Here is a 57,134-nt window from a genome sequence, read left to right as displayed (position 1 = left end):
GGGGAGACAGTGAGGGAGCAGCACCAACAGAGAGGGGAGACAGTGAGGGAGCAGCACCCAGAGAGAGGGGACTCCAATTATATAGGGGACAGCACCCAGAGAGTAGGGACAGCATCCATGGAGTAGGGACAGCACCCAGAGAGATGGAATAGCACCCAGAGAGATTGACAGAGAGGGGACAGCACCCAGAGAGATGGGACAGCACCCAGAGAGATTGACAGAGAGGGGACAGCACCCAGAGAGATGGGACAGCACCAAGAGAGAGGGGGCAGCACCCAGAGAGATGGGACAGCACCAAGAGAGAGGGGGCAGCACCCAGAGGGAGGGAGTGGCAGAGAAGAGACAGCACCCAGAGAGACAGGGGACTCCAATTAGAGAGAGTAGACCGCACCCAGAGAGATAGGATACATCCAGAGAGTAGGTATAGCACCCAGAGAGATATGACAGCACCCAGAGAGATAGGACAGCACCCAGAGAGATAGGACAGCACACAGAGATAGTTTGACAGAGAGCCTTTTCTTCTTTCAGTGTCTATCCCTCCAGGTATCTCTGTATCACACTATGTATCTTTAGTGACCACTCTGTTATATTCTGTGTCACAAAACAATATGTACTGTAACTGTCACACTCTGTATCACCTATATGTCCCCTTATTGTCACCCTCAGAGTCCCTATAGCTCCCTCTCCCCCTTGTGTGGAATGCAGCTCAGTGCAAACAGCAGCAGTGCCAGACTCCCCCTCGCACACAGTGCAGATAGCACCTATGTCAGCCTTCACACACGTGGACAGTGCAGATAGTGGCAGTACCAGCCTTCCCCTCACACACACCACAGACAGTGGCAGTGCTTGTCTCCTCCTCACACGCACACAGTGCAGACAGCGGCAGTGCCAGGTTCCCCCTTATACACACATAGCGAAGGCAGTGTCAGTCTCCCCCTCGCACACAGTGCAGACATTGGCAGTGCCAGCCTTCCCCTCATACATACAGTGCAGACAGCAGCAGTGCCAACCTCCCCCTCATACACACAGTGCAGACAGCGGCAGTGCCAACCTCCCCCTCATACACACAGTGCAGAGAGCGGCAGTGCCAGCCTTCCCCTCATACACACAGTGCAGACAGCGGCAGTGCCAGCCTTCCCCTCATACACACAGTGCAGACAGCGGCAGTGCCAGCCTTCCCCTCATACACACAGTGCAGACAGCAACAGTGCCAACCTCCCCCTCATACACACAGTGCAGACAGCGGCAGTGCCAGCCTCACCCTCATATACACAGTACAGACAGCAGCAGTACCAGTCTCCCCCATTACACACAGTGCAGACAACGGCAGTGCCAGTCTCCCCCATTACACACAGTGCAGACAACGGCAATGCCAGTCTCCCCCATTACACACAGTGCAGACAACGGCAGTGCCAGTCTCCCCCATTACACACAGTGCAGACAACGGCAGTGCCAGGCTCCCCCATTACACACAGTGCAGATAACGGCAGTGCCAGCCTCCCCCATTACACACAGTGCAGATAACGACAGTGCCAGTCTCCCCCATTACACACAGTGCAGATAACGGCAGTGCCAGTCTCCCCCATTACACACAGTGCAGACAACGGCAGTGCCAGGCTCCCCCATTACACACAGTGCAGACAACGGCAGTGCCAGGCTCCCCATTACACACAGTGCAGACAACGGCAGTGCCAGGCTCCCCCATTACACACAGTGCAGACAACGGCAGTGCCAGGCTCCCCCATTACACACAGTGCAGACAACGGCAGTGCCAGTCTCCCCCATTACACACAGTGCAGATAACGGCAGTGCCAGTCTCCCCCATTACACACAGTGCAGACAGCGGCAGTACCAGTCTCCCCCATTACACACAGTGCAGACAACGGCAGTGCTAGTCTCCCCCATTACACACAGTACAGACAGCAGCAGTACCAGTCTCCCCCATTACACACAGTGCAGATAACGGCAGTGCCAGTCTCCCCCATTACACACAGTGCAGACAACGGCAGTGCCAGTCTCCCCCATTACACACAGTGCAGACAACGGCAGTGCCAGCCTCCCCCCCATACACACAGTGCAGACAACGGCAGTGCCAGCCTCCCCCCCATAAACACAGTGCAGACAACGGCAGTGCCAGCCTCACCCCCATAAACACAGTGCAGACAACGGCAGTGCCAGCCTCACCCCCATAAACACAGTGCAGACAACGGCAGTGCCAGCCTCACCCCCATAAACACAGTGCAGACAACGGCAGTGCCAGCCTCACCCCCATACACACAGTGCAGACAGCGGCAGTGCCAGCCTTCCCCTCATACACACAGTGCAGACAGTGGCAGTGCCAGCCTCACCCTCATACACACAGTGCAGACAGCGGCAGTGCCAGCCTCCCCATTACACACAGTGCAGACAGCGGCAGTGCCAGCCTCCCCCCCATAAACACAGTGCAGACAACGGCAGTGCCAGCCTTCCCCTCATACACACAGTGCAGACAGTGGCAGTGCCAGCCTTCCCCTCATACACACAGTGCAGACAGTGGCAGTGCCAGCCTCACCCTCATACACACAGTGCAGACAGTGGCAGTGCCAGCCTCACCCTCATACACACAGTGCAGACAGTGGCAGTGCCAGCCTCACCCTCATACACACAGTGCAGACAGCGGCAGTGCCAGCCTCCCCATTACACACAGTGCAGACAGCGGCAGTGCCAGCCTCCCCCCCATAAACACAGTGCAGACAACGGCAGTGCCAGCCTTCCCCTCATACACACAGTGCAGACAGTGGCAGTGCCAGCCTTCCCCTCATACACACAGTGCAGACAGTGGCAGTGCCAGCCTCACCCTCATACACACAGTGCAGACAGTGGCAGTGCCAGCCTCACCCTCATACACACAGTGCAGACAGCGGCAGTGCCAGCCTCACCCATTACACACAGTGGCAGTGCCAGCCTCCCCCTCACATTTCTCCCCCCCCCCCCACAGGTCATGGATCCCCCCCTTTCTGCCCCCCATGGGATACAGATCAGCGAGATCACGTGTGACTCATTCCAGGTGTCCTGGGAGATGCCGTCCTGTGACGCCCGGCTCGTCACTCACTACTTTATAGATCTGAACAAGACAGGAGGTCAGAAGGAAAACAAGTTCAAACACAGGGTGAGATGTGGTCCTGGAGGTCATACCTACTCCTTACTACTGAGTGCCTTGTTGCCCTGTCAGTGACATCTAGCTCCTGTATAGCTTATTGCTCTTGCAATCAATTCCAGCTCTTGAGTGCCTTATTGCCCTGGCACTGACCCTGTACGCCCCCTGTGTCATATCACCAAAGTGTAACCCAGCTCCCGAATGCCTTATTGCGCTAGTATAGTTTCATGGGGGTAATACATGAGGGTAACCTAACTCATGAGTGCCTTATTGCCAGTGGCACTGTACATACTTCTGATATCATCTGAAGGTAGCCCAACTCCTGGATGCCCTAACAGTGACATCCAACTTTTAAGTGCCTTACTGTTAGACATTGAACCTACCCTTTGGGTGTCTGTGTGACTGGGAAGGGTCCTGTGTCACGGGGAGGGGGCCTGTGTGAGGGGGAGAGGTCCTGTGTCACAGGGAGGGAGCCTGTGTCACGGGGAGGGGGCCTGTGTCACGGGGAGGGGGCCTGTGTGACGGGGAGGGGTCCTGGTGTCACGGGGAGGGGGCCGGTGTCACGGGGAGGGGTCCTGTGTCACAGGGAGAGAGCCTGTGTGACGGGGAGGGGGCCTGTGTCATGTGGAGGGGGCCCGTGTGACCGGGAGGGGTCCTGTGTCATGGGGAGGGAGCCTGTGTCACGGGGAGGGAGCCCGTGTCACGGGGAGGGGGCCTGTGTCACTGGGAGGGGGCCCGTGTCACGGGGAGGGGGCCTGTGTCACGGGGAGGGGGCCTGTGTCACGGGAGGGGGCCCGTGTGACGGGGAGGGGGCCTGTGTGATGGGGAGGGGTCCTGTGTCACAGGGAGGGGGCCTGTGTCACGGGGAGGGGGCCTGTGTCACTGGGAGGGGGCCCGTGTCACGGGGAGGGGGCCTGTGTCACGGGGAGGGGGCCTGTGTCACGGGAGGGGGCCCGTGTGACGGGGAGGGGGCCTGTGTGATGGGGAGGGGTCCTGTGTCACAGGGAGGGGGCCTGTGTCACGGGGAGGGGGCCCGTGTGATGGGGAGGGGGCCTGTGTGACTGGGAGGGGTCCTTTGTCACGGGGAGGGAGCCTGTGTCACGGGGAGGGGGCCTGTGTCACGGGGAGGGGGCCTGTGTCACGGGGAGGGGGCCTGTGTCACGGGGAGGGAGCCTGTGTCACGGGGAGGGGGCCTGTGTGACGGGGAGGGGGCCTGTGTGACGGGGAGGGGGCCTGTGTGACTGGGAGGGAGCCTGTGTGACGGGGAGGGGTCCTGTGTCACAGGGAGGGAGCCTGTGTCACGGGGAGGGGGCCTGTGTGACTGGGAGGGGGCCTGTGTGACGGGGAGGGGGCCTGTGTGATGGGGAGGGGGCCTGTGTGATGGGGAGGGGGCCTGTGTCACAGAGAGGGGTCCTGTGTCAGTGGGAGGGGGCTGTGTCACTGGGAGGGGGCTGTGTCACGGGGAGGGGGCCTGTGTCATGGGGAGAGAGCCTGTGTGACGGGGAGGGGGCCTGTGTGACGGGGAGGGGGCCTGTGTGACGGGGAGGGCCCTGTGTCACGGGGAGGGGGCCTTTGTCACGGGGAGGGGGTTGTGTCACGGGGAGGGGGCCTGTGTCACGGGGAGGGGGCCTATGTGACGGGGAGACGGCTTGTGTCACAGGGAGGGGGCCTGTGTCACGGGGAGGGGGCCTGTGTCACGGGGAGGGCTCTGTGTCACGTGGAGGGGGCCTGTGTCACGGAGAGGGGGCTGTGTCACGGGGAGGGGGCCTGTGTCATGGGAGGGGGCTGTGTCACGGGGAGAGAGCCTGTGTCACAGGGAGGGGACCTGTGTGACGGGGAGGGGGCCTGTGTCACGGGGAGGGGGCCTGTGTCACGGGGAGGGGGCTGTGTCGCGGGGAGGTTCTTGTGTCACGGGGAGGGGTACTATGTCACGGGAGAGAGTCTGTGTGATGGGGAGGGGGCCTGTGTGATGGGGAGGGAGCCTGTGTGACTGGGAGGGGGCATGTGTCACTGGGAGGGGGCCTGTGTGACGGGGAGGGGGCCTGTGTGACGGGGTGGGGGCCTGTGTCACAGGGAGGGGGCCTGTGTGACTGGGAGGGGGCATGTGTGACGGGGAGGGGGCCTGTGTCACGGGGAGGGGGCCTGTGTGACTGGGAGGGGGCATGTGTGACGGGGAGGGGGCCTGTGTCACGGGGAGGGGTGCTTTGTCACGGGGAGAGTGTCTGTGTGACGGGGAGGGGGACTGTGTGACGGGAAGGGAGCCTGTGTGACTGGGAGGGGGCATGTGTCACTGGGAGGGGGCCTGTGTGACGGGGAGGGGGCCTGTGTCACAGGGAGGGGGCCTGTGTGACTGGAAGGGGGCATGTGTGACGGGGAGGGGGCCTGTGTCACAGGGAGGGGGCCTGTGTGACTGGGAGGGGGCATGTGTGACGGGGAGGGGGACTGTGTGACGGGGAGGGGGCCCGTGTCATGGGGAGGTGGCCCGTGTGACGGGGAGGGAGCCTGAGTCACGGGGAGGGGGCCTGTGTCACGGGGAGGGGGCTTGTGTGACTGGGAGGGGGCTAGTGTGATGGGGAGGGGGCCTGTGTGACTGGGAGGGGGCCTGTGTGACGGGGAGGGAGCCTGAGTCACGGGGAGGGGGCCTGTGTGACTGGGACGGGGCTTGTGTGACTGGGAGGGGGCTTGTGTGATGGGGAGGGGGCCTGTGTGACTGGGAGGGAGCCTGTGTGATGTGGAGGGGGCCTGTGTGACTGGGAGGGGGCTTGTGTGACTGGGAGGGGGCCTGTGTCATGGGAGGGGGCTGTGTCACGGGGAGGGGTGCTGTGTCACTGGGAGAGAGCCTGTGTCACAGGGAGGGGGCCTGTGTGACGGGGAGGGGGCCTGTGTCACCGGGAGGGCCCTGTGTCACGGGGAGGGGGCCTGTGTCACGGGGAGGGGGCCTGTGTCACGGGGAGGGGGCTGTGTCGCGGGGAGGGGCCTGTGTCACGGGGAGGGGTACTATGTCACGGGGGGAGAGTCTGTGTGATGGGGAGGGGGCCTGTGTGACGGGGAGGGGGCCTGTGTGACGGGGAGGGCCCTGTGTCACGGGGAGGGGGCCTTTGTCACGGGGAGGGGGCTGTGTCACGGGGAGGGGGCCTGTGTCACGGGGAGGGGGCCTATGTGACGGGGAGACGGCTTGTGTCACAGGGAGGGGGCCTGTGTCACGGGGAGGGGGCCTGTGTCACGGGGAGGGCTCTGTGTCACGTGGAGGGGGCCTGTGTCACAGAGAGGGGGCTGTGTCACGGGGAGGGGGCCTGTGTCATGGGAGGGGGCTGTGTCACGGGGAGGGGTGCTGTGTCACGGGGAGAGAGCCTGTGTCACAGGGAGGGGACCTGTGTGACGGGGAGGGGGCCTGTGTCACGGGGAGGGCCCTGTGTCACGGGGAGGGGGCCTGTGTCACGGGGAGGGGGCTGTGTCGCGGGGAGGTTCCTGTGTCACGGGGAGGGGTACTATGTCACGGGAGAGAGTCTGTGTGATGGGGAGGGGGCCTGTGTGATGGGGAGGGAGCCTGTGTGACTGGGAGGGGGCATGTGTCACTGGGAGGGGGCCTGTGTGACGGGGAGGGGGCCTGTGTGACGGGGTGGGGGCCTGTGTCACAGGGAGGGGGCCTGTGTGACTGGGAGGGGGCATGTGTGACGGGGAGGGGGCCTGTGTCACGGAGAGGGGGCTGTGTCACGGGGAGGGGTGCTTTGTCACCGGGAGAGTGTCTGTGTGACGGGGAGGGGGACTGTGTGACGGGGAGGGGGCCCGTGTCATGGGGAGGTGGCCCGTGTGACGGGGAGGGAGCCTGAGTCACGGGGAGGGGGCCTGTGTCACGGGGAGGGGGCTTGTGTGACTGGGAGGGGGCTTGTGTGATGGGGAGGGAGCCTGAGTCACGGGGAGGGGGCCTGTGTGACTGGGAGGGGGCTTGTGTAACTGGGAGGGGGCTTGTGTGACTGGGAGGGGGCCTGTGTGACTGGGAGGGAGCCTGAGTCACGGGGAGGGGGCCTGTGTGACTGGGAGGGGGCTTGTGTAACTGGGAGGGGGCTTGTGTGATGGGGAGGGGGCCTGTGTGACTGGGAGGGAGCCTGTGTGATGTGGAGGGGGCCTGTGTGACTGGGAGGGGGCTTGTGTGACTGGGAGGGGGCCTGTGTCATGGGAGGGGGCTGTGTCACGGGGAGGGATGCTGTGTCACTGGGAGAGAGCCTGTGTCACAGGGAGGGGGCCTGTGTGACTGGGAGGGGGCCTGTGTCACCGGGAGGGCCCTGTGTCATGGGGAGGGGGCCTGTGTCACGGGGAGGGGGCCTGTGTCACGGAGAGGGGGCTGTGTCGCGGGGAGGGGCCTGTGTCACGGGGAGGGGTACTATGTCACGGGGGGAGAGTCTGTGTGATGGGGAGGGGGCCTGTGTGACGGGGAGGGGGCCTGTGTCATGGGGAGGGGTGCTGTGTCACGGGGAGGGAGTCTGTGTCACGGGGAGGGGGCCTGTGTCACGGGGAGGGGGCCTGTGTCACTGGGAGGGGGCTGTGTCACGGGGAGGGGGCCTGTGTCACGGGTATGGGGCTGTGTGACTGGGAGAGGGCCTGTGTGACAGGGAGGGAGCCTGTGTGACAGGGAGGGAGCCTGTGTGACAGGGAGGGAGCCTGTGTGACGGGGAGGGAGCCTGTGTGATGGGGAGGGAGCCTGTGTGACAGGGAGGGAGCCTGTGTGACGGGGAGGGAGCCTGTGTGATGGGGAGGGAGCCTGTGTGACTGGGAGGGGGCATGTGTCACTGGGAGGGTGCCTGTGTGACGGGGAGGGGGCCTGTGTGACGGGGTGGGGGCCTGTGTCACATGGAGGGGGCCTGTATGACTGGGAGGGGGCATGTGTGACGGGGAGGGGGCCCGTGTCATGGGGAGGGGGCCCGTGTGATGGGGAGGGGTTTTGTGTCACGGGGAGGGGGCCCGTGTGACGGGGAGGGGGCCCGTATCATGGGGAGGGGGCCCGTGTGACAGGGAGGGGTCTTGTGTCACGGGGAGGGGGCCTGTGTGACGGGGAGGGGACCTGTGTGATGTGGAGGGGGCTTGTGTGACGGGGAGGGGGCCTGTGTGACTTGGAGGGGGCCTGTGCGATGGGAAGGGGGCCTGTGTCACGGGGAGGGGGCCTGTGTGACTGGTAGGGGGCATGTGTCACGGGGAGGGGGCCTGTGTGACGGAGAGGGGGCCTGTGTCACGGGGAGGGGGCCTGTGTCATGGGGAGGGGGCCAGTGTCACTGGGAGGGCGCCTCTGTGACGGGGAGGGGGCCTGTGTCACAGGGAAGGGGATAGATACAGGTGGATGGAAGGGAGCCACAGTCGCAGGAACATCCAAAAAATAAAAGGAAATATAATAGTGCAATATGTTGTGATAAAGTGAATTTTGAGATGTCTTGGCTCTATAGAGTGTCTACTTACAATAAGTAGGTGTATAAAAAGCGTTTTGCAAAGTAAGGTGGTGTGTAGCAGGCTGCAGGGACAGGATCCTCGCGAGCTTGAGGTGAAGGAGATCTCACTCAGGTACACATACCACAGGAAAAGATACAGAAAAGACCATAGTACAGATCGGACAAAATCAGTATTGTATTAAAAACAGGGTAAAAGTTGTACTTACAATAAGTACATAAACAATGTACACGTAGCGTTTACTTTAGAGGTGAAACCGGCGTCTATGTGGGTAGCCTCTAGCTGCTGCAACTCCCAGTCCTCCTCGTCGGATCGCGATGACTGGCGTCTGACGTCACTACCGGCGCAAGGGTGACGGCTTCCGATCCGGAACACAGAGGTTGGCAGACAGCAGGGGGACCGCAGACTAGGCTCCTTCTCCTTCTGGGCAGCTGTGCAGGCTGCAGGAATAGGCTCAACGCGTTTCGCTGTGTTACACCACAGCTTCCTCAGGAGCAAGTGAATACCCCTAGTGGGTGTGCAGTTTATATACCAGAGACAATTACTCAATAAAAGCTTGATTTTACATAGGTCCTCCTCTTAAAGGTACATGACTCTATGGTCCAAAAACGACGCAATTACACTAAAACTTTAATATTACATATCACAAAAAAATATAAGGTGCATAAAAGATGCTAATAGATATTAAAATGTTTATAATGTTTATAAAAAATGTTCATAATGTTTATAAAAAATGCCCTATACATCAATAAAACTATGCAGACTATATAGCTCAGCATGGTGGCGGAGAGATAGAAAAGGGGGAGAGAAATAAAATATGATCAGTGACATAGATAGTAGCGTATTCTTATGTTCGTAAGATCTCAAAGGCTTGAGATCAAGGGGGGGGGGGGGAGGGAAGGGGACAGGAGAGTCCTACCTACTCCTTCCTTTATCCCCATTACCACAGATCTCTCTCCTGTCCCCTTCCCTCCCCCCCCCCCCCCTTGATCTCAAGCCTTTGAGATCTTATGAACATAAGAATACGCTACTATCTATGTCACTGATCATATTTTATTTCTCTCCCCCTTTTCTATCTCTCCGCCACCATGCTGAGCTATATAGTCTGCATAGTTTTATTGATGTATAGGGCATTTTTTATAAACATTATGAACATTTTTTATAAACATTATAAACATTTTAATATCTATTAGCATCTTTTATGCACCTTATATTTTTTTGTGATATGTAATATTAAAGTTTTAGTGTAATTGCGTCGTTTTTGGACCATAGAGTCATGTACCTTTAAGAGGAGGACCTATGTAAAATCAAGCTTTTATTGAGTAATTGTCTCTGGTATATAAACTGCACACCCACTAGGGGTATTCACTTGCTCCTGAGGAAGCTGTGGTGTAACACAGCGAAACGCGTTGAGCCTATTCCTGCAGCCTGCACAGCTGCCCAGAAGGAGAAGGAGCCTAGTCTGCGGTCCCCCTGCTGTCTGCCAACCTCTGTGTTCCGGATCGGAAGCCGTCACCCTTGCGCCGGTAGTGACGTCAGACGCCAGTCATCGCGATCCGACGAGGAGGACTGGGAGTTGCAGCAGCTAGAGGCTACCCACATAGACGCCGGTTTCACCTCTAAAGTAAACGCTACGTGTACATTGTTTATGTACTTATTGTAAGTACAACTTTTACCCTGTTTTTAATACAATACTGATTTTGTCCGATCTGTACTATGGTCTTTTCTGTATCTTTTCCTGTGGTATGTGTACCTGAGTGAGATCTCCTTCACCTCAAGCTCGCGAGGATCCTGTCCCTGCAGCCTGCTACACACCACCTTACTTTGCAAAACGCTTTTTATACACCTACTTATTGTAAGTAGACACTCTATAGAGCCAAGACATCTCAAAATTCACTTTATCACAACATATTGCACTATTATATTTCCTTTTATTTTTTGGATGTTCCTGCGACTGTGGCTCCCTTCCATCCACCTGTATCTATTCCATTTGAGGGGGATCTGTACATATCCCCCACAGGAAGGTTGAGACATCGTTTAAGTTACTTATATATTTTTTCCTGTGTGAATCTATCATTATACCACTGCACTTTTATTTAGCGCCTATCTAAATCATTCTGGTTTCATCACAGGGAAGGGGGCCTGTGTCACAGGGAAGGGGGCCTGTGTCACGGGGAGGGGCGCTGTGTCACGGGGAGGATGCCTCGCTGACGGTGGAGTGTCTGTTTTGGGGGCGGCTGTGTGACAGGGTGTCTGGGTGATGAGGTGGAGGTGGCCATGTGTTGGGGAGGGTGTCTGTGTGATGGAGTATGTATATGTGACAAGGTGTGTCTAAGTGAAGGGCGGGGTGTCAGTATGATGAGAGGATGTCTCAATGAGAGCAGGGTGCCTATGTGACAGACAGGGTTGCCACCACTCCGGGTTTCACCTGGAGACTACGGGTTTCGGCCTTGTATCTCCGAGGCTATGGGTTTTCCTAGTAAGCCATCGGGTTACAGCAACCCGCGGCGGGCGGCATCCTCCAGCATTGTCATCCTGCAACTCTTCTCTATATAGCCACACAGCGTCAAATAGAGCCACGTTGCCATGGCAATAGAAACGCTACGTGACGTATCCACATCATGTGACGCCCATTGACATGCCAACAGGACGCTACGTGATGTGATGACATAACGCGGCACCTCAAGTGACACCTATGCGCCATAAGGCCATGCCATGGCAACTTAATGCCGCGTGACGTCGCGTAGCATCCCATTGTCATGACAACGCGGTGCCTTGTGACGCCGTGCGGCCATATTGAGAAGAGTTGCAGGGGGAAGATGCCGGGAGACACCGCTGAAGGTAAGCATGGCATTTAAACAAAAAAATTATCCGGGTTGGCCTTCTGTAGAAGGTGGCAACCCTGGTGACAGGAGGGTGTCTATGTGACAGGAGGGTGTCTATGTGACAGGAGGGTGTCTATGTGATGGGATTGTCTATGTGACAGGAGGGTGTCTATGTGACACGAGGGTGTCTATGTGACAGGAGGGTGTCTATGTGATGGGATTGTCTATGTGACAGGAGGGTGTCTATGTGACAGGAGGGTGCCTATGTGATGGGATTGTCTATGTGACAGGAGGGTGTCTATGTGACAGGAGGGTGTCTATGTGATGGGATTGTCTATGTGACAGGAGGGTGTCTATGTGACAGGAGGGTGCCTATGTGATGGGATTGTCTATGTGACAGGAGGGTGTCTATGTGACAGGAGGGTGTCTATGTGATGGGATTGTCTATGTGACAGGAGGGTGTCTATGTGACAGGAGGGTGCCTATGTGATGGAGAAAGTGCAGAGAAGAGCCACAAAATGAATAAAGGGGATGGATAATCTGATTTATGAGGACAGGCTAGCTAAATTAGATTTATTTACATTAGAAAAGAGGCGTCTAAGAGGGGATATGATAACTACTGTATATACAAATATATTCGGGGACAATACAAGGAGCTTTCAAAAGAACTATTCATCCCAAGGGCAGTACTAAAGGATTCGGGGCCATCCCTTAAGGTTGGAGGAAAGGAGATTTCACCAGCAACAAAGGAAAGGGTTGTTTACAGTAAGGGCAGTTAAAATGTGGAATTCATTACCCATGGAGACTGTGGTGTCAAATACAATAGATTTGTTCAAAAAAAGGTTGGACATCTTTTTAGAAGGGAAAGGTATACAGGGATATACCAAATAAGTATACATGGGAAGGATGTTGATCCAGGGATTAATCCGATTGCCAATATTTGGAGTCAGGAAGGAATTTATTTTCCCCTTATGAGATATCATTGGATGATATGTCACTGGGGTTTATTTGTTTGCCTTCCTCTGGATCAATATACGGTAAGTACGGATATAGGATAAAGTATCTGTTGTCTAAATTTAGTATAGGTTGAACTTGATGGACGTACGTCTTTTTTTAACCTCATCTACTATATAACTATGAGATGAAGTGTCTGTGTGATGAGGGAGTATATGTGTGATGAGCAGTGTCGCTGTGACCCGTGGTGTGCCCCTGTCCACAGGATGTGCCCACGAAGCTGGTGGCAAAGGCGGTGGCTCTACCCATGACGGTGCGTGGTCACTGGTTCCTGAGCCCACGCACGGAGTACACTCTGGCCGTGCAGACCGCAGTGAAACGCAGTGATGGGGAGTACAGTATATCCGGCTGGAGTGAGACACATAGTTTCTGCACAGGGGGTGAGACATGCACACATGTACTATTACTGAAATACTGATATATACACACATACTGGCATACACACACCTGATTTACTGACATACACACAGCTGTACTGATATACTGACATACACACACCTGCACTGATATACTGACATACACACAGCTGCACTGATGTATACACACCTATACTGTCATACACACACCTGTACTGATATAGTGACATACACACACCTGTACTGATATACTGACATACACACACCTGCACTGATGTATACACACCTATACTGTCATACACACACCTGTACTGATATAGTGACATACACACACCTGTACTGATGTACAGTATACACACCTATACTGACATACACACCTGTACTGATATACTGACATACACACACCTGTACTGATGTATACACACACCTGCACTGATGTATACACACCTATACTGTCATACACACACCTGTACTGATATAGTGACATACACACACCTGTACTGATGTACAGTATACACACCTATACTGATATACTGACATACACACCTGTACTGATATACTGACATACACACACCTGTACTGATGTATACACACCTATACTGATATATTGACATACACACCCCTTTACTGATATACTGACATACACACAGCTGTACTGATATTCTGACATACACACAGCTGTACAGATATACTGACATACACACAGCTGTACAGATATACTGACATACACACAGCTGTACTGATGTATACACACACCTGTTCTGATGTATACACACCTATACTGATATACTGACATACACACACATGTACTTATGTATACACAGTCCAGATAATAGAGAGAAATGCTGCACACCTCAAAGGTAAAAAGAATTGATACAGTTACCGGTGCTCCACTGTTAGAACGAAAGCCTGCAGTCAGTCCTGGATATATGAAAGAAGGAACATAGGGCACAACGGGTTTAGCATATCCAAACTCATTTATTGAGCCAACACAACGTTTCGACCACAATGGTCTTTTTCAAGTGACAATGGCATAAACAAAATCCCTTCTAACAACATATAAATAGTGCCCCAAACCCCCACAAGGCAACCTGTTCAATCAGTGGTGATGGTATCCATGTGTTGAATCAGTCCCTTGAACCAATGTCCAGTCTGTATCCTTGAGTAGGTGATCCCCAGCAGATGTGAGTCCTCCTCTAGGTATCGTGTTGTGCAAATCCACCCCACTTCCTCGTTATTCGGCATCCATCTTGGTGACGTCATCATTCCGTGTCCTCTGTAGTTGTAACGTATCCGGGTCCTCGTGCGTTTCAAGTCCGCGCATGCGCAGTAGATATCCGCTCGATCTCCTTCATCCCTTCTCAATTTGAAACGCATAAAGCGCAGACTGCATGTGAGTCATTGCGCATGCGTTAGTCATTCAACCTGCGGTCCTGCAAGCGTAGGGGGGATTTGCTGATCATCGGTATTCTTCTTTAGAGGTCCATCCATGCGTCATCTTCTTCTGTTAACCAATGGAGGGGATATCTTCATTTTCAGAAGTCCACGATGTTTGAAAAAAAAAGGGGGGGGAAAGGGGTAAATCAGCACACCACTACATGAACAAGCTGTTAATATATTATCTTACTGTGAAAAAGTGATTAATAATAAAAGTATATAAAAAAAAAAAAGTATATAAAAAAAAAAAGGTTGGTCTTTGTCAGTTCTTTGAATTACATAGCCCCAGAGGCATACTGACCTGACAGTTCGAATACTATTACCTAATACAGCAGGCAGTGGCAGCAGCCTATGGAAAAAAAATGATTTCACCTTTCCTCAATGAAACAACCTAATGACATGGGATCCCAGAAGTGGCAAGTAGTTCAATATTAAGGAACGTATCACCTGTACTACCACGAACATAATCTATATTATTAAATGTCCTTGTGGACTATGTTATATTGGTAAGAGCAATCGGATGCTCAAAACTAGATTTATTGAACATAAGAGTAAAATCAATAATCGTGCAGAAGATACCGCTGTTATTAGACATTGCTCTGAATTTTGTCACCCTATATCATCATTAAAACTAATGGGTATTGAACATATTAAAAAAAGCTAGGGCAGGACTGGAAAAGGATGTTTTATTATTACAGCGTGAATCCTTCTGGATTCACACATTAGACACTGTATTTCCTAATGGACTGAACAACTATTTGTCATTAGGTTGTTTCATTGAGGAAAGGTGAAATCATTTTTTTTCCATAGGCTGCTACCACTGCATGCTGTATTAGCTAATAGTATTCAAACTGTCAGGTCAGTATGCCTCTGGGGCTACTGTATGTAATTAAAAGAACTGACAAAGACCAATCTTTTTTTTTTTTTATACTTTTTTTTTGTTTTTTTTATTTTTATATATACTTTTATTATTAATCACTTTTTCACAGTAAGATAATATATTAACAGCTTGTTCATGTAGTGGTGTGCTGATTTACCCCTTTTTTCCCCCTTTTTTTTCAAACATTGTGGACTTCTGAAAATGAAGATATCCCCTCCATTGGTTAACAGAAGAAGATGACGCATGGATGGACCTCTAAAGAAGAATACCGATGATCAGCAAATCCCCCCTACGCTTGCAGGACCGCAGGTTGAATGACTAACGCATGCGCAATGACTCACATGCAGTCTGCGCTTTATGCGTTACAAATTGAGAAGGGATGAAGGAGATCGAGCGGATATCTACTGCGCATGCACGGACTTGAAACGCACGAGGACCCGGATGCGTTCCAACTACAGAGGACACGGAATGATGACGTCACCAAGATGGATGCCGAATAACCAGGAAGTCGGGTGGATTTGCACAACACGATACCTAGAGGAGGACTCACATCTGCTGGGGATCACCTACTCAACGATACAGACTGGACATTGGTTCAAGGGACTGATTCAACACATGGATACCATCACCACTGATTGAACAGGTTGCATTGTGGGGGTTTGGGGCACTATTTATATGTTGTTAGAAGGGATTTTGTTTATGCCATTGTCACTTGAAAAAGACCATCATGGTCAAAACGTTGTGTTGGCTCAATAAATGAGTTTGGATATGCTAAATCCGTTGTGCCCTATGTGCCTTCTATCTGATGTATACACACACATGTTCTGATGTATACACACCTATACTGATATACTGACATACACACACCTGTACTGATGCATACACACCTATACTGATATACTGACACACACACACACCTGTACTGATGTACAGTATAAATACCTATACTGATATACTGACATACACACAGCTGTACTGATGTATACATACCTATACTGACATACACACACCTGTACTGATGGACAGTATAAACACCTATACTGATATACTGACATACACATACCTATACTGATATACTGACATACACACACCTGTACTGATGGACAGTATACACACCTATACTGATATACTGACATACACACATCTGTACTGATATACACACACATGTCCTGATGTATACACACCTATACTGATATACTGACACACACACATGTACTGATGTACACACACCGATACTGATATACTGACATACACACACCGGTTCTGATGTATACACACTTATACTGATATACTGACACACAACTGTACTGCTGTATACACACCTTTACTGATATACTGACATAAACACACCTGTACTGATATACTGACATACACACACCTGTACTGATGTATACACACACCTGTTCTGATGTATACACACCTATACTGATATACTGACAGATACACCTGTTCTGATGTATACACACCTATACTGATATACTGACATACACACACCTGTACTGATGTATACACACCTATACTGTTATACTGACACACACACACACACCTGTACTGATGTATACACACCTATACTGATATAATAACATACTGTGAAAGCGTAGAAATAATATCAATAGGTCAAGGGTTCAAAGTATCAACGTGAGTTTATTGCACCAAGGTACAAATGAGAGAAAGAATTCAAAATGAACTCATTCCTCTGAAAACATATTGCTTGACATCACACTTTTATACTTTTCAAAATGAGTAATACGCCCCTTAAGGGGTCTGGCTTAGAGATAAAAAAATAATATGATGACTTATACAAAATCCTTATTCATGCATAAATATGCTCTGCATGCAAAACTTTATCCTATATATCTCTTCGTAATTTGGGCCTCTCAACCTGCTGACAAGCAGTAACCGCTCAGCCCTCTGTGTGTAGCTGCAAGAAAAGAGAAGCGGAGCTCAGCTAGAATGAGTTTGCTGAAAAAACTCTTACAAATGCAATTATCTCAATTTCATGACTAGTAGGAATTATACGCGGGTTAGTCTTTGCCAGGAGCGATGCTCTGCAGAGCAACAAACATACACAAAAAAACAGATACACATACATACAAGCAAACACTCAAAATGGCTGTTGCGCCAAAATGGTGGTGATGATAGTCTGTCTTCAGATAGCCTGAGCCACACACCTTATCTTAAATCTTCACAGTCCTCCCTTTTTATTCTTAAAAAAATAGTCTTTTAAGGATAATTCAGATAAAATTCAGAAACGTTGTGCTGGCCTGGAGGGTCCAAGATTGCATGACTTTGATAGTTCTGAAAACTCACAGAGCTGCTGGCTATCATATCAGCCAGATTGGTCTTTCTGCCATCATCTTCATCTGTATTCCATTGAGGGGGACTGACTTTTCCTTCCGAGATTGCATCTTCTGCGGTGTCGTCTGTGATCAGTGGCATGGCCTGGGTAGAGGGTGTTACACACCTTTGCAGTAGGGATTTACTGCACATGACACAGACATACAAAATAACCAGAACTGCAAGCACACAAAGAAATCCATTCATTAGCTTCGCTCCCAGGGAACTAACCCACTTGCTAATTCCTAACAGATCCCACCTCTCATCTCCGCCTTTCCTTAATTTCTCCTGTATCTCTGCGATCTTCTCTAGCTCATGCTCAATCTTACCACTTTGATCTCTAATAAAGACACAACATTGCTCTTTAACGAGGGCACATACGCCCCCCTTTGATGCTAAAATATAGTCTAGAGCCATTCTATTCTGTAGGGCCATTAATCTAATCTGAACCTGTTCTTGGTTAAGTAAGTTAATGGATAAAGCTGTAAAATTAAGGTCATATCCTCCCTGTACATTTTAGCTCCAGGCTGTAAATACATTTTTACACAAGTTTCATTGGTTGGTGGAGGCACCTGACCCATACATTGATTGTTGTTCCCAGTGTAATTTATATACAATCCACCTACAGGAACCTCATTTACCATTGGAATTCGGTTTAAAAGTTTAGAAAAGTTCCCTGTAAACAAATTTAAATTGACATTTCCTTTTTTAATTTCAGCATCAGTGTAAGGTATCGCTACCCAAGGGGCTGTTTATGTATGTAGTATATATCCGCACACCCAGCAGGATTCATTTACCTCATATTTATTATACAGTATATAGATCTGCAAACGTCAATAAATGTTTTGTCTTTTTCCCAAGGGGTTAAATGTACTTCTATCTTGCATCGGTGGGGGCCACTAGAGTATTACAGGGAATCATTGTATATATTCCCTTGTGACCCATTAACCTGTGTAGCATTGTGCGAGATTGTATGATTGTCTGCAAAATGATGTGTCCACAAAACAATAAACATTACAAATATTGCAAAACCGACCATCCCTAGCACTGCCTTATTATCATCTGGATGGCGTAGGCGGATCTTGCCTAGCGGGGCATACATCTTAAAAAAACAGACTCTAAAGCATAAAAAAATAATATTGAGTCCTGAAAAAACAAATTGTTCGTATAAGACCGGGCCTTGCCTGGGGTCTTATTCCCTCGGTGGTTAATGTTCTAGGATTTATTTTGCCCAGAGGTCAGGGGGAAAAAATCCCATCAATACACTGGCTTGATGACTCTTTGTCTTTGTTAGCTGTTTACGGTGGTGCCGGCACTAATTTTACGATGATGCTGCTTTGTATTCTCCTTGGTAGACTGTATGGGCTGCACCTAAGATTGGAGTGACTTAAAAAAATTTCATTAATAAAAAAACACAAGGAGAGTGCTTTTAGCCACTATTTTTAGTATCAGCACAATTTTTTTTTTAAACCACTGTTTTAGCATCCGCATATGGACAGGTGTGTTACGGAAAATCATATAAATTATCCCCTCTTTTGTTCATATGCAAATCCTATGCCATGTGAACAATATATGACATAAAGGATGATGGTATTTAAAACATTAGCATCTTGAGAGCTACTGCTTATGGTAAAAAATAAAATCTGGATTGCCTACAGTGGCATTTTTTAAAATGAGAGGCTTTAGTTGATTGTTCAAATTGAGACACCTTTTGGAGGGAAAGGAGAGGTAATGGTTAAAAGTTATAAAATATATCACATATGCAGTTAACTTTATAGGAAAAATTATTTCATATTTGATTTTATACTTACTCGTTTATATTGTACGCTCTGTGAAGTACTGAGTATACTTTTGACACTATTCAAATATAGAAATACCTATTCAATATTATTGTATTATTAATAAAACAATTTCAAACTTTAGCTGCTTAATATTGGCGTATAGCCAGTTACATTTTCTGGGCGTTCTGCCAAATGCCCTTGAACAGAGCAGTTAAAAATCGCTGGATTCTAGCATACACTGACTTTTATACAAATTGAGGCAGCTTAGAGCTAAAAAATGGAGCTTCTCATACAGCCCTATACAGGTTTAATTTTTCATGGTCTCTCAAAAAGAAAACAATCGGTGATTGTCCCTTGACATATCATGTTCTTGTAAGCTTTTACCAACATCTTAAAAAATTCCCAAACATCTCCTAATTAGAACAAATAGAATTTAAATGTGTTTACTGGTTACACAGAAACAGTAAGTACCACAAACAAGCATAATTTCACACTTCTCTGATACAAAGCAAAATCAACTTTACAAAAAATAATAAGATAAAAACCCAAAACAGACCAGTTTGATCCTGCAAACTCAGTCCAAATAAATAAATTAAAATATCATTCTCTTTTCCCATATTATAACTAAGCTGCTTTTAAACTTTTTTTTTTTTCCAAGTTCTGAGCTTCTAGTTACCTTTTCATGTCTGGAACGTGGTCTTTGTACATTCTTTAAGCTGGAGGAGGGGGGCCAGCCCGCTTGGGCTGCTTTTAACCTTCACTCTTTTAAATGACTGCTGTTCAAAAATCAGACAGGACCAGTTCATTTAAGAAAACAAACAGTTAGTTTCCTATTATAAGTTTGAACAGAGAAACCTTGATAACTAAAAAACAAAAACAAAACCATCTCTGCAACCTTTCCTATAAAACAAAAATCTTATTGTTTTAATCTACTATTTATTTCTCATATCTTCCATCAACATTCTTTCTACTTTCTACGGGCAATTAACAAAACTAACAAAACTCCAACATTTTCTTAATCCTGTGGGCCAGGGTAAAAATCTATAAAGCTTCCTTCCACTATTAGAGTAGACTCTTTCTTTTGTCTAATATTATTATTACAATAAAAAATAAACATTTCCTTTTTTTTTTTAAACTTTGCGTTCTAGATATACCTCGCTTCAGTCCTCACTCCTCTAAATCAGCACATAAAAAAAATCTTTATTTACAACACACCTGGTCTTTTAGTTTGCTGATAATAAAGCTGCAACAAGCGCATTCTTTCACACACAGATAAGAAGTTGTGTTACCAAAGTTAAATTTTCATTTCTCTAGAAAGCACCTAATATTCTGAAATTGTCTCAGAGCAAACCCCGCCCAAGCAGACACTCTTTCATACAGAAAGTCATCTATACCCACGAACATATCACACGTACACATAAATCAGAACAGACAAAAGGCAAAACAGACAAAATGGAGTACAGACAAAATGAATGACCAGTAACCCCAGACCCAAGCCCTCTTTCTTCTGTATAACCCCCCTGTCCATAATTATTTCACAACACCTATACTGACATACACAAACCTTTACTGGTATACTAACATAGACACACCTGTACTGACATACATACACCTGTACTGAAATGCTGACATAGACACACCTTTACTGATATGCTGACACACTCACACACACACCTGTACTGATATACTGACACACACCTGTACTGATGTATACACACTTACTGATGTACAGATATACACACACCTGTACTGACATACATACACCTGTACTGAAATGCTGACATAGACACACCTTTACTGATATGCTGACACACACACACACACACACCTGTACTGATATACTGACACACACCTGTACTGATGTATACACACTTACTGATGTACAGATATACACACACCTGTACTGATATGCTGACTTACACAATTGTACTGATATACTGACATACACACAGCTGTACTGATTCATACACACTTGTACTGATATATACACACATACTGGTATACACACACATACAGTTATACTTTTATTGACATACACACATACATATCCTTACACACACACGTATTACTAAAATACTGTAATACACACACACACACGTACTGAAATACTGACATATATATTACACATGTATGTACGAAAAATACATACACTTACTGACACACATAAATATGCAGGCACTAATGCACAATGAATTACACACATTCATGTACAAGTACAAATACTGACATACATATATGTACTTTTACTTATACATAAGGATATACTCACATACATGTAAAGGTACATCTACTGATATATACACACATACAGATACGTTTGGATATACGCATACATGCACAGGTACAGTACATATACCAATGTGCATTGAAAAGGAGAGATAACTCTCAATGTATTACTTCCTGGTAAAACATTTTAGAAACAAATCTTCTGCAAATACATATACGAATATACACGCAACTGATGTTGACATGCATGCACAGGAAAATACCTTGATTTACACATACTGTATACATGCGCAAGTCCATACTGATGGCAAAATACTTGAGGTCAGTCAGACAAAGGTTAGAGGTCAGACTGGACACAATGACAAACACACACAGCTGACACATAATGACACACACAGGTAAGAGGTCATGATGCCATACACAAAGATAAGAGATAATAGGTGACATGATAACACACACAGGTGAGCGGTGACATGAAGACACACACACACAGGTGAGAAGTGACATGATAACACACAGGTGAGCAGTGCCATAAAGACACACACCGGTAAAGGTGACATGAAAACACACAGGTGAGCGGTGACATGAAGACACACACAGGTGAGAGGTGACATGATTACACACACAGGTGAGAGGTGACATGATTACACACACAGGTGAGAAGTGATATGATAATACACAAAGGTGAGAGGTGACATGATAACACACACAGGTGAGAAGTGATATGATAATACACAAAGGTGAGAGGTGACATGATAACACACACAGGTGTGTGGTGACATGTTAACACACAGGGTAAGAGGGCACATGATGACACACACTGGGTGAAATGCGACATGGAACAACAAAGAGGTGATCAGCTGTGTCGCTTGCAGATTATGCGGTGGAGCAGGTGAGGCAGCTGCAGGAGAAGGCAGAGGGGATCGCAGGACGCATGTTACCATTCCAGGTTTTCTACAGGAACCAGGACCCAGAATACTTCCAACACGTCAGGTGCGTGTGTGTGAGGGACTAGCCAAGGAATCTCAACACACTGGAGCCTCTCTGATCTTCTCCTGCGAGATCACAAACACAAGTGGGCATCCTGTCTAGAATATAAATATACAGTACCTAATAATGCAAAGTTAATATGTTTACACTTGTCTGTGTATGTGAGAAATATTTAAAATATATTAACTACATCTAAATATTTATTTTTTTTTTTTCAACTTTCTTTTTATTGTTTTATACGTATAAATCACATGCATAACATTGCATTACTCTGTCTTGTTGGACAGGCTCTTCATTGGACATACCACATTTAACCGACATGGGGGGGACGACGACGACAAGACATAGATAGGTAGGGAAGGAAATAGGGGGGGAAGAGGGAGAGTTATCGGGGGAAGCCCCTTCTCATCGTGAGTTCCGCTATATATGGTTTAGTCACCACCGTCTCTCTGAAGTTTCAGTGTGGCGTTCTCAGATTGCTGAGTTCCTACTGGTTCCCGCCTTCTAATGTGGGGGGGTCTATTCTTAGGTCTCGTCGTCCAGTCCGAACATTGCTCTGTGCATCCAAGGAGAACTCATTTTGCTCTATCAATGCCAGATGGTGTCATTGCTCAGCCCTGGAATGTCTGTCTGGGCTAGCCACGGTAGCCAGACTTTTTGGAATTTTGTGCCAGTGTCATTAACCAGACTTGTTAACTTTTCCATCTGGCATACGAACCAAATTCGATTTCTGATTTTGTCTAATGATGGAATTGCATTCTGGTTCCACAATGCTGCGGTCTCGCACCGCATAGCTGTTGCAAAATGAGCTATCAGTTTGTTTCCCGTTCGTGAGACTTCGTCAGTGGGTTTACCTAGTAGGAACAGCCACGGGTCTAGCTGAATTTGGAGGCCCAAAATCCTCTGTAGCCAATCTCTAATCTGTTGCCAAACTGGCGTTAGCCTCGGGCAGGACCACAGCATGTGTACCAGATCTCCTGGTTCCCCGCACTGCCGTGGGCAGAGCGGGGAAGCGCCTGTAATAAATTTAGCTAATCTGACTCTAGTGAGATACCACCTTAATAGTACCTTATATGAGTTCTCCTTCAATGTAGTGCATATTGAGGTGCTAGCCACTGCTTTAAAAATTGCCGTCCAGTCGTCGTCATCTAATGTTTCGTTGAGGTCAGCCTCCCATTGCCTCGTGAAACTGGGTCTGGGTGTTCCGTCCTTGTCAGAACCGACCACATTTCTGTATAGAGTAGAGATCAGTCCCCGCGTGTCTGTGCCCCGCACGCAGAGCCGTTCGAAATTCGTTAAAGGAGGTCTTTCTGTGTGATTGTTATAAAATGCCCGGACCTGGAGGTACCTAAGAAATTCTGTGTTGGGAATGCCCGTTTCTGACTTTAATTGGTCAAATGATTTAATCGTGTTGCTACCCTCCAAGTCTTTCAATCTATTTACCCCTAGTTGTCGCCAGAGCCTGAAACTTTCACCCTTATGTCCATGAGCAAAATCGGGGTTGCTATACAGAGGTGTCATGAATGTATGTTTAGAAGTCAATGAGGCACTACATTTTGATCCCTCCCAGACCGATAGCGAGTTGAGCACTGATGCCAACGGCTCTTTTATAGCTTTTACCCTTGTTTTCGGGTACCAGATCAGATCTCTGAGCTCGAGTGGGGCGCACACCTCCCTCTCCAGTGCCACCCACCTTCGTAGCTCTGGGTCTCCGTGCCATTGCGTAATTTGGTACAACTGCGCCGCTTTATAATAGGACAATAAGCATGGCACTGCTAGTCCTCCCGCCTCTTTAGGTTTTTGCATAATAGATGCTTTTATCCGTGGTTTTTTGTCATTCCATTTTGTCATTCCATTTTGTTATGGCGTTTTGTAAATCTTTGATCTCGGATCTTACCACGGGTATCGGGAGAGTTTGAAACAGATAGAGTATCCGGGGGAGAACGTTCACCTTCACACTGTAAATTCGGCCTATCCACGAAATGCCAAATGCCGACCAGTCTCGTAATTCCCTTTTTAATATCTTTAGGAGACTGGGGTAGTTGGCTTGATAGAGGGAGGCTGTTTTTTTGTAAGGTGCACCCCCAGATATTTTAGGGACTTGGGCTGCCACTTAAACTCGAAGTTGAGTTCCATTAGTTTTCGCATCTCGTCAGGGACGTTCAAGCACATTGCCTCTGTTTTTGATTGGTTAATCTTAAAACCTGAGATCTGCTTGAATCGCCCCAAGAGCGCAAAGAGGTTGGGGAGGGAGGTGAGTGGCTTAGTAATCGTCAAAATAATGTCATCTGCATATAGCGCTATCTTATGCTCCTGTGTGTGTATTTGGACCCCCGTGATGTCTTTATTCTTGCGTATGTGTGCTGCTAGTGGTTCGATGCATAAGGCAAAGAGTAGGGGGGATAACGGGCACCCCTGCCTCGTCCCACTTTTGACCAGGAACAGCTCAGATGGGCAACCCTGGTGAAGCAACTTCGCTGCTGGCGCTGTGTATAATGCTTTAATTGCCCTGAGGGTCTTTTCACCAAATCCGAACGCCCAAGCGTGGTCTCCATGTATGCCAGTCTATCCTGTCAAAGGCTTTCTCCGCATCTAGGCTTAACACTAGGCTCAGGACCTTGTTGGCGTTGACAAAGTCAACTATGTCTATTACTCTTCTAGTATTATCGGCCGCTTGTCTATCTCTAATAAAGCCAACCTGGTCCGGATGGATCAGCCCAGGCATGATGACACTTAATCTATTGGCCAGTAATTTAGAATAGATTTTAACATCCGAATTGATCAATGATATCGGCCTATAACTTTGGCAATTTGTGGGATCTTTGTCCTTTTTATGGATCAAGGAGATTGACGCTTGGAGCATCTGATCTGAGAAGGGTTCTCCCGCTAGGACCCCGTTAAATAACCGAAGCATGTGTGGGGCTAGTGTTCCTATAAATTTTTTATAATAGAGGTTGGAGAACCCGTCTGGGCCCGGGGCCTTGGAAGACTTTAAGTTTTTGACTACTGCTGTCAATTCTTCCCGAGTGAAATCACTTTGTATCGCCTCCCTCTCCAATCTGCCCACCTGTGGTAAATCGGCTTCCGATAAGAACTCGTGTAAAATGCCCGACGTTTTTACATTATGAGTCACCTTCTCCCCGTTATACAACTGCGCATAATATTGTCGGAACTCCTCCACGATAACTTTAGGGTTAGAGGAAATCCCTCCTGTTTTAGTTCTGATTGCTTGTATGTTATAATTCGGTTGCCTATTGCGGAGATGGGTAGCTAGCATCGTGTCCGGCTTGTTTGCCTTCTCATAAAATTTTCTATGTGTCCAACTCAATTCCTTTTCGGCCCTGGAGGTGAGGAGGAGGCCAAGCTCAGTCCTTACATCCTTCAACTCCTTTAGGATTTCCCCTCTGCCTGATCGGCTATGTAGTGCCGAGAGCTCGTGTAGCCTCTTGTATAATTGTGCTGATTTGGCATCTCTCTGTTTTTTCTTTTTAGCTGCTATGCTTATCAGTACCCCCCTCATCGTGGCTTTGTGAGCCTCCCACAACAGCGTGTGGGATTCCACACTGCCCAGGTTGGTCTGAAAGAATTGCTGAATTTCCGTCTTAACTTCTGTCTCTACTTCTGGTATCTTAATCAGTGATTCGTTAAGTTTCCAATTTGCTCCTGGACTAATAGATCTAAATTGTGTGCATCTCAGCTCTACTGATGCATGGTCCGACCACGTAATGTCGTTTATTGTGGAGTCGGAGATCTGTGGGACCATTCTACTAGACACGAAAAAGTGGTCGATCCTGCTATAGCTGTCGTGGGGGTTTGAGTAAAAAGTATAACTCCGCTCTCCTGGATTATATTCCCCTCTGCCCATCTGTGTAGCGTCTGGAAAAAGCCGTGAAAGAACTGCGGCTCATTCTCACACGGTGCATAGACGCAGGCCAGTGTTACCCTACACTGCTGTAGCAGACCGACTAGGATGAGGCCCCTTGGTGTCTCTTTTTATTTTTTCTAGCTGGAACGGGAGTTTGTTGTTAAATACAATTGCTACTCCTTTTTTTTTCTCCCTGGCGAAGGCCAGGAAGAACTGCCTATAGCCCTTGTCTAGATATCCTGGACTGCTTTGTGCACTAAAATGTGTTTCCTGTAGGAAGATCACATCCGCCCTTCTTCGTTTGAATTCGGTGAACGCCATCTTATGTTTTTTGGGGCTATTGAACCCCTTAACATTCTGGGAGATCAGTGTTACTGCCATAGACATGTGAGATGTGGGTGGCTGTGTGTGGCTTGGGTCAGGATCTTACCCGCGGGAGGTCGCTTTTGTTGGTGGAGACTTCCTTGGTGGTGAATCACTCTCACTCTTGTTCCTTCTTGATGAGGGTGGGATACATTGAAGGGAGGGAACACTAGGGATAAGCAGGGGAAACAACAAACATGTAAAGAAACATAGAGAACCATGGAGGTCCCTAGGGACCCCAGGTTCAGTGCCCAGCTGTGGCTCCGCCTCTCTGGACCCACCTCCCTCCCAGTCCAGTCCCATGGCCTCTCCTGCAGACCATGTATTTCCGGGACTTTTGCAGGGGTGTGGGGGGAACCCCCACCCCTGCCGCCGAAACGCATGCCTTCGGGTAGGGTTAGTGGTGTTCTCCTATCCCCCTGCCGGCATCTACTGTCTATTTCCGGAACTGCCACCCCGGAACCCGGTCGCATTAAACTAGGGATATAACTTTAATGTGCCTGTCTTGTATCTCCTCTCATGTATCTCCTCTAGGGGATCTCTACGTCCTGGGTTGCCTACTGAGGGTTTCCTCCCTTTCCGATTCCTGTCATGAGCCCTCCCCTACTGCCTCCCTTCTGGGCTGCCACTCTGTTGACCTTCATGGGGTCCTGCCGGCCCGACTCCACCTTTCTATTTTTTCTGAGGAGCCCCCAGCCCATCTCCTCCTGGGCTACTCTAGGCTTTCTCCCCCCGTACTCCTCCTATGTCCCCTCTCCTGCTGCCTCGCCACCCGGTGCTGCTGTCCAGGTCACCCCTCCCTGCTCCGGTGGTGGAATTCGCGCACCCCCGCCGGAGGGGAATCAGGGCACTTCCCGAACTGCGCTTCCGGTCTGACATCACATCCGCCTCCGGATATCCGCCAGCCCCCGTGGTCCCCCGTGGTCTCGGCTGTGTGCGCTGCAGAGTCGCGTCACTCGGAGGCAGGCTGTGGGCGTGGATGGATGCTTCTGTGGGCGGGCTCGCGCTGCTCCTCACTCCGTCCCGCCAAAAGTGCAGCCTCCATGGAGAGTTTTCCGCCGACTGTCCTTCTCCAGGTGAGTCCCGGGACGCCATTTTGTTTTTGAAAGCAGGATTTCCTGGATCTTTATGTTGAGGGGGGGCTGTTTCGCCGCCAGAGCTCCTGTTCTGCGTCGTTTGTGGCCCGGCCAGGACTACAGTTCAGACTTTTCAGATCAGGCAGTAAAATCAACTCAAAACCGAACTTTTGAAACTGTGAGTGTCTTTTAGGGGTTACTGGGCTTCTGGGTCAGCTCTTTCTTTGCGCCGTTCTGCTGATGTGGGTACTGTTTCCCATTCCGCGGGACGTGGCTGCCGTGCCTCCGGGCTCCCCGGTTCTGCTACCGCAGATTTAATGGCCAGCTTCTTTAGAAAGTTTTTCCCCTCCGTGGGGTGTTTTATCACATGTGAGCGGCCATTCCGCATGACCACCAGGGCGAACGGGAAAGCCCACCTGTAGCGGACTTCCCTGTCTCTCAGCAGTTTCGTGACCGGGTGGAGGGCCCTTCTTCGTGCCAGGGTGATAGGGGAGAGGTCCTGGTACACTGCCATAGAGATTCCCTCAAAGATTACCGTGGGAGTGGACCGCGTGATTTTGCTGATCTCATCTTTGGTTCTATAGTAGTGTAGCCGGAGGATCACGTCTCTGGGCGGATTGTTAGGTGTGGGGCGCGACCGCAGGGCACGGTGGCAGCGGTCCATTGCTAGTTCAGCCTCCGTTTTGCCTGGCATGATGGAGGTCATCCACCTGCTGAGCAGCTCCTCTGGGTCCAGGATCTCCTCTGGTATGCCCCTTATCCGCAAGTTGTTGCGCCTGTCACGGTTCTCGCTGTCCTCCTGTCTGTCCTCCAGTTCCAGCACCCTGGCTTCCAGGTCTCCCATCCTTTTATTTGTTTCTCCCTGGCATCATGCACTTTCCTCCATTCTTTCCTCCAATTCATTTGTGCGGGATCCAATTTGCTGGATATCTTTGCGTAGGCTCTCTACCTCTCCCCTAAAAAACGTCTTTAAATCAACGAGAAGCCGGTCTATTTCACCTCTGGGGTAGAATCAGAGTCTGAGGCTGCTGGTATCTCCTCCGGCCTTGCCTTAATCCCTGTCAGGAATCGGCGTTCTCCACGCTCCCCACACAGAGCACCCCCTTCCCGCAGGGAGCCCCTGGACACACGAAACAAACCTGCCTTACCGGCCTCCACGGCTTCTCGCCCCTGCCGCCGTCGCGGGATCACTCCCCTCGGCGATTCCTCTGCTCAGCGCAGGGCGCGCCGACGCCCTCCTGCACACACACCTGCACCATCCACTGGTTCGGTTCACACGCGTACACGAGTTACGAAGCACGCTCAGTCTGCACACTCTTATTCCCGTCCCCCGGACCTCAGGCTCCGCCCCCGCACACTGCACGGGCATACTCAGGTTACCAACAAGACTCACCTGGCCTGTTATGCCTGCACCAATCTGCAGTGTCTCCCTGTAGCTCTTCCTGTCCCGCCTCCGTTCCTAATTGGACCATCCTGCTTTATCTAGCTCCTCTCTGCTCTCAGTCTTTGCTCGACATAGTCTCCGCATGGAAGTACTTCTGGATTCTCTCAGTGTTTTCACAGGTTTTGACGCGGCTCGTACGACTACCCCCTCTGGCTCTCGATCTCGGCACTCCTTGGACAATGCTCACTCTGGTAACCCCTTGAACACGGCTTGGACAACGACCTATCTCCACTCTCCACTCCCTGACTTCGGCAAGGCATCATTCACTCTATCTCTACAACCGGTACCGGCAAGTATTGTCTACCTTACTACACCTGGCCTGGCAACGCTTCATACCACACTCCGGACACGCTCCCTTTGCTGGGGGTGCGTGTATTACCACTTCCCCCTTCAGCTCAGGGGACGGGTCTGGTCTGCGGGCAGCACCGGCGTAACATTATGTCGAGCCCACAAGACGCAGACCAGACCGAACTTCAACAGTTTCTCTCCAATCTGCTTCAGCAAAACCAGGCCATGGCGGATCAAATTGTGGCACTTTCACGCCAGGTCGCAGTACTCTCAGACAGGGTACCGACCGCGACCCCGCCAGATGTAAGCCCCACTCCGCAAGCGCAGTTAGCAGCTCAGATGTAAGGATTCCTCCCCCCAGGCCTTATGCAGGTGAACCGCAAGATTGTAGGGGTTTCCTAAACCAGTGTGAGGTGCAGTTTGAAATGGCCCCCCATCTCTACAATACTGATCGCAAGAAGGTAGCCTACATTTATAACCTCCTCACTGGCAGCGCCCTGGCTTGGGCTTCCCCGGTTTGGGAGCGACGTTCTGACCTTACCCAAGATTACCCGGCATTTAAAGCCGAGTTTCAACAAGTATTCGATTCTCCCGCTCGTCGGTAGATGGCATCTGTTTCTCTCCTCCAGATCACTCAGGGACGGCGAATGGTGACACAGTATGCTGTGGAATTCCGGACTCTAGCAGCCGAGACTAACTGGGGACAAGAGGCTCTCATCTCCGTGTTCTGGCAAGGCCTGGCAGATCCCATCAAGGACGAACTCTCTCGCCAATCCAGGCCAGATCAATTGGAGGTCCTCATTGATTTGGCTGTCCGGGTGGATCAACGTATCCAGGTACGCCGCTCTGAGCGTCAGCACACTCGCTTTCATAACTTTCAAGTTCCGTTCTCCAGTACTCCCAGCAACACTCCTGCTCCCCCAAGTGCTACCATACCTCTTCGTCCTGCACTGGAGTTGCCAGAGCAAATGCAATTGGGGGTACAACGCATTCGCACACCGATACGGCAGTTCCGCCACGCCGGGGGATTGTGTTTCTACTGCGGATCCATGGAACATCTGTTTCGGGAGTGTCCACTGCGTCCGGGAAATGGGAACACCCAGTGAGTACAGAGGGGCTCTCTCTGGGTGTAATGTCTCCACGTCCCCTTTGTAAAGGTGAACTCCCTAAGAAACTTACATTTCCAGTCTCCCTTTCAGGCAATAAGTTCAAGACTTCTACCGCCGCTTTCATTGACTCAGGAGCTGGAGGAAACTTCGTGGATCTTGAATTCGCCAGGTTAAACCGTATACCACTCGTGAGAAAGAAGGTTCCCATCGCACTCGTCGGTATCGATGGACGTCCTCTTACCCCGGCCCACATCCCCTTAGAGACGGCTCCCTTGCTTCTGTCCTCACATCTGCACAAGGAGATCTTAGTTCTCGATGCCATTCACGCTCCTGGGATACCCATCACCCTTGGTCTTCCTTGGCTACAGCTTAACAATCCTCTCATTGACTGGACTTCCTCTGCTCCCATTTCCTGGAGGCCGAGGTCAGACGAGACTCATCAACTGCTGGCCAATACCTCTGTTCCCGAAGTTATTCTACCTTCCGTTTACCATCAATTCCGGGACGTTTTCAATAAGGTACAGTCAGACCTCTTGCCGCCACACAGGACTTACGATTGTCCGATCGATCTAGTTCCAGGTTACTCCCTACCCAAGTCCAAGACCTACCCCTTGTCGTTACCAGAATCTAATGCTATGGATGAATATACAGTATCCAGGAGAATCTCAAGAAAGGCTTTATTCGTCACTCCAATTCCCCAGCAGGGGCTGGGTTTTTCTTCGTCAAGAAAAAGGACGGGTCGTTGAGGCCTTGCATCGACTACAGGGGTTTAAACCACATAACTATTAAAAATCATTAACCCCTTCCCCTTATTAACGAACTGTTCGATAAATTGCATGGGGCCAAGATTTTTTCCAAGTTGGATCTACGTGGTGCCTATAACCTGGTGCGCATCAGGAAGGGGGATGAATGGAAAACGGCCTTAAACACGCGTAGTGGACACTACGAGTATCTGGTAATGCCTTTCGGCTTATGTAATGCTCCCGCTGTCTTCCAGGATTTCATCAACGACGTCTTTCGTAAGGTACTCAATATTTTTGTCATTGTATACTTGGATGATATCCTGATTTTTCCAAAGATCTCCAGGACCATATACGCCACACCTCCTACGTCCTTTCCCGTCTCCGTGAACACCATTTGTACGCCAAACTGGAGAAGTGCACCTTTCATCAGACCTCTACTCCGTTCCTGGGGTACATCATTTCCGATGAGGGGTTTATGATGGACTCCGGTAAACTTCAAGCAGTCACTGAATTGCCAAGACCCAACTCTCTCAAGGCCATACGACGTTTTTAAGGGTTCGCTAATTATTATCGTAAGTTTATACAGAGTTTTTCCACCATTGTGGCACCCCTTTCTGCGCTCACCAAAAAAGGAGCTGATCCTTCTGCTTGGTCATCCGAGGCCATCTCCGCCTTCGAGACACTCAAGGAGGCCTTTATATCCGCACCTATTCTCCGTCATCCCAACATTGAACTTCCCTTCGTCCTGGAGGTCGACGCTTCTGATTGCGGCGCTGGTGCCGTTCTTTCTCAGAGACCCACACCCCAAGATAAGTTACATCCCTGTGCATATTTTTCCAAGAAATTCTCGTCTGCCGAGAGGAACTATGACGTGTGTAACAGGGAACTTCTGGCCGTGAAGATGGCTCTTCAAGAGTGGAGACACCTGCTGGAGGGGTCGAAAGAGCCGTTTACTATTGTCACGGACCACAAGAACCTTCTTTACATAGAGAACGCTCGACGCCTTGGTCCACGACAGGCTCGTTGAGCTCTTTTTTTTTCTCGATTCGATTTTCACCTTTCCTATATCCCCGGGACCAAGAACGTAAAGGCAGACGCACTCTTCCGTATACATTCTTCTGAAGAGAGGCCAGAGGAATCTTTGGAGACTATCCTTCCGCATGAGAGGATTCTCGCCACGTCTTCTTTCATGAATCTTGACAAGATTTTGCACTCCCAGAGACGCATTCCCAAGGACTTGGTCGTTCCCGACAACAAACTCTTTGTACCTTCCAAATTTGTTCCAGAGGTCCTGTCTTGGGGTCACTCCTCTAAATCTGCAGGTCATCCAGGTTTTAAGAAGACTACTGATCTCATTCGTCGGAATTTCTGGGGGCCAAGGATGTCTCAAGATATTCTGGAGTTTACCCGCGCCTGCCCCATGTGCGCTCAAAGCAAGCCTCTCCATCAAAAGCCTCAGGGTTTTCTGTTACCCCTTCCAGTTCCCGACCGCCCCTGGTCCCACATTTCGATGGACTTCATCGTGGAGTTGCCCAGGTCCAGAGGAATGAACACTATCTTGGTGGTCGTGGACAGGTTCTCGAAGATGTCCCATTTCATTCCACTTAAAGGATTACCCACCTCCCCCGCCCTTGCTGATATCTTTACGGAGCAGATTTTCCGGATTCATGGGATCCCTTCATCCATTGTTTCTGACAGAGGTTCTCAGTTCGTATCCAAATTTTGGAGAGCTTTCACGAAGAGATTGGGCATCTCTTCTTCTTTCTCTTCCGCCTATCATCCTCAGTCCAATGGACAAACGGAGAGAATCAATCAATCCCTGGAGAAGTACCTGAGATGTTTCATATCCGATTTCCAGGATGATTGGGTTCAACTCCTCTCTTGGGCAGAGTATGCCGTCAATTCTGCAAAAAACGAGTCCACCCGGGAGTCGCCCTTCTTTATAAATTATGGGTTCCATCCTCCCTGTCTTCCCATCCCCAACATCCCTTCTGGAGTACCAGCCGTAGATGAACGCATTTCTTCCCTCCAAACCACATGGTCCAGGATTCAGTCTACCCTTCTCAACTCCTCCCGCAGATCGAAACTACAGGCCGATCGTCGTCGTCGTTCGGCGCCCAGTTACAAAACATTTGTTTTTATTGTTATACCTTGCACTAATTCTCTCAAACACATCTTTGCAAGGCATCTGTGCTGTGTTTCTCCCCTTTAGTTTAACCTCCCCTTTCTCTGCCAGAGGAGATGACGTGGAAATCACCATGACTACATGGATGGTTTGTAAACAACTCACCCACTTCGCATATACTGTGTCACGTCACTTCCGGTATTTTGGACTAAGCCATGTCACTTCCGGTTTCCGGTCATGGCGGCTGAACGCTATTCCAGGTAATTAGTTCAGTATAAGAGGGGGAACACAGCACACCTACACTCACTCTCTGACGAAGCGCCGCACAGGCGTGAAACGCGTAAGAGGAGGAGACTTTGCACCCATACCTGTCTGCACCATGACGTGTCAATAAAGAAACTTTTTATTTTCACCGCTGCTGTCCTGTGGAGTCCTGTTGTTCCGCTGTGCTCTGCATTGCCGCATCCTGTGGTAACCACGGGATTTGGTATGGCTCTCCTCTAAGAATATCCACCTCAAGGTACCATCTCCTAAACTGGCACCTAAGTTCCTGGGTCCCTTCCCTATTTGCGAACAAATCAATCCCGTGGCATTCCGGCTCCAACTACCACCAATTATGAAGATTCCCAATGTCTTTCATGTGTCCCTCTTAAAACCATTTATCTCCAGTCACTTCTTTCCGGATCAGACTCGTAAACCGGATCAAATACTGTACAAAATAACGAGGAATATGAAGTTCACTCTCTTTTGGATTCTCGCCTATCCAGGGGTCAGCTCCAGTTCTTGGTGCAGTGGAAGGGCTTTGGCCCTGAAGAGAGATCCTGGGTACCTTCAAAGGACATTCATGCCCGGCCCTTCTTAAGTCCTTCAGGAAAAAGTTTCCAGAGAAACCGTTCTTGGACCGTCCTGAGGCCGTTCCTGAAGAGGGGGGTACTGTCAGGAATCGGCGTTCTCCTCGCTCTCCACACAGAGCACTCCCTCCCCGCAGGGAGCCCCTGGACACACAAAACAATCCTGCCTTACCGGCCTCCACGGCTCCTCGCCCCTGCCGCCGTCGCGGGATCACTCCCCTCGGCGATTCCTCTGCTCAGCGCTGGGCGCGCCCACGCCCTCCTGCACGCACACCTGCACCATCCACTGGTTCGGTTCACATGCGTACACGAGTTATGGAGCACGCTCAGTCTGCACACTCTTATTCCCGTCCTCCGGACCTCAGGCTCCGCCCCCGCACACTGCACGGGCATACTCAGGTTACCAACAAGACTCACCTGGCCTGTTATGCCTGCACCAATCTGCAGTGTCTCCCTGTAGCTCTTCCTGTCCCGCCTCCGTTCCTAATTGGACCTTCCTGCTTTATCTAGCTCCTCTCTGCTCTCAGTCTTTGCTCGACATAGTCTCTGTATGGAAGTACTTCTGGATTCTCTCAGTGTTTTCACAGGTTCTGACGCGGCTCGTACGACTACCCTCTCTGGCTCTCGATCTCGGCACTCCTTGGACAACGCTCACTCTGGTAACCCCTTGAACACGGCTTGGACAACGACCTATCTCCACTCTCCACTCCCTGACTTCGGCGAGGCATCCTTCACTCTATCTCTACAACCGGTACCGGCAAGTATTGTCTACCTTACTACACCTGGCCTGGCAACGCTTCATTCCACACTCCGGACACGCTCCCTTTGCTGCGGGTGCGTGTATTACCACTTTCCCCTTCAGCTCAGGGGACGGGTCTGGTCTGCGGGCAGCACCGGCGTAACACTCCCTCCGGTGAAGTAGGAGCGCACGTCCGTTTTGCGCTTGTTTTTCTGTCTGGTCGTCGCCATTGTCCCCTTTATATGATGTTTTCTTGTTCAGAGTATGTTCACAGCTTCGGTGCTATGCTTTGGTCCCAGGTCGCTGCGCCGAAAATATCTTATTTAGCTTATTATTGCCGACGGGTAGTGGAGCTTCTGTCTCACACCTCCTGCACCATACCCGTCGCGCATGCGCCTCCCAATAAGCATTTTTGCTAGCCTAAATATTTTTTTAAGCAACCAACTAAGGCGCTAACGACTATAAATTGGGATGCTGAAGGATTCCCATCTTGTTGAACGGTACCGCACACCAAAGCTAGACGCCATTTTGTGAAAGAATAGACCATGAGCCCTACTTGTGTGAATATATATATATATATATATATATATTAAGACTGTCAGTACTCAGTCGTTACATGCTTAGGTGTGCTTGATACAGGATTAAGTTATAGGTTAACCAACAGAGATCGAAGAGCCCGCTCAGCCTCTGTGTGAGGTATGCTATCGGGTACACTAGGGGAAATAATTACATGTAACAATAAAGCTTAAGCCCTAGAAACTCCTCAGTGATGAGTAGTGGGCGAAGGACTGAGCCCCCTTATAGCATGCACTCACTAAGCACTGGTGTGAATAGTAGTATATATACTGTACATGGGTAAAATACCCCTACGGGAGCCAGGGGAGAAGGATAGGTCCTTAACAGTGTGAGAGAATGGTGGCAATGTTAAAACAAATTTATTGAGTCCGTAGACTGAACTAAAATTAATGGGACACTAAAAGACAATAATAATATCCACAAACTGGGCAGTACACTTACCTGCTCCTTCTGGTGGTGAGATACGAGATAGCTCTCACCAGAGCAATGATCAGCCGTGAGCAGAAATAACTGCTACATGGCCTCGTGTGACTGTGGCAAAAAATATGTGGGTAAGACCCGTCGTCAATTGAAACGTCGGGTTCTGGAGCACTTGGGGTCTATCTGTAATCACCTGGAAACACCCATAGCGAGGTATATCAACGACGCAAATGAGGGCAATAACCAAGTTTTGAAATTCTTTGGAATAGACCACTAGATGGGACAAAGACAGGGCGACTGGAACAGGATCCTCATGCAGAGGGAATGCAGGTGGATCTATGACTTACAGACCCTGTCCCCAAAAGGTCTAAATGAGGGGTTTCTCTTTACCCCCTTCCTGTAATAGGTTTTGTTTCTTGATCCATTTTTAACTTGTTTGATTTTCTGTATTCCTCTTCTTTTTCAATGTTCTCCTGAACATCCTGTACTTGACCTAGTGGTGCTTTATCTGCTCTCCTAGTCCTCACCAGTGTCATTCGCTTTATACATTCATGTTGCATTGAATATCCTACTCATAGTATAAACCTATTGTTTCTTTAGCATTGCGCTGTCAGTACTGTATGTTTGGCACTGCAGTATGCCGATTGGCTTACTAATCAGCCAATTGCGCAACAGCATGGGGCAGTGATTTACATCCGTGATGTCATTATGGTCCCGTCCCCTGAACTTCTCCATTGGTGGATGCTCCGTCGAGCCCCCTCTCAGCGGATTTAAATGACTAAGAGCGTCTTGAGAAAACGCCTCTGCGAAACGGCCGTCGGGATCGCTGCACTAGAATACCATGGGTATTTAAGTAATATCTAAGTACTATTGGAAGCAATTGCTTCATGGCTTGCTGAGTCCACGACCACGTTGTATGTCCTATGGGATACTGTGTAACAGTTGATATGAGTACCTCTTACACCACCACAGTACTGCAAGTATTTTACTATTTTTAGACATCTCATAGCTGTTTCCATGCACTAGTGGTGTTTAGCACAGCTCACCCTGAGTGTTCATTTTAATACTCACGCTACCCCAGTCACTACACCCTGTTATATGTGCATACATAGGGTCATACAGCTGATAGGGTACCCACCTTCTACTGTATATGTGGTTAAGGGAGGGGGAGTTGGCATAAATAGCTCTTAGTTGGTTTTCATTTAGTTATATACCTACTACTGTGCTATCATTAGTTCTCTACGTGCTACTCATACATGGATGTTACATATCTGTTATACTCATCATGAGCATGGCTATCATTTAATATAGTACCAATTGTAGAGTGGTCGTGGGAGGGGGGAGTTTGCCTAGGAGCTCCCTTCCTCCTAGTAGGTTCATTCGCCTATTTTTGTGAGGCTTCCCAGCCTGTTTACTAGGGATATTGACATGATTACTGCATTTGAACTTCCACTTTTTCTGGCTCTTCTTCCTGCTCCCTGGAGTCCTTTTTAACTCCCTTTATTTTAATATTATAATTACTAATACACTATTTTTACATTATACATCATATCACAATATCATACATTTTGGATGTTCTGAGTTCTGTCCTTTTCCCGAATTTGGGTTTACCTGATTATTGCACTATGTGATCGAGTGCTGATATATAAGCAGCAACCCTATTGGTCAGGGTTTCTATTACACAGCTGTGTTAGGTTTCCACCGTTGTCTAATTTAGTATAAATGAATATCTCAGTCAGTAGCAAGTATGACCCCAGACAAAGTCTTTGGACGAAACATTTTGGGCATTTTGACTCTCTGAGGCCACCGTATTAACCCTAGACTATCCGGATTGGCTGGGGAGGCTGTGACGTGTTGAAACGGACGGAGGACTCCGAGCGAGGGTGAGAGGCGCCGACGGAGGAGACCGGAGTCTACATGTGTCTCTACATGCCCAGCAGCTGATTTGGAAGCAGTTATTTCGGGAGAAGGGTTGAAGTGCGTCCAAAGTCACTTCTTGCTTATACACCAGCGGGGAGAGTGAGGGTTTGTTTCTTCCCCCCCCCCCCCCCCTGTGTTTTTTGTCATCATGAGTAAATGTTAATACACTATACCCTCTGCATTTGTGTTCTTTTCTCATATGAGGTTAACCAGGAGTCCACGCACCTGAGGAATTCTACATATGGAGTGACAGTATTATGTGTTTACAGTGCTATATATCACTGGGTTTATTTGCACATTGCACTGTTTATCTTTGGACACTTTGCGCCACAAGCACGTTTTGGTTCAGATTTCTGTAATTGCGGTTTGGGGAAACCGCTGGTGTTCAGGCAGCAGCTTGACTTTATCACAATATTTGTTGCGCTTTATTAACCCTTTATTTGTCACTTGATATATAAGGGGATCTCACTGGTCTACCGGCCCTTCTTGGGTCTGTTGCTTACCAGTAATTGTTGTTCATATTTATTGTTCGTTTGCCCCTTAGCACCGTTCACTTTATATGATCTATATGTAACTATTAGGGAGTGCTGGTGTTATATCTGTTTTTTGTGTCTTGTGAAGGCAGTAACTCCGCTTTAGCGGTGATGGTTTTGGGACCTTTCTCCATCAGCGTACCTTCAGCGTTAGAGACTAGAGACTGGTCATCAAACACAAGTTCTGTGTTTGGTTCCACACCATTTAGCTTCAGTATTTCATCTTGAGCAGGATTCTCATTAACCCCAAGTGCACCCCATGCATGGCGCCTCTCTATTACAATCGGCAGGCTCATAGGCTTGGGCCTCTCTTTCTTGATTCCTTAACTTAATCCGATGAGTGTCGCTGGACAATCTGTGAGGTCTTTCTCGTCTTTCAATCACGGACACACTTCCGCCCCATTCTCATCCGAGACTGTATCTTTACAGTGGCTGCCCTCATGGCAAGGAATCCACTTTGAAGCCCATGGGCAAATCAGTACGACTGGATTCTTACTGTGCTTCTCCATCGCAACTTGGTCCTTCCATTCGGTGCTTTGTGGAAAGTCGACTGTGGTAGTGCAATGGCATTGTAGTCATGCTTCCCGGCGCACACAACTTGCTCAGGCAGTTCAAACTTTGCCATCTCGTTTTGCAGCTGAGCGGTGTCTCCAGTTCTCACTGTACCCTTGTCTTAATGGGCATTAGTTTCTGTGGGATACAGACACTTGGGCCGGGTCAATACCTTTTCCTGTAGTGGAGACACCTGTGCATAACTGTTCCGTGGAGCCTCATTCTGCTTTAACTCTACCGCCATCTTTTCCATGGACTGCTTCTGTGACCCAAGTGTCTATTTTAGGTGTGTAAACTTTTTCTCCAACTTCATCTGAGATACCTCCTGTTGGGCAGCAGTAGAGTCCAACGTAGCATCCCGCTCAGTCTTCAGAGCCTCGAGCTCCTCGCCCAGGTCATGCTTTTATTTCTCTGCCATCTTGCGGCCAGCACGCTCAGACTCCAGGTCCTTCCTCAGGTCTTGAAGCTGTCCTTCTCCATTTCATTTTCCACTCAGTGCAGCTGCTAGTTCAGCTTCTTGCACAACTTCTTCGCAATTGCACATCTGTCAGCTGATTCAAAGCACGGCTTAACTCTGTTTCCTTTTCTCTATTTCTGACCTGCAGCTGCCAGTGCTCCTCCCGGACCTTGTCCAGCTCCAGCTGTAGCTGGGCCCTCTCATTGGTTTTGTGGTCCAGCAATTTGTGGGCATCAGCCATCTCGGTCTCATAGCTCAGGGTCAGGCTGGGCATCTGATGGACGGACACCTCCTCCCTCTCGGCAAGCTGTATCTTGCACTCAGCAATCTGCGTCGCAGTTCTTCAGTTTTATCCTGCAAGTCCCCTCTCAGGGCCTTCACCTCTTCCTGGTGCTTGCTCTGGGTTTGCATCAGAGCCTCCTTCATATTTTGGAGCTTTGCAGTTTTTGTCGCTAGGCTCGCCGCTGCTTGTTTTCCAGGCCTCTTTCTCCTTGGCGTACTGACACATGGGGATGGAGCAGCCTCTCTGCTCTTCCAGCTCTTGGTCCAGTTTCTTCTCATACAGAGTCACTTGGCATCTAAACTCCACCTCTAGCGATGCACTGGTGACGAGCAGCGTGGCCTCCAGCTCCTCATGCTGCTCTGCAGGGACATACTGTGTACTCATATTCTCCTGTAGCACTTGTACTTTGTGAGAAGCCTGGAAACTTTCTTTCTGTAGAACTCGCTGCTTCTCTGCATCCGCCTGTTTCTCCTTGGCCTTTTGCAAACGCGTGCGCAGACCTTGCACCTGGCTCTGCAGTAGGTGTGCTTCCTGCACTTTTAACTTTTCCTGGATCAATTTCTTCTTCACTTTTTCTTCCTTGCGAAGCTTCTTATTTCCTTCACTGACCTGGTCAGTTAAGTCTGAATATTTCTGTCTCAGACTTGTATTTGCTCTTTTTACCATCTCTAAATGAATCAGCATCTCTTCCTCGGCATCCTTCAATCCACAGACCTTTGTGCTGAGCGTGTGTACCTCTTTCTTTACCTTACCAAACTCTGCTTTGAGAGCGCAAGTCTCTTGATGAGAAACTTGTTTGCATGTCTTTCTGGGACATCTCATAGTACCGTTTCCAGTCAGTACTTGTTTTCTCTGATTTGCTCGGCTTTCTGTATATGGCGGTAGCGGTAACCTTTGTCATCCCAAGGCTAATCGTTATTCCTGTGACGATTGCACCAATCGCTCTGGGCTGTAGCTCATCTCTGGCCTTTTCTGACCACGCCATCCTGTACACACGGGGTAACATTTTTCTGGAGCGGATGCTGAAAATGGACTGTCCTTTTCGTGGGGCCCCATAGGAGTCCTCATCGTCATCGTCCTCATCCAGCCTGAAGGGACAGTGTTTGGTGTGGTCCAGCTTTTCACACCATAAACATTTCCAGTGCAGTTCCTTTTGCGGGACCACGCCAGGATACCCAATCCTGAAAGGACATTGTTTTGTGTTGCCAGGCACATTACACATAAAACTAATTGTATCCTCCATTTTCTACCTTCAGGTGTATTCTTCACCTTGACCTCTGGCGGCGCTATTTCCTCAATTCTTCACACTTTTCCCTGTGTATCCTGTAAGCACAACTGGTTATACACAGTGGGACAAACTTTACTTGCAGAATTTGTTTAGTTTTTTTTCCACTTCAGTTGGGCAGCCATTTTAAATCCCCACATTTATTTTCAAGCCCACTGTTTCCACTGCTCAATGCCTTTTGGACTGCCCGCATTAAACTTCACCAATTGTGATGTCTCCGTCACAGCATAGGATCTTGTGTCCCAGATTAAGGCAGGAAATTTAGTATTTCTCTATATGGGCTTAATTTACAAGGATTAAATAATACACTAACAGGCCCACATCCCTTTAAGTCAAAACAAAATCATAAAATAAACTCCTACTCCTCTTAGGAGACTAACTACACATTCAACTTCAACCCTTACTACCAGGATAGGAGCTAAGCTGATTACCACCTCAAACAGCTACTATTGTAGCTGCACATATACAGTCTCTGAACACAGCAATAAAGTGTTTTGCTTATCTGTTACTCCAGGGTTTGGAGCAGACGTCCCTGCTTCAGTGCGGCCTTCTTTCCTAAGCGAGCTCAGCCCCACGAGAGCTCAGAGAATCTCTCCTCTGTAAGTCCAACTAAGTGTTTCGCTTATGTTACTCCAGGATTTGGAGCAGACGTCCCCGCTTTAGCGCGGCCTCTTGTCCTTTCTTCTTAGGGGAGCTCAGCCCCATGAGGGCTCAGAGAATCTCTCCTCTGTAAATCCAATATTAAGGACAGGAAATCCCAGCTTCAGCATGGTCTCTCGTCCTTCCTTCTTCCTGGGATTAACAATCCAGGCAGTCCCAGCACGCTCCACGACCACCGTCCAGCAGGTCTAGGGGGCTGTGCCAGCTTCAATAGCTGGGGAGAACTCTTCTCTGGGAACAGTAGTGTCTCTCTCAACATGGCAGCTCTATGTCTGCCTTAAAACACTTCCTTGTTCAGTCAAAACTCCATGAACAATCAGGAGTTCAGCCAGCTCAACTAGTCAGCAGCTGCTGCTGGCTTCTCTAGGGAGATTAACTCTATGTGCGTTGGATAGTCCCATAGCTGCCCTACTACAGCACCTAGAGGAGAGTGAGGGTATCACATATCCCCCTCCCCAGCTTAACATTGTCCTGTGACGCAGCCCGTGCACTATTCCCGTGCACCAGCCTCTTTGTCAGAGATGTCTGACATCCATCTCTTCTTTTTCCTTGCCTTCCAGTTGAAGAGTTTTTCCTTTGGGGCAAGAACTAGCCTGCAGACTGGTACTTTGCTACCTTTTTGTCTTTCACTTGTTTGATTTTAGCGTTGAAGCCCAGCTTTTGGCGTGTTACTTTTTGGAAAAGTTCCTGAGCATCCTGCAGTCAGCATAGCTGCCCTATTCCAGCACCTAGAGGATAGTGATTGTATCCCACAGTGTGTGTGTGTGTGTGTTCAAGATGGCCACGCACACTAAGTAGATGAAGAGAGATCAGTGTGGTAAGGCACTCCTTACATTCAAGGTGTCAAGGAAATTAGAGTGTGTTCAGCAATGCAGAAGATCCAGTAGACTTGGGGTTAACACTAAAGTATTTTTTATTGCAATCGCAATATTATTGACAAAGTTCGAAGCAGGGACAGAAATGTCAATCACGGCAATAAAAATACTTGCTAAACCGTGTGTGTGGTTGGCTTAATAATCAAAAACAAAATAGTCTATACCGTTTTGTGGCTAACGAAATGCTTTTATTTGTGCGACCTTTCAATGTATACTGATCTCTTCTTCGGCCGCTGTTACAATTGATTGAGCCAAAAAACTTTCTTAGAAACAAGGCAATTGGAATGTTATCTGTAAGTGAAGCCTCCACCTCCCCCTGTGCAGTATGCGATTTATGACTTAAGGCTGGGGTGCACAAAGTTTCTGGCACGCGCCCCCGTCTTCTATCCTCTCCGGCTCGCACCCCCCCTCCTGCATGGCCCCAGCGTCAAATGACGTAGCGGGTCCTTGTGACGTCAAGTGACCATGTGAAGTCAAGTGACCGGGTTGACAGACACATCGTTGGAAGGCCAGGTCAGTACAGTTACAGAGGCCTCACGGGATCCCCGGCATTTATTTAAAATAAATAATCTTGCATGGGGCGCGAATCCCACTTTGCGCACCCCTGACTTAAGGTGTTAAATGGTCCCTGAATGCATGTGTACATGTGTGTGTACGTGCGTGTGTGCGTAGAGTGGGTAAATCTTAATTAATAAAGCCCCCACAGTGTATACAGCGCTTTACAAAAGGTGTGTGTGGAAAGGGAGTATATAACAATGGTGTTGTGGGTAGGTGTAGAAATGTAAGAGTGTGTTGCATTTCTGTTCATGTGAGTGGCTATTATGTAGTCCCTGCTGGTATATAGGGATAGAATTACATAGTACATTTGTATGTGTAAGAGACAGGTGTGTTTGCATTCATATAGCGCAGTATTAATAGACATGGGAAAAGAGATAGTCCTCCTTTGCGCTGGAACTTGGATTGATGACGCTGCTTCTCTGATGAATATAAAGAGAAAATAATAATACAGTCGTGCTTCAATAAAGTGATTTGATATACTGTTTATTATTCTTCACCTTATAGTGCACCCATCTGAGTCCTATTTGGACACCTCCTATACGAAATCTTCTTTTTTTAAGATAGTATAACTCCCCGTGTTCTATATGTAACGGGTATTCCCCCACCCAATCGCATATAGAGTGTATGTGAGGGGGAACCTATATGTTACCAAGTGTGGTGCGTATACCTGCAGGTTCACAGGAGGCCTGAGCCTCCGCTGATGGGAACCTGGGGTGCTTCTCTGGAACATTTCTTCAATCAGCGCCTCCACCTAAGTGAGATTCTAGGATTGTAGAATGGCCCTCACATAGAACATCCATAAAGTAACCAGCCCACACCAAAGGTTATGGCTAAAAGGGTTTACTATAGGGATCAGTAACATAACACACAGTATCATAATATAGAGTATCAACAGCTCTATGCATAACAATATACATTGGGTGCAAGGGAACCAATAGCCCCTTGTACAGGCCCTTGGTCTCTCCGCCCAATAGTAACACAACCATACAGTGCCCACAATAATCAGGTGCTCGGCACCAGCATCCCAGTGTCCTGGACCCCCACCCAGATGTGTGGCAACGCTGCTCACGTGTGTATAGTTGGTGCACGTATAGATACCTGCCCGGGCACACGTCCGTGCCCGGGTGTATAACTCTTCAAAAAGGGTCTGACGCAGGAACGGGAATCCGCCTCTGCGCGGGGTGTCTCCCTCGTGGAGCGTCTCACTCACAGAATGTCTCTTGTAGTAGAGCCTGTCTGAGCCCAGACGCAGGCCGCGATCACCGCGTGCAACTGGCACCGGTAATATCACATAACACTGTATTGTAGAAAGCAACCCCCCCTTGCACAGAAAGGGGCCTTTCCTGAAACTGCCAAACTAACTGCTGTAGCTGCACTGCCAGCCCCACTGTCTCTTCTTGTCAGAGCACACAGCACTGCAGCTGTGTCACTGACTAGACTCACTCTCAGCTAAGGGCAGGGTCCCTACCTAAGGGGCCTTCCCTATGAACTTACCCACTAACCTAGTGGGGAGTTGGGCCTAGCTGGGGCCTGGGGGTAACCTCGCCTAGTGTAAGAAGCCACTTGCTCCTTACACACTTTCTCCCCCTCCTTCTCCCAGCTGCAACTGACTAGCGTGGTCTCTGTGCAACATTGTATCCTTCTCCAACAGGAGAAGCTGCAAACTCTATTTGCTGGTTGGCTGCACGTGATGTGGGTGAAAGGGCAGTCCCCAGAGGCTGCTGGGAATTGTAGTCCTTTATGGCCCTCTTTAACATTAGGGCCGCGTGCGCTATGTCTGCCGCGCCTGTGCAACCCTGTAATGGCCGCCACTGCTCTCTTCTGCGCCTGTGCGACCTTGGGGAGTCCCTGCGCTACGGAGCGCCATCTTTGCCCCTTCGCGCTCACTGTATTGGCCGCCGCGTCTGCGCATGTACGAGCCTCCGCGCCCGTGCGGACATAACAAAGATGGCGGCGCCGTGCCTCTGACGCCACCGAGAGACGCGCTCGCCCCCGCAACTGCCTTCTCATTGGTGAAGGTAAGGGGAAGAGGAACGGGGAACCGGGGAGCCAAAGGGGACCTGGCTAAATTCTCCCCCTGGTGGAAATACCAACGGCCCCGCTTGGAGGACAGCGTCACACAGCACAGAGTTATATAATAAAAATGCAGGGCATAGTATATACAACTTATCACAGGTGCTTTAACGTCAACAGTGCATAACATAATCATAACAGTTATACCCGAGGCCAGCTGAGTGTTAGCTGTTTGCTGAGACCAATTGTGGGGTGCCCCTAACTGATAATGTGGGGGTACCTCACTTTGACTTTTGTGAGCCTCCGCCTGGGTAGTCTCCGTTACTGACACTGGAGTCTCTGTAGACTCTTTGAGATTATGGTCAGGTGCCACAGTCACTGGTTCCAAGCTACTTCCTCCCCCTGGTGGAAGGAACAGCACAGTGTCTCTTGGCCAGACCTTTACCCGGCCATCTGCGGCATGGATGCGGTAGGCCAGGAGGTCTTGACCTTTTCCTCGGTCCACCACATGGTGAATGGAGCGCTCCTTTTTGTGCTTAAATCAGGCAAATTTCACTGGATCACTCACAACACAGTCCTTGTCCCTAAGCACTTGGGAGGCTTCCACTGGGAAGCGAGCGATTAGCAAAGTCTCTGTACTCAATGTCTTTACCACATCCTGCTGGGGGTAAAGGGTTGATACCTTACCACTGTGGTGATTCCCTGTGGCCAACAGGTCCTCTGGGACGCTGTCAGTTCCCACCTCGGCTGTCTTGGGACTTGTCCCCGGCACTTCTGGGGCAGTCCACTCACTTTCTGGAAACTCGGACATGTTGGATCCCAGTCCTGGGACCATTTGGGTTGGAGCGCACGGACTCACACTCAGTTCAGTTATGGTAGCAGTTATGGTGACACACGGGCCCACCGTCAGGTCATGAGCCTTAGTTGGGGCCTTTTCCACGGCCGCCTCCATTGGAGCCTGTGGGGAGTAAGGAGGTTCCTCACCACTCCGCTGGCTTGCGATGGGTTCCTCTTCCTCCGGTCCCATCTCCGGATGTCCCTCCGACACACTGGGAGTCGCCACAGCAGGGTCCGCAGCAGATGCTTCAGCTTCACTTGGGTGGTCCGCCGGCTGGCGCATCACCAGGGCTGGTTGTTGGTCGCTGGAATCACTAAGAGAGGATGGGGGTAGAGACACCTTACCCTGTGATTCCGGAATCTGCGGTTCAGGAATCTGCAGTCATGAGTGTGAAACCGAGTCTAGAACCGGGGTGCACGTACCCCCTGGAACATCTGCTACAGCACACTGACTCGGTGCGACCACAGCGTCGCAGCTGTCCATTTTGGTCAACGTAGCTTGAAAATCTTGTGGTTCTAGAGCAGAGTCTAGAACCGGGGTTATAGCACGTGGAGCCTCCGAAACTTCTGTGAGGGGGGTAAGTTGATTACCTGCATTGACCTGTCCAGTATGGAAGTCGATCACTTCTTCCTTGGCGGGTTCCGTAGGCTGCAGCAGCACGGGCTTCAGGAACTGTGCCCCACAGCAGGCACATTTGGGTCCCCAGGTCAATTTTCCACCTGGGAAGTCACACTGGGTACAAACACATCGTATGCACACCTCTTTGGCCACCCTTGCCACCTGATAGTCTATTGGCAGCCTACGGGGGTTAAAGTCCATACCACCAGACAAATTTAAGTCCTTTTGCAAACATGGGCACAAAAGAAAAGATAAGCTCCCTCCTTTTCTTCGCCATACTCCATATAACTGAGGGTGTGTTTCTCTTATGGGGAACAGAAATTGCTGATTGCTGTTCACTGTGCTCACTCCCCCTGGTGGAATTTAAAGGAGGGGCGGCACACTCTTTCAAGGAGTGTTTCTGGCTCGTCACTGAGTCACTCACATTGCGGGGGCGGGGCTCGGGATTTCCTGCCAGTCCCGGACAGATTTTTGCAAAACATTTTGGTGCAGCCTGGCAGTCAGCCGCATGTGTGCCATTTTGATTTGGCGGGAGCCGCCATTTTAGGTGGGACTCACTGTTGGCATTCCCTGCTGCAGGAGCGTCCATTTTGATCACAGTCCGGTTAACTACACTAGGGCTCTCAGTGCATGAAGGAACTGACAAATCAGGGTAAATAAAGGGGCACCCATCGGTCGGACCCTCAGGCAGATTCAGGAATTGGGGATCATCTTCCTCGCTTATGGCATGGCCTACATTCATCAGTATAGTACTCCATTGCAAGGTGAGATCATACCTTCGCCCTCTGACCCACGTACGAGCTAGCCCGGGGAGTTTCCGAACATGCGCCTGGACGTCTAGCAAAGACACGCAAGCAGGAACTCCCCCCACAGCAACCAGATGGTTGGGAGTCGTGCTAAGGTTCAAGGCCCATGTGTAGACCTCCTGCCTTGAGAGCACTCACATGGTGGAAAATTAAATGAACAATTTGACACAAAAATAGAATAGGGCACCCCAGGTCTGATCTCAGCAGCGCCTCCAAATGTAACGGGTATTCCCCCACCCAATCGCATATAGAGTGTATGTGAGGGGGAACCTATATGTTACCAAGTGTGGTGCGTATACCTGCAGGTTCACAGGAGGCCTGAGCGTTCGCTGATGGGAACCTGGGGTGCTTCTCTGGAATGTTTCTTCAATCAGCGCCTCCACCTATGTGAGATTCTAGGAGTGTAGAATGGCCCTCACATAGGAACATCCATAAATTAACCAGCCCACACCAAAGGTTATGGCTAAAAGGGTTTACTATAGGGATCAGTAACATAACACATAGTATCATCATATAGAGCAGGCCTGCACAACTCGTAAAGTGTGAAAGGCCGAACTGCTCCAAGGAAAAAAAAATTGGACCGCACGGGTAAAATCATCATCACCATCATCTCTCCTCCAGCACCTCGTCGTCGTCATCATCATCATCATCATCATCATCATCATCATCATCATCATCATCATCATCATCATCATCATCATCATCATATCTCCCCCAGCACCCCTCATCATCATCATCATATCTCCCCCAGCACCCTTCATCATCATCCTCATATCTCCCCCAGAACCCCTCACTATCAACCTTTGCGATACTCCCCATCTATCTCTCATACCCCCATCTCTCCCCCTCACCCATACACATAATACTCCCCCTCCATATCAAACACACAATACCCCCCTGCACAGCACACACATCACATCCCCCTTGCACCTCACATCCCTCTCCCCCCTTGCACATCACATCGCTCTCTACCCTGCACCTCAAGTCACTCTCCCCCCTTGCACCTCACATCACTCTCCCCCCTTGCACCTCACATCACTCTCCCCCCTTGCACCTCACATCACTCTCCCCCTTGCACCTCACATCACTCTCCCCCCTTGCACATCACATCACTCTCCCCCTTGCACCTCCAATCACCCCCCCTGCACCTCCAATGACCCCCCCTGCACCTCAAATCACCCCCCCTGCACCTCAAATCACCCCCCTTGCACCTCAAATCACCCCCCTTGCACCTCAAATCACCCCCTTGCACCTCAAATCACCCCCCTTGCACCTCAAATCACCCCCCTTGCACCTCTAATGACCCCCCCTGCACCTCCAATGACCCCCCTGCACCTCAAATCACCCCCTTGTACCTCAAATCACCCCCTTTGTACCTCAAATCACCCCCCTTGCACCTCAAATCACCCCCTTGCACCTCAAATCACCCCCCTTGCACCTCAAATCACCCCCCTTGCACCTCAAATCACCGCCCCTTGCACCTCCAATGACCACCCCCTGCACCTCAAATCACCCCCCTTGCACCTCTAATGACCCCCCCTGCACCTCCAATGACCCCCCTGCACCTCAAATCACCCCCTTGTACCTCAAATCACCCCCTTTGTACCTCAAATCACCCCCCTTGCACCTCAAATCACCCCCTTGCACCTCAAATCACCCCCCTTGCACCTCAAATCACCCCCCTTGCACCTCAAATCACCGCCCCTTGCACCTCCAATGACCACCCCCTGCACCTCCAATTGCTCCCCTGCACCTCACATCTCCCACAGGGCCCCAACAGAAATCATGGGGCCCGGGACAAATGAAAGGAGCAGCCCCCCCCCCCCGAACCCATAGCGCACCTACCACGAAAAAATATCTTTTACTTAACTGTTTTTTTATTGTGATACAGAAAAAAACATTACATCTCCCCCTCCTCATACCTCACCCCTCCCCTCCTCATACCCCCCCTCCCTCTCCCTTCACCCACCCTCCCTCTCCCTTCTCCCCCCCTCTCTCCCTTCTCCCCCTTCTGCCTCCTCTCTCCCTTCTGCCTCCTCTCTCTCCCCCCTTCTCCCCCATCCCTTCTCCCCCCACCACACCACTCCGTTTGCCCCACCCCACAGCAGCCCATTTGCCCCCCCCCAACCAGCAGCCCGTTTTACACCCCCACCCCTGCAGCAGCCTGTTTTTCACAGCCACGCCCCCCCAGCAGCCCGTTTTTCACTCCCCCCCCAGCAGCCTGTTTTTCACTCCTACCCCCCCCAGCAGCCCGTTTTTCACTCCCCCCCAGCAGCCTGTGTTTCACCCCCAGCCCCAGCAACCCGTTTTTGACTCCCACCGCCCCTCAGCCCGTTTTTGACTCCCATCGGGAGGGGGGGGGGGGCCTGCAGCCCGTTTTTGACTCCCCCCCAAGCAGCCCGTTTTTCAGACCCACCCACCCCCCCAGCAGCTCGTTTTTCACTCCCACCCCCCCAGCAGCTGTTTTTCACTCCCCCCCAGCAGCCCGTTTTTCACTCCCCCCCCAGCAGCCCGTTTTTCACTCCCACCCCCCCAGCAGCCCGTTTTTCACTCCCACCCCCCCAGCAGCCCGTTTTTCACTCCCGTTTTTCACTCCCACCCCCCTCCCTGCAGCCCGTTTTTCACTCCCACCCCCCCTCCCTGCAGCCCATTTTTCACTCCCACCCCCCCTCCCTGCAGCCCATTTTTCACTCCCACCCCCCCTCCCTGCAGCCCATTTTTCACTAGCAGCCCATTTTTCACTCCCACCCCCCCTCCCTGCAGCTCATTTTTCACTAAAGCAGCCCGTTTTTCACTCCCACCCCCCCAGCAGCCGTTTTTCACTCCCCCCCAGCAGCCCATTTTTCACTCCCCCCCCAGCAGCCCGTTTTTGACTCCCACCCCCCCTGCAGCCCGTTTTTGACTCCTCCCCCCAGCAGCCTGTTTTTGACTCCCCACCCCCCCAGCAGCCCGTTTTTCACCCCCACCCCCCCAGCAGCCCGTTTTTCACTCCCACCCCCCCAGCAGCCCGTTTTTGACTCCCACCCCCCTCCCTGCAGCCCGTTTTTCACTCCCACCCCCCCTCCCTGCAGCCCATTTTTCACTAGCAGCCCATTTTTCACCCCCACCCCCCCTCCCTGCAGCCCATTTTTCACTCCCACCCCCCCTCCCTGCAGCCCGTTTTTCACTCCCATCCCCCCTCCCTGCAGCCCGTTTTTCACTCCCACCCCCCCCTGCAGCCCGTTTTTCACTCCCACCCGCCCCTGCAGCCCATTTTTCACTCCCACCACGCCACTGCAGCTGTTTTTCACTCCCACCCCCCCCTGCAGCCCGTTTTTCACTCCCACCCCCCCACTGCTCAGCACATCCTCCCCGGTACTAAGCCCCGCCCTCGGCATGCTCTGACCTCCTGCTATTGAAAAAAAAAATACTCACGGCTGCCGCATCCTCCTCACGCTGCTGCCCCAGCGCACCGCCGCCGACTCGTGCACCGCAAAACCCGGGGGGGGGGGGGGGGAGAGCCGGGAATCGCCGCCATTTAAAAAAAACTTTTTTTAAACTTTTTTTTAAATTATTTATTTAATTAACTGGCGCCCGGCCGGAGTCATCGCGGGCCGCACAGAGAGGCCAGGCAGGCCGCGGGCCGTATGTTGTGCCAGCCTGATATAGAGTATCAACAGCTCTATGCATAACAATATACATTGGGTGCAAGGGCACCAATAGCCCCTTGTACAGGCCCTTGGTCTCTCCGCCCAATAGTAACACAACCATACAGTGCCCACAATAATCAGGTGCTCAGCACCAGTGTCCCAGTGTCCTGGACCCCCACCCAGATGTGTGGCAGCGCTGCTCACGTGTGTATAGTTGGTGCACGTATAGATACCTGCCCGGGCACACGTCCGTGCCCGGGTGTATAACTCTTCAAAAAGGGTCTGACGCAGGAACGGGAATCCGCCTCCGTGTGGGGTGTCTCCATCGTGGAGCGTCTCACCCACAGAATGTCTCTTCTTGTCAGAGCACACAGCACTGCAGCTGTGTCACTGACTAGACTCACTCTCAGCTAAGGGCAGGGTCCCTACCTAAGGGGCCTTCCCTATGAACTTACCCACTAACCTAGTGGGGAGTTGGGCCTAGTTGGGGCCTGGGGGTAACCTGGCCTAGTGTAAGAAGCCACTTGCTCCTTACACACTTCCTCCCCCTTCCTTCTCCCAGCTCCAACTGACTAGCGTGGTCTCTGTGCAACATTGTATCCTTCTCCAACAGGAGAAGCTGGAAACTCTATTTGCTGGCTGGCTGCACATGATGTGGGTGAAAGGGCAGTCCCCAGAGGCTGTTGGGGATTGTAGTCCTTTATTGCCCTCTTTAACATTAGGGCCGCGTGCGTTATGTCTGCCGCGCCTGTGCAACCCTGTAATGGCTGCCACTGCTCTCTTCTGCGCCTGTGCGACCTTGGGGAGTCCCTGCGCTACGGAGCGCCATCTCTGCCCCTTCGCGCTCACTGTATTGGCCGGTGCGTCTGCACATGCGCGAGCCTCCGTGCCCGTGTGGACATAACAAAGATGGCGGCGCCGTGCCTCTGACGCCACCGAGAGACGCGCTCACCCACGCAACTGCCTTCTCACTGGTGAAGGTAAGGGGAAGAGGAACAGGGAACCGGGGAGCCAAAGGGGACCTGGCTACATATATATTAAAGAATCCTTTATCCTGGTGAGATAGTGCCACAGTACACAGATGTATCACTTGTGTCCCTTATTAACACTTAACATACGCAATGTGATGGTGTTTCACCCTTAAGTCTATGATGTTATACCACCTAAATCAGTGAGACAATGCCACAGCACAACAGTACAAGGACATATACCTTGGATAACTATATATATCTCAATGTTACTTATCTTATTATATCCTTATTGTTGAACTGTTTGGAAATGGCAGATAAGAGAGGATCATACCCTCCTCATGCGTGATATGAAATAGAAATTACAAATAGCCATAGGACAATACTGTTATAAAAATCTTTACTGTAAAAAACATTGACAACACACAATTGGAAATACACTCACGAATTTCCCACATAAAAAAATGCGGTGTGAACATTCAGGCGGTCACCAACCCCTCTCTCCGGTTCTTCCGACGTCTTAGGAGTGATTTCTCACAGAGGCCCGATGTGTCTTTTCTGCCTGCAGCCTGGAGTATTCGAACAAACAATTCTTCCCACGATGTTGCACGATTCACTTCCGCATTTAGCTGCGGTCACGTGTTCCTGGGGATTATTCTCAGACCTCTTTGTATCACGTCAGATGACACTCCTCCTTACTACCTCCTCCATGCTGCGACTTGGACAGGGGTTCCCTGTAAGCGTTCTCTCTCCTCGCCGGTTCCAAACACAGTGAGATTTGCTTGATCACACCCACACATGCGCACTGAGACCCTACGCGTTTCTCAGACTAACCATCCTTCACAGAATGTCTCTCAGTCTCTATCTTTCAGATAGTCCTCTGAGGGAATCTCCACACTCCTACCCAGAGTGTCTCTCAGTCGATCCTCTGAGGGCATCTCCACACTCCTTCCCAGAGTGTCTCTCAGTCTCTCAGATGCTCTCTGAAGGTAGATCTCATTCTCTGATCAGCAGCACCCCTTATATAGCCTTCTGTGGCTATCCGTTGCATGGGAGGGGGCTGCTGGACAATCAGAGAATGGATTAGGTTGGTGCCAGAGGGCATGCTAAGAACCCATCCCCATCCCTGATTGCTCACTATTTCTCACGCACCAAATGTCTGTAATACCTCCACGCACCCAACCATTGTCTCAATACACATTTATCTGCACGAACTTCAGCTGATTAAATCAGAGTCCCCTCCGTAGAAATGTACACATAATACAATTAACACTTTACAGGGCTGACTCCCGAATCACAACACAATGCTTACACATAGATCACAAAGACTTTACCTCATATTGCTTGCTCAACTAGACTTGGGAATTGCATTTGGAATACATTCACACATAGTGCATTATACATTCCCTGTTCTCCCCCAGATATTAAATACATTTGGTTGAAATAAGCCTAACATAGGTGGCCAAGTTACATGGATTTAGGGGTAGCTAGCTGGGCTTCATTTCAGTTTTGTGATGCCAACAACCCCTTCCGTCACATGTACCGGTTGAATTCCCTCTGCTGGGGGTCTATTCACCCCTACATTAATTGATCTACCAATATCCATTGTTGATCTACTGCCAGCATCCGTCATGTAGAATATCTTTAGAGAGAGTTTTCTCACAAATGTATGTGTGTCAATGAACAACTCAAACATAATATTGGGTTTTATTGTGGGTGTGAATGACAACCCTTTACTTAGAACTTCCTTCTCCTCACTTGATAATAAGTACTTGCTTATATTAACTACATTATTCAATAATGGCTGTCTGCATACTGTGAGTATTCGTGAGTGTTTTTCCAATTGTGTGTTGTCAATGTTTCTTACAGTAAAAAATTTTATAACAGTATTGTCCTATGGCTATTTGTAATTTCTATTTCATATCACGCATGAGGAGGGTATGATCATCTCTTATCATCTGCCATTTCCAAACAGTTCAACAATAAGGATATAATAAGATAAGTAACATTGAGATATATATAGTTATCCAAGGTATATGTCCTTGTACTGTTGTGCTGTGGCACTGTCTCACTGATTTAGCTGGTTTAACATCATAGACTTAAGGGTGAAACACCATCACATTGCGTATGTTAAGTGTTAATAAGGGACACAAGTGATACATCTGTGTACTGTGGCACTATCTCACCAGGATAAAGGATTCTTTAATATATAGAACACGGGGAGTTATACTATCTTATAAAAAGAAGATTTCGTATAGGAGGTGTTCAAATAGGACTCAGATGGGTGCACTATAAGGTGAAGAATAATAAACAGTATATCAAATCACTTTATTGAAGCACGACTGTATTATTATTTTCTCTTTATATTCATCGGAGAAGCAGCATCATCAATCCAAGTTCCAGCGCCAAGGAGGACTATCTCTTTTCACATTTCATTCAAGAAGGTGTTCGAACAGACCTTCAAGTCTTCTGGACTGCAGGACTTTGAACTATACTTTTGTTGGTATCGTATTCACCTAATGGACTTTTAAAGTTGTGGCACATTTTTTCTGCATAGCGCTAAGGTTTTCTACAGTAATAGACATGGGTTTTAGCACTCATGGGAAGAGAGTTCTCTTGTGTCAGGGTAGTGGCTCATGAAGCTGCGGTCTCGGTTTAGGCCACCGGTGAGGGTCCCGAACAGTTTCATAAATTAGTATTCATACATACATGCATATACAACTACAAATAAATAATTCAGCTTTAACTAAAGGTGTATGATCCCTCTCTCCTAGTCAGTATCCAGCCCCATTCTTAATCATTTAAAAATCGCTATTTGAAGCTTCTTGTTAATCTCTTAAAAAAGGAGACAAAATTCAGTTCCCCCAACAAAAATAGTAGGAGTGAAGCACGGAGCACAACTGCGATGGCAAAAAAAAACATGAACTAGATCAAGAGCTAACTCCAGTAAAAATGGATATTTTATTATATCACATGGATAAGGTTAAAAACGCACCTACACGTTTTGCGCAACCGTGAAAACACATAGCTGCGTTTTTAACCTTATTCATGTGATATAATAAAATATCAATTTTTACTGGAGTCACCTCTAAATCTCATTATTTTTTTGGCCATCGCGGTTGTGCTCTGTGCTTCATCCTTACTACGTTTGATCTTCACACTCAATGGATATCGCACACCTTGGGTCTGTGGGTCTGCCAGACCACAGAGAGGATGTGCAACAGGCATCTGCCTTCATGTGAGTTGCCCCTCTTAAGTTGCTTATTTCATATCGCTTATGGGAGTTTGTTCATTACACTGCAAGATGTGGGGACCTTCTGGACTCCATTCCTCCTGTAATAGTGTTCATTCCTCCCTTGGATACTAATGTTGATATATGATATATCTGATTTAAGGCAATCCGGACATTATGCTACATATACTCTTCTGAAGTTTTTTGAGTCCATGTGCAGTCTGAGCACCATACCACACTTGACTTGTTTGCCCGCATGTAAGATTGCTTCTGACATGGAAGATATGTTATGGCGTAGCACAGCACCACACATACCATTAGCCAGTCAATTCGAGGCTTTACCCAGGGCTCCAGAATCCTCTAATTTTCCCGCTTCTCTCTCCCTGGTCAGGGCGCAGTGGGGGGGCATAATGCGCCCGTCCCTGAAGGACCAGAGCGGGAGCCACGGCTCGCCCATCAGCGGGACCCTCCACGGGGTGTTCTTCAGCTGCAACACGGAGTTCAATACGGGCCTTCCCCCCCACGACTCGCCCTATGGACACTGGAGGGTGACAGTGCCCGCTGGCCAGCTCTTCAATGAGGGCACGCACCTGTACTTCGCAGACCTGTACTGTATGTACACCGCCTACCACTATGCTGTATTGGTGTTGGCCCCATGCGGGTCACAGGGGGATGCCTTCTGCAGTGCCCGTCTGCCCCTGCTTGACCCACTGGCCAACCCCTTCCTGACCCGGGGGGAGGAGGGCAGATTCTGGCATGCACAGGATCTTCTCCTGGAGCTACTCTACACGGAGCCTGTGCCCCTGGAGCTGGGGCAACAGGCGGAGATCAAGGGGCATCAGCTGATGAGCCTCTCAAGTGCCAATGCTAAGAAGGACCCCAGCTGCAAGGTGTGCAACATCAGTGGGGGCGCTAAGTAGGCTGGTATGAGTAGGAGGTGGTATGGGTGAGGGGGTAGTTCAGGGGTAGGAAGTGTGGGCGAAGGGGTGTTGGGAGTTGTGGTGAGAGCGTATGGTTGGAGTGGGAGTTGTGGGTGATGGGGCAGTGTCAGGGTAGGTGTGGGTGACGAGTCAGTTTTGGTGTGAATAAAGAGGTAATATAATGGGTAGGGGGTGCATGTGCTGGTGCAGGAAGTGGGTGAGGGGTAATAGAGGGGCAGGGGTGTAGATGAGTGGTAAGAGAGGGACAGGTGTGGGTGAGGAGGTAAGAGAGGGGCAGGTGTGGGTGAGGGGCTAATTGAGGTCAAGTTATGTGAGGGGTAATAGAGGGGCAGAAGGTATATAGGACGGGGGGTAAGAGGGGCAGAAGGTGTGGGTGAGGGGGTAAGAGGGGCGGGGTGAGGGGGTAATTTGGATGAGGAGGTGTAGGTGAGTGGTAATAGAGGGGCAGGAGGTGTGGGTGGGGAGTTCAGAGTAATCTTTTCCTTAATACTAACAGTCATTATTTCAGTCATTAAATACATGGAACTGAGGTTTAGCAAAATAAATATTTTTAAATATTTTCTGCCAGTGACCTTAAATCCAGTGGAAACCTGTGCATGTCAGTATGTCTCATCTCATCATGATGTCGTAACCCTGACTTTCCTGTTGACTCTTTCCCTGCCAGAGGGACCAGCAACGTGTTGGGGATCAGTATAACAAACATGTCTATATGTGTATCAGTGTGGGAATATGTGCTGTTATCAGTGCATCTGTATTGTGTACAGTGCATGTATCAGTGTGTCTGTGCACTGTATTTATCAGAGTGTGCTAATCTCAGAAACGCTATTAGAGAGGGTTGGGGTTCCTTACAATGCATCTGATCTCAGATATGCTATTAGAGAGGGATGGGGTTCCTTACAATGCATCTGATCTCAGACGCACTATTAGAGAGGGTTGGGGTTCCTTCCAA

The 57,134-nt window shown here is 49.6% G+C and overlaps 1 protein-coding gene across 1 annotated transcript; it reads left to right on the top strand.

Annotated features, from left to right (window-relative positions):
* Positions 1-2,980: 2,980 nt before the first annotated feature.
* Positions 2,981-56,368, top strand: PHYHIP (phytanoyl-CoA 2-hydroxylase interacting protein). The gene is made up of 4 exons (XM_075601454.1): positions 2,981-3,148; positions 12,617-12,791; positions 22,304-22,421; positions 55,636-56,368. The coding sequence occupies exons 1-4, from the start codon at positions 2,981-2,983 to the stop codon at positions 56,162-56,164; spliced, it is 990 nt and encodes a 329-aa protein (XP_075457569.1). The 3' UTR covers positions 56,165-56,368.
* The last annotated feature ends 766 nt before the right edge of the window (positions 56,369-57,134 follow it).

This window comes from Ascaphus truei, chromosome 5 (genome assembly GCF_040206685.1).
Source record: "Ascaphus truei isolate aAscTru1 chromosome 5, aAscTru1.hap1, whole genome shotgun sequence".
NCBI lineage: Eukaryota > Metazoa > Chordata > Amphibia > Anura > Ascaphidae > Ascaphus > Ascaphus truei.
Note: the sequence above shows the minus strand (reverse complement) of the source record. Positions and strands in the feature narration are given on the sequence as shown.

Bases quoted from the DNA above. Each gene is read 5' to 3' on its own strand.
- PHYHIP (XM_075601454.1), top strand. From the start codon at position 2,981: ATGGATCCCCCCCTTTCTGCCCCCCATGGGATACAGATCAGCGAGATC. The intron at 3,149-12,616 runs GTGAGATGTGGT...CCCTGTCCACAG, and splicing joins AAAACAAGTTCAAACACAGG to GATGTGCCCACGAAGCTGGT. The intron at 22,422-55,635 runs GTGCGTGTGTGT...CTCCCTGGTCAG, and splicing joins GAATACTTCCAACACGTCAG to GGCGCAGTGGGGGGGCATAA.